The sequence below is a fragment of the Rhinopithecus roxellana genome, chromosome 13 (genome assembly GCF_007565055.1).
Source record: "Rhinopithecus roxellana isolate Shanxi Qingling chromosome 13, ASM756505v1, whole genome shotgun sequence".
NCBI classification, from domain to species: Eukaryota; Metazoa; Chordata; class Mammalia; order Primates; family Cercopithecidae; genus Rhinopithecus; species Rhinopithecus roxellana.
In genome coordinates this window covers 113,958,657-114,011,816 of record NC_044561.1, presented here as the reverse complement: position 1 = coordinate 114,011,816, position 53,160 = coordinate 113,958,657, and the positions used below count along the sequence as shown (strand labels likewise).

Here is a 53,160-nt window from a genome sequence, read left to right as displayed (position 1 = left end):
AGTTCAAGACCAGCCTAACCAATGTGGTGAAACCCCATCTCTACTAAAAATACAAAAATTAGCTGGGCACGGTGGTGCGTGCCTGTAGTCCCAGCTACTCACAAGGCTGAGGCAGGAGGATCGCTTGAACCTGGGAAGCAGAGGTTGCAGTGAGCAGAGATTGCGCCACTGCACTCTAGCCTGGGCAATAGAGTAAGACTGCATCTCAATAAATAAATAAATAAGAATAAATAATAGGCTGGATGCGGTGGCTCACGCCTGTAATCCCAGCACTTTGGGAGGCCAAGGCAGGCAGATCACGAGGTCAGGAGATGGAGACCATCCTGGCTAACATGGTGAAAACCTGTCTCTACTAAAAATACAAAAATATAGCCAGGTGTGGTGGTGGGTGCCTGTAGTCCCAGCTACTCGGGAGGCTGAGGCAGGAGAATGGTATGAACCCAGGAGGCGGAGCTTGCAGTGAGCTGAGATTGCGCCACAGCACTCCAGCCTGGGTGACAGAGAGAGACTCCATCTCAAAAAAAAAAAAAAAAGACATAAGAAAAAAAAGAATTAATAATAATAATAATAATAATAAAGTTAGGATGAGGTCGTTGAGTTGGGCCCTAATCCAATGACTGGTATCCTTTTCTAAATTACAATCTGCTAACCTTCTCTGTATCATTCCAATTTTAGTATATGTGCTGCTAAAGCAGGCACATGGTATTCTTATAAGAAGAGAAATTGGGACACAGACACACAAGCAAAGACAGCTGTGTGACAATGGAGACAGAGAGTGGAGTGATGTGGCCACAAGCCAAGGAATGCAAAGTACTGATGGCCACCAGAAGCTGAAAGAGGCAGGAAAGACCCCTCTTTCTGGGCTTCAGAGGGAACACAGTCCTGTTGATGCCTGGACTTCAGGCTTCCAACCTCCAGAACTGTGGGAGAGTGAGATGCTGCCATTCTCAGCCCCCCCAGGCTGTGGCGCTTTGTCGTAGCAGCTATAGGACATGAATCCACTTTCTCAGCTAAGGCAACTCCAGGCTTCCTAGTTGAGAGGCAGTCCCTCCCTTCTCATGTCTGACCCGCTGGCAAAACCTGTCAGCTCCCCTTTCAAAATAAGTCCAGAGCCAGCCCCGTGTCACCGCCTCCTCTGTTCCCTCCCAGGGACAGTGGCCAACACCTCTCACCTGGATTATCCCAGTAGCCTGACCCACCTCTCTGCTTCACCCTTGTACCCTTCTGCTTCTTCCTCTCTACAGCAGCCCAAGTGACAGCATCTCCTGTGTTTAACGCCTTCTGCTGGCTTCCCATCTCCCTCGGAAGAAAAGCCACAGTCCTCAACTCCACAACAAAAAACACAGAACCTGATTTTTTTTTTCTTCTGAGACAGAGTCTTGCTCTGTCGCCCAGGCTGGAGTGCAGTGGTGCAATCTTGGCTCACTGCAACCTCTGCCTCCTGGCTTCAAGTGATTCTCCTGCCTCAGCCTCCCAAGTAGCTGGGATTACAGGCACACACCGTCATGCCTGGTTAATTTCTGTAGTTTTAGTAGAGATGGGGTTTCACCATATTGGCCAGGCTGGTCTCGAACCTCTGACCTCAGGTGATCCACCTGCCTCGGCCTCCCAAAGTGCTAGGATTACAGGTGTGAGCCACCGCGCTCAGCTAGAACCTAATTTTAAAATGGACAAAGGACTTGAACAGACAACTACAAATAGCCAATAAGCAGATCCAAATGATCATCATTAGCTCTCAGGGAACTGCCAATCAAAACCACAATGACATCCTACTGTACACCCACCCGGAGAGCTATACCAAAAAAGTCAGGTAGTGAGTTTTGACAAGGATGTGGAGATGCCGGAACTCTCTCACGCTGCTGGTGGGACTGTCAAACGGTGCACCTGCTTTAGAAAATGGTCGCGCAGTTCCTCAAAATGCTGAACACAGAGCAGCCGTAGGTCCCAGCAAGTCCACTCCGAGTCGTATCCCCAAGAAATGAAAATATGTGTCCACATAGAAACTTGTATGTGAAGGTTCGTTGCAGTGGTATTTTTCATAATAGCTGAAAAGTGAAAACAGGTCGTGAATGTATAAATCTGGCATATACATAAATGGTATATAATTTGGCAGTAGAAACCAAGTATTGACACATGCTGCATCATGAAGAACCCTTGAAAACATGATGCAGACACAAAAGATCACATATCGTATTGGTTCCATTTACATGAGAAGCCCAGAATCAGCAAATAGGCCGCCAGGGGTCTCGGGGAGGGGAAATAGGGAGTGAGTGCTAACAGGTATGAGGTTCCTTTGGGGGATGATGAAAATGTTCTAAAATTGACTATGGTTAGGATTGCACAGCCCTGTGAATATACTAAAAACATCTCACTGAACTTGTTTTCCAGACAGGGACTCGCTCTGTTACCCAGGCTGGAGTAAATCACAGCTGGTGCAATCACAGCTCACTGCAAGCTTGAAATCCTGGGCTCGAGGGACCCTCCCATATCGGCCTCCTGAGTAGCTGGGACTAAAGATGCGCACACCACACCCGGCTAAATTTAAAAAAAAAAAAAATTGTGTAGAGCCAGGGTCTCGCTATGCTGCCCAGGCTGGTCTCAAACTCCTGGACTCAAGCACTTCTGTCTCCTCAGCCTCCCAAAGTGCTGAGATTATAGGCTCGGGCCACTGCACCTGGCCTGTCCATTTTAAATACACAGTAAACCACATGGTATGTCTGTGACTTCTGTATCAGTGAAGCTATTTTAAAATCCATAGAATAAATAATTACATAAATAGGCCGGGCGCAGTGGCTCCCGCCTGTAATCCCAGTACTTTGGGAGGCTGAGGCGGGCGGATCACGAGGTCAGGAGATCGAGACCATCCTGGCTAATACGGTGAAACCCCGTCTCTACTAAAAAGCAGAAAAAACTAGCCGGGCGAGGTGGTGGGCGCCTGCAGTCCCAGCTACTTGGGAGGCTGAGGCTGGAGAATGGCGTGAACCCGGGAGGCGGAGCTTGCAGGGAGCTGAGATTGCACCACTGCACTCCAGCCTGGGCCACAGAGCGAGGCCCTGTCTCAAAAAAAAAAAAAAAAGCAAGAAAAGAAAAGAAAACAAAGAAGAGGAGATGGAAGGACTCATCTCTCCGTGCTCCTCCATCTGCGTACACCTTTCAGCACTGGGAGCCAGTACAGCAGACAATTGCAGGCCTCGAAGTGGTGGGAAGAGGGGAGTCGGCGGGTGGGGACCGCGGACTGGAAAAAGCGCGGCCGCCTGGAGCCTCCCATCCCCGCCCGGCAGTGGAAGGCAGTCCAGGCCCAGAATCTCCTGACCCAAAGTGGCGTAAGGGGGTCCAAGCCTAGGGCCTCCTCACCTCCCACTACGCCGCCCCAGCAGCTGGGGGAAGCCCCACCGGCCTCCCATGGGGGAATCAGCAGAGGCGGAGCCGGAACCTGCTGGCACCAGGTCTGCCCACTCCCCGCCTAACAGCTCGGTGAAGCCTGCAGAGGCGCCTCTGTCCCCACCGGCAGCACCAGCCTAATTACGTAGACACCTAAATAGCAGATCTAGTAGATAAACTAAATTATGGTAGGAACCACAACCCACAAAAGTAGGCCAGGACGCGCTGCACCTCCACAGGGTGACTGCTAAAATAGCAGGTTTAAGGAGGACTCAGAGTCTGCTAATACGCAAACTGTCCGGATTACAATTCAACAATTACGCATCACACCAAGAGCCAGGAAACTCATAACTTGACTAAGAAAAGACCAGCAACAGATGCCAACACTGAGATCAATCAGATATCGGATTATCCGAAAATGATTGTAAAGCAGCCATCACAAAAATGCTTCAACAAGCAATTACAAACTACCCTGAAACTGAAAAAATAGAGAAAAAAAGTTTTTGTTTTTGTTTTTTTAATAAAATCGGGGTGTGGGGAATGGGGGGCGGTAGGCGGCTGAGGCAAGAGGATCACTTGAGCCTGGGAGGCTGACGCTGCAGTGAGTCATGATCGCACCACTGCACTCCAGCCTGGGTGACAGCGAGAGACTCCCTCTCAAAAAATAATAATAATAATAAATAAATAAAAGAAAAGAAAAAAGAACCAGATGGAAATTGTAGAGTTGAAAAGCACAATAAGCCACAATAAAAAACTCACTGACTGGGCTCGATAGCAGCATGAATACCACGGGGAAAGAATCCGAGAACTGGAAGACAGAGCAGTAGAAGTGACCCAATCTGAATAAAAGATGGAAAATAGACTGAAAAAAACTGATGGAACACAGCCTCAGGGACCTGCGGGACTATGTTTAAAAATCCAGGCCAGGCGCGGTGGCTCACACCTGTAATCCCAGCACTTTGGGAAGCTGAGGCGGGTGGATCACCTGAGGTCAGGAGTTTGAGATCAGCCTGGCCAACATGGTGAAACTCTGTCTCTACTAAAAACACAAAAAATAGCCAGGCGCTACTAAAAATACAAAAATTAGCCAGGCGCGGTGGTGCATGCTTGTAATCCCAGCACTTTGGGAGGCCGAGACGGGCAGATCACCTAAGGTCAGGAGTTCGAAACCAGCCTGATCAACACAGCAAAACTCCATTTCTACTAAAAATACAAAAATTAGCCGGGCATGGTGGCAGGCACCTGTAATCCCAGCTACTCAGGAGGCTGAGGCAGGAGAATCTCTTTTTTTTTTTATTTTTTTTTTGAGACGGAGTCTCTGTCACCCAGGCTGGAGTGCAGTGGCGCAATCTCGGCTCACTGCAAGCTCTACCTCCTGGGTTCACATCATTCTCCTGCCTCAGCCTCCCGAGTAGCTGGGACTACAGGCACCTGCCACCATGCCTAGCTAATTTTTTGTATTTTTACTAGAGACAGGGTTTCACCATGTTAGCCAGGATGGTCTCCATCTTCTGGCCTCGTGATCTGCCCGCCTCGGCCTCCCAAAGTACTGGGATTGCAGGCGTGAGCCACCGCGCCCAGCCAGGAGAATCTCTTGAACCCGGGAGGCGAAGGTTGCAGTGAGCCAAGATCGCGCCATTGCACTCCAGCCTGGGTGATAGAGTGAGACTCTGTCTCAAAAAAAAAAAAAAAAAAAAAAAAACAGGTAAAGGAAGTTATCTGAACAGAAAAGAAATGACAACAGGCCAGACGTGGTGGCTCACACCTGTAATCTCAGCACTTTGGGAGGCCAAGGCGGGTGGATCACCTGAGGTCAGGAGTTCAAGACCAGCCTGGGCAACACAGCAAAACTTTGTCTCTACTAAAATACAAAAAATTAGCCAGGCATGGTGGTGTGCGTGTGCTTGTTAATCCCAGCTACTTGGGAGGCTGAGGCAGGGAGAATTGTTTGAATCTGGGAGGCAGAGGTTGCAGTGATCTGAAAAACGCCGGGTCTCATGACTCATGCCTGTCATTCCAACACTTTGTGAAGCTGAAGCGGGAGGATTGCTTGAGTTCAGGAGTTTGAGACCAGCCTGGACAACATGGCAAAACCCTGTGTCTACAAAAAATACAAAAAATGAGCCAGGTGTTGTGGTGGGTGCCTGTGGTTCCAGCTACAGAGGAGGCTGAGGTGGAAATCGCTTAAAACCAGGAGGGCTTAAGAAATTTCAGTGAGCCGAGATTGTGCCACTACACTCCAGGCTAGGTGGCAAAGTGAGACCTTGTCTCAAGGAAAAAAAAAAATATATATATATATATATATATAAATTAAAATTAAAATACAACACACTGGAGTTCGAGATCAGCCTGGCCAATATGGTGAAATCTTGCCTCGACTAAAAATACAAAAAAATTAGCCAGGCGTGGTGGTGCATGCCTGTAATCCCAGCTACTCAGGAGGCTGAGGCAGGAGGACTGCTTGAACCCGGGAAGCAGAGGTTACAGTGACCTGAGATCGTCCACTGCACTCCAGCCTGGGTGACAGAATGAGACTCCATCTCAAAAAAAAAAAAAACACCAAAAATTACAGGACACAGCAAAAGCAGTACTAAGAGAGAAATCTATGGCACGAATTGTATATCTTAGAATAAGAGGAAAAGTCTTAAATCAATAGTCTAAGGTCCCACCTGAAGAACCTAGAAAAACAGGAGCAAAATAAATTCAAAGCAGAAGGAAGGAAAAATGTAAGAGCAGATTTTAGTGAAATTGGAAATAGAAAAACAGTAGAGAAAATCAATGAAACAAAGAGCTGGTTCTTCAAATAGATCAATAAAATTGACAAACCTCAGGCAAGACTAACAAAGGAAAAAAACAAGAAGACAAATTACCAATATCAGGAATGAAATAGGAGAGATCACTCCAGACCCTAAAATATCAAAAGGCTAGTAAGGGAATCGCGATGGTTAATTAAAGTGTCCGCTGGGCTGGGTCACAGTACCCAGATGTTTGCTCAAGTATTACTGTGGATGTTCGTTACTCTGGACATTCCTGTGAAGGTGTTTTTGGATGAGACATTCAAGTCGTTAGACTTTGAGGAAAGCTGATTGCTCTCCATAATGTGGACGGGCCTCTTCTAATCAGTTAAAGGCCTGAATAGAACAAAGGCTGGCATCCTCTGAGCAAGACAGAATTCTCCGGCAGATGGACCACCTTCTGATTTCTTCTGCAACGTGAGCTTTTGCTGGTTCTACTGCCTTTGGACTACAACTTCAACTCTTTCCTGAGTCTCCAGCCTCCCCCATCAGATTTTGGAGCAGCCGAACCACGTAGGCCAATTTCTTTTCTTTTTTCTTGTTTTGAGACAGGGTCTCACTCTGTTGCCCAGGTTGGAGTGCAGTGGCACAATCTTGGCTCACTACAGCCTTGATCTCCAAGACTTGAGCGATCCTCCTACCTCAGTCTCCCAAGGAGCTGGGACTACAGGCACATGCCACCGCCTTCGGCTAATTTGTCATATTTTTTTTAGAGATGGCATTTTGCCATGTTGCCCAGGGTGGTCTCAAACTGCTGAGCTCCAGTGATCTGCCCGCCTGGGCCTCCCAAAGTGCTGGGATTACCAGGGCGTGAGCTACCCCAAATTCTGCAAAATAAATCTCTTTCTCTCTCTGTCCCTATGCGTCACTCAATAGATAGATAGATGAGACAGAGAGAGAGAGAGGTAAACACACAATAGAGAGAGCCAATAGGGTGTGATATATATGTATGTGTGTGTGTATATATATATGTGTGTGTGTGTGTGTGTTCTGTTTATCTGAAGAATCCTGACTAATACAAAGGAAAAGAGTCAGAGAAGACAAAAATTATCAATATCAGGAAAGAAACAGGGGACATGACTACAGACCTTACAGACATCAACAGGATAATAAGGGAACAGTATTAAAAACTCTCCACGTAAATTTGACAACTTAGATTAAATGAATCCCAGCCTGGGCAGCAAGGCAAAACCCCCGTCTATAATAAAAACAAAAACAAAAAAATTAGGGATGGTGGTACATCTGTAGTCCTAGCTACTTAGGAGGCTGAGGAGGGAGGATCACCTGAGCCTGGTAGGTTGAGGCTGCAGCTCGCCAAGATCGTGCCACTGCACAGCCTGGACAACAGAGACCCTGTCTCAAAAAAAAAAAAAAGAGAGAGAGAGAGAGAGAGAAATGAACCAATGCTTCAAAAAGCATACCACAATTCACTCAAAACAAAATAGATTACTTAGAGAGCCATAAACTATTGAATTCATAATTTTAAAACTCAAAAAAGGCCAGGTGCAGTGACTCATGCCTGTAATCCCAGCACTTTGGGAGGCTGAGGCAGGTGGATCTCTTGAGCCCAGGAGTTCAAGACCAGCCTGGACAACATGGTGAAACTCTGTCTCTACCAAAGATACAAAAATTAGAACCAGTTGTGGTGGCAAGTGCCTATTGTTCCAGCTACTGGCTGGAGCAGGGCGGGAGCCTGAGGCAGGAGAATCACCTGAGCCTTGGAAGGTTGAGGCTGCAGTGAGCCATGATCATGCCACCGAACTCCAGTCTGGGAGAGTGAGACCCTGTCTCAAAATATAAAAATAAAAAATAAAACAGAATAATAAATAAAACCCAAAGAAGGCCGGGGGTGGTGGCTCACGCCTGTAATCCGAGCACTTTGAGAGGCCGAGGTGGACAGATCACTTGAGGTCAGGAGTTTGAGACCAGCCTGGCCAACATGGTGAAACCCCGTCTCTACTAAAATATGAAAATTAGTTGGGCATGGTGGCAGGTGCCTGTAATCACAGCTACTAGGGAGGCTGAGACAGGAGAATCATTTGAACCTGGGTGGCGGAGATTGCAGTGGGCGGAGATGGCAGTGAGCCGAGATCGCACCATTGCACCAAGCCAGCCTGGGTGACAGAGTAAGACTCTGTCTCAAAAAAATAGATAAATAAATACTTAAAGAAAAGAAAGAAGGCCGGGTGCGGTGGCTCATGCCTGTAATCCCAGCACTTTGGCAGGCCGAGGCGGGCTGATCATGAGGCCAGGAGATTGAGACCATCCTGGCTAACGCGGTAAAACTCTGTCTCTTCTAAAAATACAAAAAATTAGCCGGGCATGGTGGCAGGTGCCTGTGGTCCCAGCTACTCCTGTGAACCCGGGAGGCGGAGCTTGCAGTGAGCCAAGATGGTACCACTACACTCCAGCCTGGGCGACAGAGCAACACTCTGTCTCAAAAAAAAAAAAGAAAAGAAAAAGAAAAGAAAAATAGTAAGGCCTGCACGGTTTCACTAGACACTTTCTTCAAATGTTTCCAAATTGTTGTTCCAAAACAATTTTCCAAATGTTTATCTAAGAATTAGCACCAATTCTGGTCTGGTGCAGTGGCTTATGCCTGTAATCTCAGCACTTTGGGAGGCCAAGGTGTGTGGATCACTTGAGGTCAGGAGTTCAAGACCAACCTGGCCAACATGGTGAAACCCCCGTCTCTACTAAAAATACAAAAATGAGCCGGGCATGGTGGCAGGCGCCTGTAATCTCAGCTATTCAGGAGGCTGAGGCAGGAGAATCCCTTGATCCCAGGAGGCAGAGGTTGAGTGAGCCGAGATCATGCCACTGCACTCCAGCCTGGGCGATGGAACACGACTCTGTCTAAAAAAAAAAATCACCCAAAATTGACCATAGATCTAAACGTGAAACTATCAAACTTTTAGGAAAAACATAGGAGAAAATCTTTGGGATCTTGGGCTAGGCAAAAAGTTCTTAGATTTGATACCAAAAGCATGAGCCATAAAAGAAAATATTGATAAATGGGACCTCATTAAAACTAAAAACTTTTGCTCTGTGAAAGACCCTGCTCAGAGGATGAAAAGACAAGCTACAGCCTGAGATAAAGCATTTGCACACCCCCGTCTGACAAAGAACTGGCGTGTATAATGTAGAAAAGCTCTCAAAACTCAACAGTAAAAAATAAAAATAAAAAAGCAATCCAATAGAAAAGTCAGCAAAAGATATGAAGAGACATTTCCATGAAGGGGATATACAGAATAAACACGCACAAAGATGTCCATCATCCTTAGCCATCATGGAGATGCAAACTAAAAGTGCAGCGAGACATCACACCTATGAAAATGACTCATATGAAGAGCAGTACCACCACCAAACGCTGGCAAAGACCTGGAGAAGCTGGGCCACTCGTGCCTTGCTGGTGGGAATGTAACATGGTACAGCCATTCTGGAAAAGAGCTTGGCAGTTTCTTCAAAAACTAACCACCCAAATACCATGGGACCCAGCAGTTGTGCTCCCGGGCATTCATCCCCGAGAAATAAAGACTTTTTTTTTTTGAGACGGAGTTTCACTCTTGTTGCCCAGGCTGGAGTGCAGTGGCGCCATCTCAGCTTACTGCAATCTCTGCCTCCCGGGTTCAAGCGATTCTCCTGGCTTAGCCTCCGGAGTAGCTGGGATTACAGGCGCCCACCACCACACCTGGCTAATTTTTCTGTATTTTTAGTAGAGGTGGGGTTTCACCGTGTTGGCCAGGCTGGTCTCAAACTCCTGACCTCATGATCTGCTCACCTCAGGCTTCCAAAGTGCTGGGATTACAGACGTGAACCACCGTGCCCAAGAAATAAAGACTTTTGTTCACACCAAAACTTGTACACAAATGTTCATGGCAGCTATATTTGTAACAGACCAAAACTGGAATCAGCCCAGATGTCCTCCAACAGGTGAATGGCTAAACACACCGTAGTGCTCCCAGTCCACGCGGTTCTACTCAGCATGGAAAAGGAACGGGCCGTTGACACCTGCAACTGGGATGAAGCATCGCCAAGGAATTATACTGAGCAAAAATATCCCACCCAAAAATGTTACTTACTATGTGATTTTTTTTTTTTTTTTTTTTTGAGACAGAGTTTTGCTCTTGTTGCCCAGGGTGGAGGGCAGTGGCGCAGTGTCGGCTCATTGCAACCTCCACCTCCCGGGTTCAAGTGATTCTCCTGCCTCAACCTCCCAAGTAGCTGGGATTACAGGCACCCACCACCACGCCTGGCTAATTTTTTGTATTTTTAGTAGAGATGGGGTTTCACCATGTTGGCCAGGCTGGTCACAAACTCCTGACCTCAGGTGATCCACCCGCCTCAGCCTCCCAAAGTGCTGGGATTACAGGCATGAGCCACCGCACCCAGCCTACTATGTTGAGTTTTAAATGACACAGTTTTAGAAAAGAACAGATTTGTGTTTGCCAGAGATTCGTGTCAGGCTGGGGACAGGAGGGAGGTGGGTGTGACTATAAATGGACGACATGAGTAATCCCGTGGTTCTGGAGCCCGTCAGCATCGTGACTGTGGATGCACAAGCCTCGCCTGCTGATAAAATCATGCAGAATTTAATATACACATAGAAATGAGTAAATGTAGAACTGAGGGACTCTGAATAAGATCCGTGGGTCGTGTTGACATCCATACCCTGGTTGTGACGTTCCACTCTAGTTTTGTAAAACGGCACCCTTGGGAAACATTGAACAAACCATGCAAGAGATCTCTCTATGCTCTTATTTCTTACGACTTCGTGTGGATCTACAATTATCTCAATACAATTTTGCACTGCAGCCAAGCACTGCAGCTCACACTCACAATCCCAGCCATTTGGAAGGCCAAGGAGAGAGGATCACTTGAGCCCAGGAATTCAAAGCTGCAGTGAGCTAGGATGGTGCCACTGCACTCCAGCCTGGGGGACAGGGCAAAACCCTATCTCAAAAAAAATGAAGATTTTAAAATAAATATTTAATGTTTCCCTGCCAGGAACGTTTTCTTTTCTTTTTTTTTTTTTTTTGAGATGGAGTCTTGCTCTGTCCCCCAGGCCGGAGTGCAGTGGCGCCATCTCAGCTCACTGCCAGCTCCGCCTCCCGGGTTCACACCATTCTCCTGCCTCAGCCTCCCGAGTAGCTGGGACTACAGGCGCCCGCCACCACATCCAGCTAATTTTTTATATTTTTAGTAGAGATGGGGTTTCACTGTATTAGCCAGGATGGTCTCCATCTCCTGACCTCGTGATCCGCCCACTTCGGCCTCCCAGAGTGCTGGGATTACAGGCATGAGCCACAGCACCCGGCCGCCAGGAACGTTTTCTAAGAAAATACCCAGAGGATCCACAAAGGAACAAAAATGATCATGGTCCTCTAGGAACTGTTTTTGATAGGGGAAGGGACACACTTCAGATCCTTGCTGAAAGGAAAAAAACTGTTTTCCTCTCCTCTCCCACATAGAACACCCTCCCCCACACGGAACACCCTCCCCCACATAGAACACCCTCCCCCACATAGAACATCCTCTCCCACATAGAACACTGCTTCCAACGCCAAACGGGGGCAGAGCGTTCCCACATCAGCAACTTTTATCCCCTGGACACCAACTGCGAGCCCAACAATTCACTCTGATGCTCTCCACCTGCAGTTCAAGGCAGATCCCACAGGTTAGGGGCTCCGTCCCACAGGTTAGGGGCTCCGTCCCACAGCCTGCCCCCACTTCAGGTGCCAGTGGAAGGTCTGTGTCGCTGGTACTTCTGATCAGGCAAGTGTGATTTAGGGGTTCCTACAACCCCTTCTTTGGGTTGGATACTTTGCTATGAATAGAATGGTTCATGGAACTCAGAGAAACACAGTTATTATAAAAGATATGATAAAGGATAGGGATGAGGAGTCAGATGAAGGGTCCATAAGGCGAAGTCCAGAAGGGTTCTCAGCGCAGGAGCTGCCAGCCCCAGGGAGCTGGGGTGCTCCACTCCCCCCACCAAGAGATGTGTTCACCAACCTGGGAGCTCTCCAAACCCCCACTGTTGAGGGACTTTTATGGAGACATCATCGCAAAGTCATGACGCATTAGAAATGGTGCCTCTAGCTAGCCCCTCTCCCCTGTCAGAGGCGGGGGTGGGGCTGAAGCTCCAGGTTTCTCATCATGGTTTGGTCTCGCTGGTGACCAGCCCCCATCCAGGAGCCCACCAAGAGTCACCCCATTAGAATAGAAGAAGCTCCTATAATCCAGGAAATTTCATTGGTTTTAGGAGCTCTGTGTCAGGAACCAGGGGCAAAGACGAAATATCGATTTCTTATTATGTCACAATCCCACAGGACTGTGTGCATGAATGCGCTGTGCAGTGTCAGGCAGCCATTCAAAATGACCCCACACCGCCATCACCAGTGGCAGACTAGGCTCTTGGCTAAGCAAAATCAGCAGTTTAGAGAACAGAACAGACACGGTGCAAAGCCCAGAGGTGCCACATGGCTTTCTGCAGGGTGGCCATGAGTGCACTGGCTCAGCAAACGAAGCCCCCGAAATTCCAGACGAGGTCAGAGATTAGTTTCGGGGTGTCCACAGCTTTGCCATGGATAGGAACTGGATCCTCAGTTCAGGATTCTTTGCTGTGGGAGTTTGGCTGACCATGAATTTGAGTGACATCCCTTGGCCTCATGACACCTTAGGCACAGACGTAGCCAAGTAGACAAGTGGAATCTCATGCTGTACCTGAACCTTCCAGAAACAGAGCCTACAACCTGTTATCATGAGATGTGCCACCAGACAAGATGGCAGCTGAAGTCGGACTCTGCCGGCCCCTTCTTCCCTGCCTGGCTTCCTTGCGTTCCTTGAGTGCACTCAGAACTCCACGCCCTGGTCAGCAGTCAGGCCTCAGCCATGGTGCTGCCTCTGCTCTGTAAAATTCTGTAAGCAGTTCCTAAGTTTCTGCAGGGTGTGATTTTTGTTGTCCTGAAGAATAGCAATGGCATTTTAACAAGTGTTTGAAATACAGATGACACACATTTAGGCCAGGCACAGTGGCTCGCGCCTATAATCCCAGCTACTCCAGAGGCCAAGGTGGGAGGACCCCTTGAGCCTAGGAGATTCAGGATGTAGTGAGCTCACATTGAGCCACTGCACTCCAGCCTGGGGGACAGAGCAAGACTCTGTCTCTAAATATATATATATGTACTCTATTCTTTTGCCCAGGCTGGAGTGCAGTGGCACAATCTTGGCTCACTACAGTCGACATGGACACTGCAGCCTCAAACTTCTGGGTTCAAGTGATCTTCCCATCTCGGTCTCCCAGTGTTGGAAGTACAGATGTGAGCCACCATGTTGGCTTCTTTTTTAAATCTGTGGTCATATATAAAACCTAGGCAATGCTGGCCGGGTGCCGTGGCTCACGCCTGTCATCCCAGCACTTTGGGAGGCCGAGGCGGGTGGATCACAAGGTCAGGCGATCGAGACCATCCTGGTTCACATGGTGAAACCCCGTTTCTACTAAAAATACAAAAAATTAGCTGGGCATGGTGGCAGGCGCCTGTAGTCCCAGCTACTCGGGAGGCTGAGGCAGGAAGATGGTGTGAACCTGGGAGCTTCCAGGGAGCTGAGCTCACACCACTTCACTGCAGCCTGGACGACAGAGCAAGACTCTGTCAGAAAACAAAACAAAACAAAACAAAACACCTAGGCGGCCGGGCGCGGTGGCTCACGCCTGTAATCCCAGCACCTTGGGAGGCCGAGGTGAGTGGATCATGAGATCAAGAGTTCGAGACCAGCCTGGCCAATATGGTGAAGCCCCATCTCTACTAAAAATACAAAAATTAGCCGGGTGTAGTGGCGGGCGCCTGTAGTCCCAGCTACTCGGGAGGCTGAGGCAGGAGAATGGCGTGAACCCGGGAGGCGGAGCTTGCAGTGAGCAGAGATAGCGCCATTGTACTCCAGGCTGGGCAACAAAGCAAGACTCCGTCTCAAAACAAACAAACAAACAAACAAAAACGACTAGGCAATGCCAGGTGCAGTGTCTCATGCCTGTAATCTCAGCACTTTGGGAGCCCAAGGCAGGCAGGCTGTTTGAGCCCAGAAGTTCAAGACCAGCCTGGGCAACATGGTGAAACCCCGTCTCTACTAAAAATACAAAAATTAGCCAGGTGCCTGTACTCCCAGCTACTCAGGAGGCTGAGGTGGGAGGACTGCTTGAGCCAGGGAAGTGGAGGCTGCAGTGAGCTATGATCACACCACTGCATTCCAGCATGGACAACAGAGCAATACCCTGACTCAAGACAACAAACAAAAAACACAAACCCTGGGCAATATACACCTAATTGTTATTAAAGTTATTCTTCTAGGGATGTGGTCATAAATAGTTTTTTCACCTTTTTAAATACTTTTGCTGTTGACTGGACTATGTACAGAGAACAACATTCCTGTTATGATTAGGGTTGCCAGATAAAATATGGTACAATCAGGTACATTTTAATTCCAGATAATAATTTTTTACTATAGTATGTGCTGTGCAATTTTTTTTTTTTTTTTTTTTTTTTTTTTTTTTTTTTTGAGACGGAGTCCCGCTCTGTTGCCCAGGCTGGAGTGCAGTGACCGGATCTCAGCTCACTGCAAGCTCCGCCTCCCCGGTTAACCCCATTCTCCTGCCTCAGCCTCCTGAGTAGCTGGGACTACAGGCACCCACCACCTTGCCCGGCTAGTTTTTTGTATTTTTTAGTAGAGACGGAGTTTCACCGGCTTAGCCAGGATGGTCTCAATCTCCTGAACTTGTGACCCGCCCGTCTCGGCCTCCCAAAGTGCTGGAATGACAGGCTTGAGCCACCGCGCCCAGTCTGTTTTTTTTTTTTTTTTTTTAGACAAAGATTCGCTTTCATCGCCCAGCCTGGATGGCTCAATCTTGACTCACTGCAACCTCCGCCTCCCAAGTTCAAGCGATTCTCCTGCCTCAGCCTCCCGAGTAGCTGGGATTACAGGCACCCACCACCACGTCCCGCTAATTCTGTATTTTTAGTAAAGATGGGGTTTCACCATGTTGGTTAGGCTGGTCTCGAACTCCCGACCTCAAGTGATCCGCCCACCTCGGCCTCCCAAAGTGCTGGAATTACAGGCGTGAGCCACCGCGCCCGTCCCATCCCTGCAATTTTGTATTTTTATCCACTAAATCTGGCAGTCCCAGCTATGATCACAAGCTCCAAATCCCTTTCCACCCGTGGACGCCCAGACAGAACCAAGGCCACCGCAGCCTGGAGCCGCTGCCGCCCCACCCCTCCCAGCGCGTTCCCTTAGCCCCCTCGTGTCCCGGCTCCCCCGGCTCCAGCACCTTAAGGCCTGACCTGAGCACCGGCGGGCTCCTGGGGCTCACTGTCCAGCACCCGACGCACCTGGCCCCGCCGCGCAGCCCCTTCCCCCGGTCTGAGTTTCCCTCCCGGCGCGCAGGGCCCTAGTGACCCTTTCCCTCCCCGGCCACAGATGCAGATCTCGGCCAGAAGCTCCACTTCCCCGAGGCCGTCGCCCCTGCCAGGCAACTCCCCTGCGGCGTCGCCCACCCAGAGTTCTCCCCCTGGACGCTCCCTCGGTGTCCCCCCAGCAGCCCCGCCGGTCTTCTCCCCGCCTTCAGCCCCTCCCCGACCCCGCAGGAAGGGGCCAGACTCCAGCCCAGCGCTTCCTGGTCCTTCCCCTCTGGGCGCCCTCCCGACCGTCCGCTGTAGGGAAGTTGGCCCGCGGCGCGCTCCCACCCCCGGGCCTCCGCCTGGACGGAGGCGCGAAATCCGGAGGGCGCAGGCTCCGGCAGGGAGAAGGGGGCGCCGCCGGCGTTCCGATTTCTCAAGAACGGGGAAACAGAGGCACGGTGGGGGCTCGGCCTGGGGCTGGGCGCTGACCTAGGACCCCGCCCGGCCCCGCCTTGCGCCGCGCCCCTCCCAGGCCGGGCTTGCCGGGGCGGCTCCACGCGGGCCCGGGGCTAGTCCACCCGACAGGAGCGGGGGGCTGCAGCCCACGAGCCCACGAGCCCGCAGTGACGCATCCGGAGTGTAACCGCGCAGTCACGGAGACACTTTCCCGGTGTGGGCGCCTCGCCGCGCTTCCTCCCCGCGGACTGCGGCCCCCCGGGGCAGGACAGAGCCGAGATGCCCGGGCGGGAGCGATGCCGACGTGGGGGCGATGCAGCGGGGGAGATGCCTGGGGGAGGGTGAGAGGGTGAAACCTGCTGGGGAACAATGGGGGTGGGTAGGCGATTCCTGGGGAGGTGCCCGGTGGGGGGTGTTTCTGGTTCGCCCGGGGTCAGTGCGCGTCCCCCAGCCCACTGCGCCCGCCCTGCCCGTCCCACCGAGGTCCCCCGGGAGCGTCTGGGTCCACGGCTTCGGGGGGGTTTCTTCGAGCCCTGGGCGTTGTTCTGGGGGAGCAGGGACCCGGACCACCAAGGTTCGTGCGGGCCGTGAGGTGTCCCGCGCCCGGGCTCGGGGATCCCAGCTCCCCGCTTCCCTCACGGGCGCCGCGTCTGGGACTGCAGGTGGAGACAGGGACGGGCCCCGCGGGGTCGCGGACAGGTGCGGGGCGGGATAGGGCGGGAGGCGGCGGGGCGCAGAGTCCTCGGGCCGCAGGCGCGATCCGGGCACCTTCCTGGAGGCGGCGGGAGCGCGGTCGCGGCGCCTCCGGGGTGGGGTCCAGGTTGGAGGCTCCGGGGCGCACCGCCCTAGCCCCACCCCGGCCGGGTCCCCGCGCTACCTCTGCGGAGAGGGTGGAAGGAAGGAAGGAAGGAAGGAAGGAAGGAAGGGGACGGTCGGCAGGCGTGGGGTCCGCGGCATCAGGGCTCCTTCCTCCCGTCTGCTCCATCCCGCAACCTGTAGCCCGAGCGGGGTCTAGCTGCCCCCTCCCCGATCGCAGCCGCCCCTGCGCCCGGCTCCTTTCCTCCCTCCCCAACCCGGAGCGCCTCCCCACCCTAATGCGGGAGTCCACGGAGGTCGGGAAGCCTCTTCCCCTCCCCACCGAGGCTGCCCAACGCCCCTTCCACCCTCCGACCCCCCGCAACCATCCCTCAAATGCCCCAGCAGCCAGCAGGGCTGGGGTGGGCGCAGGAGAGCCAGGGGTCCTGACAGCATGCAGGGGTTTGGGGTCGGTGTGGCCCAATGAAGGCGCGGGTTCAGACGAGCCTGTGGTGTCCCCGCTTTCCATCTCCTCCCGACCCGGCCCCAGAGGACAGTCTGAGAGGCCGGTGGCCTGGGATCCTGGACGCGCCTCCCTCCTGCCTGTGGTCTCCCTTTATTCCCGCAGCGCCTTGAGTCCACCTTTCACTTACCAGAGCCACATCCAGAACCTTCTCCTGGGGCCACAGCGTGGGCTTCTGAGACCTGTGTGACCTCAGCTCTGCCCCTTCCGGGCTGCATGGTGAAGCCCTCCGGACACTCCGCGTGGGTTGGTCGGGTGAGGTGGATGAGGGCCAACGTGGTGAGGTCCCCATCATGGTGGAGAGTGACCAGTAGGTGCCCAGGACCCGACCCTCCTCTGCACCCAAGAGCAGCCATCCCCTCTGCAGCAGCCCCCGCCTGGTCGCTCTGGAGTCCTCCCCAGTGGGGCACACAGCATTCTTGCTGCCCTGAAAGGCAGGCGGGAGGCACAGGAAGGCAGAGGGGGGCCAGGTCTGAGATTCCGGACAGAAGGGGCCATGGGGCTCCACCCCACAACCACTGTAGGCAGGGGACTGGCAGGTGTACACCCCCACTCCTGCGGGGCCCAGGGACACAGCTACCCTCCTGTGAGGCCCTGGCCCTCAGGACCCTGCCACAGCGAGGTCTGTGCCTCCCCAGTGACCAATGGTCACTGGGCTCGGGGTCACCCAGCTGCTTCCACATGTGACACCATCAGCACCATGCCTTACCCCCAAGCTGGGCTAATAACCTTAATTCACAGCTAAGAAACTCAACCAAGGTCACATCACATGAGGGCGAACCCCCCAAGGCCACAGTGCTCCAAGTAAGGAGGGCTCCCTGCCTTCGGAAGATGCTGTGGGTCCACCTGCAGCCTCAGTGGACAGAGGACCAGGGCACCAGCTGCTCTTCTGCCTCAGTGCTGAGCACCTCTGACTCGCACTGCCCTGTACAGGTAGGGCTCAGAGTCTGTGCACGGAACTCAGATAAAACACCTGGTCCTGGGATGTCACACTTTGGTTCAGATGAATCAAAAAATAAGATACTGACACTCTGGATGACTGAGAATCGACTTATGTCTTTCTCGTGATGGGAAACTGTCCCATGAAAAGCCACTTACATGTTTGGATGGTCCTGTAGAAAACAAGTTTTTTTTCTCCTTATCTCTCTATAAGATGCATAAGAATGCAATTTGAGACAAACAGCAAATAAATACCATCTGTGCATGTACCAAGCACTTGCAGACTAAAAAAAAAAGAAAAAAGAAGATACTGTATCTTGGGCACACAGAAAGTGCCCATCAAAGATTAAATAAATGGACTGCAGCTGGTTGGGGGCATGGGATCCCGGCTTGCTGGAACAGTCCCAGTTGATGCTGGGTCCTGGCCCTGTGATGTGTAGCGTGCCCTTCTGTGCTCCAGGGTGTCCCATGTGGACACTTAGTCCAAGGACCACCCAACATACAAAACAGTATCTTCCTGTGAGGGGCCAGAGAATAGACCACACCTGGCTGCCCTGCACAAATTGGAAGGCACTAGGAGGGACCTGTCAACCTGCACTCAGTCACTCACTGGCGGGTCCCTCTGGGAAGAGCTGTTGCTCTTTGGCCCCAGGAATCTTCTATTTCTGCACCTGAGTGCCAGGCAACTGTGGGGCCCCATTAACCTACCCCACAAAGCGTAGGAGGGCTTGCTCTCTGCACTGGCCAGGCTCCCTCAGCACATACAACAAAGAAGTCCCCCCTTCCCGCTGATTCTAGCAGGAGGCTGTCAGGGGCAGTCATGACACAGGCATATATAGTGTGTCAGAGCCCAGAGAGGGGATGAGGACAGCAAAGTGTTACTTCCGAGAGCATGGCCCCGGAGAGCCTCCCACTATGCTGACATATGGGCAGCCGTCTGGGAGTGTGACACTGGCAGACGGGAAGAGCATTCCAGGCAGACGAGTCAGTCCAAACACCCCAAAGCAAGCCCCAAGGAGGCCGGGGGCTGCTGCAGAGCTGATGAGGGGATGGCAGGGGCAGAGCAGGCCTGAGAACACTGGCCTCCACTCTGAATGAAACAGGCATCTCCAGGGCAGGCACGGTGGCTCACGCCTGTAATTCCAGCACTTGGGGGCGGGGGCCAAGGCAAGCAGATCACGAGGTCAGAAGATGGAGACCATCCTGGCCAACATGGTGAAGCTCCATCTCTACTAAAAATACACCAATTAGCTCGGCGTGGTGGTGTGCGCCTGTAGTCCCAGCTACTCGGGAGGCTGAGGCAGGACAATCGCTTGAACCCAGGAGGCGGAGGTTGCAGTGAGCCGAGATCGCGCCACCGCACTCCAACCTGGGGACAGAGCGAGACTCCGTCTCAGAAAAAAAAAAAAAGAAAAAGTAAAAAGAAAGAAAACAAAGAAACTGGGAGCCCCTTTTGGATGTCAGTGCCCTGTCTCAGCTCCTCAGCTATAGTGGAAGGTAAAAGCAGTTTACCTTTTAACTATATGAACAGGCATGGCGGTGTTCCAACTGAACTCCTTAGGAAATTGTCATTTTATTTTATTTTTTTGAGACAGAGTCTCGCTGTCACCCAGACTGGAGTGCAATGGCGCGATCTCGGCTCACTGCAATCTCTGCCTCCCGGGTTCAAGTGATTCTTCTGCCTCAGCCTCCCGAGTATCTGGGATTACAGGCGCCCACCACCACGTCTGGCTAATTTTTATTTTTATTTTATTTTCGGTAGAGACGGGGTTTCTCCATGTTGGCCAGGCTGGTCTCGAACTCCTGGTCTCAGGTGATACACCCGCATTGGCCTCCCAAAGTGCTGGCATGACAGGCGTAAGCCACTGTGCCCGGCCGATATTTGAATTTCATATACTTTTTTCTTTCTTTTTTTTTTTTTGAGATGGAGTCTCGCTCTGTCGCCCAGGCTGGAGTGCGGTGACCGGATCTCAGCTCCGCCTCCCGGGTTTACGCCATTCTCCTGCCTCAGCCTCCCGAGTAGCTGGGACTACAGGCGCCGCCACCTCGCCCGGCTAGTTTTTTGTAGTTTTTAGTAGAGACGGGGTTTCACCGTGTTAGCCAGGATGGTCTCGATCTCCTGACCTCGCGATCCGCCCGTCTCGGCCTCCCAAAGTGCTGGGATTACAGGCTTGAGCCACCGCGCCCGGCCCATATACTTTTCATATATCCTGAAATACTGTTTTAATTCTCCCCCAACTTCTTAAAAACGAGAAAAGCATTCTCAGCTCAGGCACCATACAGAACCCGGCTGCAGGCTGGGCATAGACTTCGGAACCGTCGGCGTGTGGGTGATGGGGGACATGCCCGGGGCAGGGGCGGACTCCGGGCAGAGGCGGCCGGGATAACTCCACGCTCCCACTCTAGCCGGTGACCGCGACGCGGGCTTGTCTCACTCTCACACTCAGGCCGAGAAAACGCCGAAAGCCGTGTCACCAACGGAGGACCTCGGGACCACATTCAGTCTGCAGAGTGTATTTGGTCGGCTCAGACATTTGTGTTAGGAAATAACACATCAAAAGTACACATTTTCTTCAGACCCTGAGAGCGGACGAGTCCCGTGCGCTCCGCACCGCCAGTCCCGGTCCCGCGCCCGGCCAGAGGGCCGCCCTCCTCCCGCCGACCCGGCTCGGGGCTTAGGCATTAATCCCGCCCCCAGGGGGCCCGCGCCGGGAGCCCGATCGCCTTAGGCTCAAGGGCTTAGGTCCCAGCCCACGGGGCCTGACCGCACCGCACTGAGCGGACTCCGCGCCAGGTAAGGGGGTTCGGGGCAGGACCGAGACCCGCGCTGCCGGCCGTCCCGGAAACCCGCGGTGGGCCGTTGAGTGCGCGCCGAGCCGCCGCCAACGGCCAAGCCACGGGAACAAACCGCGGGGGCCGCGCCCCGCCCCGCCAGAGCGCCTGGGCCCTGCCCGTCGTCCCCCCCGCGCCAGAGCTCGCACTGCGCCTGCGTAGTTTGCCCTCCCAGACGCGGGGGCGGAACCGAAGCGCGCACTGTGTCTGCGTCTTCCGCCCGGCCCCGCCCCAGCGGCCGTGCCTCAGCCGCTCGGTCCTCCTTACCCGGCCAGGGACGAGGCGGGGCGGGTACGCGGACATTGCGCCTGCGCGCGTAGACCCCGCCCCCAAGTCGGCCCCGCCCCCGGCCAGCCCCGCCCCGCGCCGCGCGGGGCCCTGGGAGGGGCGCAGCGTCCGGCGGCGTCGCGGGCGGCGGGCGGCGGGGCCGCGGGAGGGGCGCGGGGGCAGACAAAGCCGCGGTAATGAATGGAGCGTCCGCCCGCGCCGCCGTCGTCCGCAGCCGGCCGGGAGCCGCCCCAGAGGCCGGGCCGAGGTGAGTGCGCGGGCGCCGCCTCCCTGCCGCCCGCCGCGAGCCCCGTCCGCCGCGGACCGCGCCGGGGCCGGGCCGCGCCATTGTCTGCGCCGCGCCGGGCCGGGGCCGGGGCCCGGCGGGCGGGGGCGCGGCTCCGTGGCCTCGGGGTCCCCGCCTGGCGCCGCCCCGGACCCGCCCCCGCGCGGACCCCGGCCCTGACAGCTGGCGCGGGGGCGGCGCCGACTGAGCGGCCGAGTGCCCGGGGTCGGCGCCCGGCCTGGCCCACGTGCCCGCGCCGCTGCTTCCGGGCGGACGGGACGGGACGGGACGGGGCGGACAGGACGGGGCTCGGGACGCCGCCCGGGTCCGCCGGGAGCGCGCTGTCCTGGCCACGTCGAGTTGCCCCGCGAGCCCGGTCCCTGGGACTTCTCTGGATGTGTCATTCCCGTCCCACCTCCAGGAAGGGCCACCCGGGCCCTGCTTCATGTCTCAGCCCAGATGGGTCCTTGCGACGCGCCCCGAGGCAGGTTATTGTACGTGGTTCTGGGGATGACCGTTCACACTGAATGAATGAAAACATAACTTGCCTTGCGAACCATAATTTCAAATGTTTTTCGACTGCAGTGGTTTTCCTACACCCAAATGAGCTCGCAGTCAGTTTTGTTTCTTCTTTTGTCCCGTTGTGTGACCCACACTGTCTTCATTGCTAAGAGAATCGCAGCCCCTCGGGTTCCCTTCTGCGCCTTCGTATTCCGGGTGGCCCTGGTAGACCCGGGCACCACTATGGAAACGTCCCGGCCAAGCTGAGCCGTCAGAAGCTTCTGTTGGTGTTCTGGTGTTGGTCAAAAGGGAAGTTATTTGTTTTGAAGTTAACCCTGATCAGATTATGTGCATAGTTTTTAGAAATCCATTCAGACCTTATAATGAGGCCAGTTTGGTAAAGCAAGGGCATCCTGCGACTTTTTACATAGAAATATTTTTTATTTTTTTTTGTGTATGTCATGGTGACAAAATTGAGACTAGGAAGGATTTGGTTGGGATTTTTTTTTAAGTGCCATGAATAAGCCACATTTTGATTATCAATTAATTTCAATTACTAAACAAAGTTATCTTGGCCGGGCGCGGTGGCTCACGCCTGTAATCCCAGCACTTTGGGAGGCTGAGGCGGGCAGATCACGAGGTCAGGAAATCGAGACCATCCTGGCTAACACGGTGAAACCCCCGTCTCTCCTAAAAATACAAAAAATTAGCCGGGCGTGGTGGCGGGCGCCTGTAGTCCCAGCTACTTGGGAGACTGAGGCAGGAGAATGGTGTAACCCGGAAGGCGGAGCTTGCAGTGAGCCAAGATCGCGCCACCGCACTCCAGCCTGGGGACAGAGCGAGACTCCGTCTCAAAAACAAAAAACGCACAAAACCAAAGTTATCTTGCAAGAGGAAAGTTTTCAGGAGTTCGATTCCATAGGGTTTCCAATGGGACATCCATTGGAAACACTTCCCGTAGTCCTTAAACGGATTATATCTGCTTGTCATGACTGGCTTTTTCTCAAGAAAAGGTCTAGCACAGGTTAAGAGAGATTCTGTGAATCTTGAAAAAGCTTCACAGGGCCCAGTCTTTGAGGCGAGGACACAGTATATCTATATGGAAAGAACCCTAAGACTTTTGGTCCACTTGACAGGTGGTTAGAGTCTCCCCCAACACACACCCTCGTCCAGTTAATTCCTGAAGAAGGTGGTCGATGTTTCGGGTGTAAAACTGCTGCTCTTTAAGGTCGCTTCCTCCTCCCTTCCCCCCACACAGTGAGTGACTCAGCTGTGCAAAGTATGCCCATAACACCTTGGAGAAAGACTAAGAAAGTGACTAGGGGAGCGGACGGACTTCTGTGTGGGCAAAGGAGCTGAGAAGCAGCTTTTTTAGTGAAAGGTGTGTGTGTGTCTCAGATCCCTGGTGAGGAGCCCTGGGGAGTGGAACGCTGGGGGCATGACAGGCAGTAAGTGACCATGGTCAGTGCCACCCTTCACTTTGTTTTGCATTTTTTCTTTGCCTGGCTTTAGCTTCTGGTCTGGTTCTCTTTGGTGTGGTGGTTGTCTTTTGAGAGGAGGGAGCAGGTGAAACTGCTGGGTGTGGCTCCGCCCAGCCCTGGGGTAGAGGCCAAGCTGGCCCTTCCTTACTAATGTTTCCTTCACTGTTTAAATCTGAGGACCTGAGAATGCACCTGTAGGAATCCCTCTTACTTACCTTTGGCTGTGTAAGAAAGTCAGTGTGCGTTTAGCCCGTGACACCCCTTAGTGTTCTGGTTTTTGGCTTTCCGTTTTAGTGCCTGGATTCCAGCAGCTCTGTGGCTTCAGCCCCTTTCGGGGGTTCGGCCCTCTCTGCATCCCAGCCTTCCAGGCCCTTCTCCTGCTCCCCACTTTTCAGCATCTAGGTTTGTCTTCATTCTGCAGTACCTCAGATCCGTTCCTTGCTAATCATTGGATATTTTGGTAGTTCAAATTCTGGGCGGTATCGTTGGGAATAAAATAAGCTCTTTGCCGTTTCTGAGGCAGAGGGGAGCAGGAGAGACAGAGGTGCTTGCCTCTCTGCCTGCTGGGGCCATGGTGGTTTTAAAAGAAGGCCCTGGCCTCAGGGAACATGGTGGTGGTGAGGAGCAGCGTAAACCAGAGGAAAAGGCTCAGTAGGTGCTTCAAGGAGAAACACCGGCAGGTGAGAGCAGGGGTAATCCGGGTTTCTCAGGAAAGTGTGCTCCGGAGACCTCATGGGGAGAAGAGGTTAGAGTCCAGCCCTGTAGGGTCTGGGGGCGATGGCAGAAGCCCCAGGAGAGCATCATCCATGAGGTGCAGAGGCAGCCTTGCAGCATCCCAGTGCGCGCCTTCTGCCTGGCCCAAGGGCCTGCTGCTGAAGCCACCTCCCAGCTCCTCCAGGTTGTTTGGGGATTCAGGGGACATGCAGTCTAAATGACCCGCGCTAGAATCCCGGCCAGCTTCCCACCTCTCATTCTAGGTGAAGGCTGCGCTGGAATCCCGGCCAGCTTCCCATCCCTCATTCTAGGTGAAGGCCGCGCTGGAATGCCGGTCATCCCGGCCAGCTTCCCACCTCTCATTCTAGGTGAAGGCCGCGCTGGAATCCCGGCCAGCTTCCCACTTCTCATGAAGCCTTTCCAGCAGCTATGGCCCAGGTCTTTCCCAGCAAAGTCTGTGTGCAATAGAAACAGCTGATGCTGGCCGGGCCCTGGGGGTGGGGCTGTGACTGATGCAGCCCCTGCCTGATTAGGGTGGGGAGGACCTGGCCCCCAGCCCTTCCTGCCTCACCACCCGCCTCGCCTCCTCCACAGACAAACCCTGAGGGGCTGGGTTCCTCCAAAGCTACCCCTCATCGAGGCCCACCTGGTGGTGTCTGCACTACCTGTTTGCTGCAGAGAGCAGGGTCGGGAGCATGTGCGTTGGGGAGAGCTCTGGTTACTCCGTCACAGAAGCCGTGCTCCACGTCCTGTAAGTGAGAGACTCCCCAGCAGTGTTCAGCCACAGCTGCGATGTCAGGCCTGTCACTAGTGGGACTGCCCGGACCCCCAAGTTATGGGTACACGGCGAGGGTGCTGGTGTTAAATACAGGGGACCCACAAAACCACCAGCAGAACAATCCGCATGACCCTGTCATGTGACCCAGAGCATTTCAGGGACAGAACTCAGACCGGCTGACCTTAGTGTGTTGCTGGCTTGCTTTGGAAGGTGCCCTGTTTCCAAGACGGCCTTACCTGGGTTCCTGAGCACGTCTGACAGCAGCTCTGACTCCGGGCTTCTGGAGTCAGACCCCTTGCCACTGTCTTTGACCTTTAGCTTTGGGTTCCCCTTCTCTGTTTGTTTATTTGTTCTCACTCTGTCACCCAGGCTGGAGTGCAGTGGTGCAATCTCGGCTCACTGCAACCTCTGCCTCCTGGGTTCAAGTGATTCTCCTGCCTCAGCCCCCCGAGTAGCTGGAATTACAGGCGCCGGCCACCGCACACACTCAGCTAATTTTTGTTTGTTTGTTTTTTGAGGTGGAATCTTGCTCTGTCACCCAGGCTGGAGTGCAATGGCGCAATCTCAGCTCCCTGCAACCTCTGCCTCCTAGGTTAAAGCAGTTCTTCTGCCTCAGTCTCCTGGGATTACAGGCATGTGCCACCATGCCTGGTTATTTTTTTTTTTTTTTGTATTTTTAGTAGAGACGGGGTTTCACCATGTTGGCCAGGCTGGTCTTGAACTCTAGATCTCCTGATCTGCCCACCCGGCCTCCCAAAGTGCCAGGACTACAGGCGTGAGCCACCACGCTCAGCCAGTGTTTGGGTTTTTAGTAGAGGCAGGGTGTCACCATGTTGGCCAGGCTGGTCTCAAACTCCTGACCTTAGGTGACCCACCCGCCTTGGCCTCTCAGAGTGCGGGGATTACAGGCATGAGCCACTGTGCCTAGCCCCCTTCTCAGTTTAGCCCAGACCTGGATGTTGGCTTCTGTGTGGGCAGCTGTTGTGAGCCTGTGGCTCCTGCTGGAATCTGTGGCAGTTGATGCCGCTCTGTACCCTCAGAATAGGTGAAGGCTACTCTCAGGTGAAGCCCGGATGGTAATTTATGTCTTCAGGAGGAGAAACTGCCATGTCCCCGTCTGAACCAGGCCCGGAGTCTGATGCGTAGCTCTTTGACTCCCTGGGTGTACTGTTGAGAGCGCGTGTGCTCTGAGTTGAAAACGAATATACTTCCGTTGTTTGAAGGTTATTGTAAAGTTTCTAACTTACAGAGTTGGCACTCCTGTGTCCCTTGCCCCCAGCTGGAGCTGCTATGACTGCCACCCACTGCCACCTGGCACTTGCTGGACTGTCTGGAAGGAAATTGCAGATATCAGGACACTTCTCTAAGTGTTCTTTCTCCTGAAAAGGGAAAAGGACATTCTAATGATAGTCGCGACCGATGGCGTCTACGGAACTGTGTCCCTTGGCGTCATCCAGTAGCCAGTCCACAGTCCGACTTCCCCAGTTGTCCCCCAACGTCCTTACTAGCTGTTTTTCCCAACCAGAATCGAGTCCAGGGCCACACGTCACAGTGACTATGATGTCTGTCTTCGTCTGGTGTCCCCGGAGCACCCCCTGTGATCTGGCAATGGGAGGCTTGATTTGATGCAGGGGGCACGGTTGGGGCGCAGGTAATGCTGTGTGCTGCACTGTGGGCGGAGGCTGTCCCATGAGGACAGATGCGACTTTGCTCGCTGGCCCTTTAAATTGTGTGCCCGTCCCCCGCAGTTGGCAGGTTAGATGAGGGGGTATCTCGGGGTGTGTGGACGCCCTCCTCCCTCAGACTTCCACATACTGTTTGTTGGTCTCCCCAGAACCCGTGGGCAGCAACACCTTGACTTTTCGTATGCTGCTGTTCCTTTTTTTCTTTATTTTTATCTATGTTTTCCTTCTTTGCTGCCTCTTAGAAAATGCTGAGTTCTTTCCCTTTATTACCAATGTTTAGCAGAAGATGGTCTAGTAGACACCTCCGTGGGGGCAAATGTTTTCACTTTTCCTTTGTCTTCCTTGAGTATCGAGGTGGACTAGTGGACTTTTATTTATTCACATGTCATAATCTAGTAAAGCCTTTTGTTTTGTGATGCTCGAATGGCTATAAATGTGACCAGTTGGGAGCCCCTTCCAAGCTGACCCCTGTGTCCTTTTCACTCAGCACATGGTCCTGGGAATGCATCCTTTCTGGCCCAGCGTCCCAGGCTCACGGTGACGTCTTTCCCAGGCCTGCGTCAGCTGCTTCTCCAGAGTGCCTGGGTTCCTTTTAGTGCAGAAAGCCATCTGGACACCACTGTCCGGGCCGTAGACGTGGTCACTGTGTTTGTCTGTTATTGCTTAATGCCCTCTTCATGGACACAGCTAGAAAATACGTATTTAAAACGTTGTGAGTTCATTCTGGTATTCTCAATATGAATTACAATTAAAATTAATTTTAATTTTCATTAAAATTGTGTAGTTTTGCTGGGTGTGGTGGCTCACACCTGTAATTCCAGCACTGTGGGAGGCTGAAGTGGGGAGACCGCTTGAGCTCAGGAGTTCCAGACCAGTCTGGGCAACACGGCAAAACCCCGTCTTTACAAAACATACAGAAATCAGCTGACAATGTGCCTGTAGTTCCCGCTGCTCAGGAGGCTGAGGTGGGAGGATCACTTGAGCCTGGGAGGTTGAGGCTGTGTTAAGCCGCAATCACGTCACTGCACTGCAGCCGGGGTGACAGAGTGACACCCTGTCTCAAAAAAATATATATATATATAGTTTTACATAATTTCTTTGATTCTTAAATTATATCTTCTGAAAAATCTTAATACCATTTGCATAATTAATTGTTTTTTGCTAAAATGTACATAAAATAGGTTGTGGAATTACAATACTGCCACTACGAAGAAAACTGCTTGGTTAAGTTTGTAGGTTTTTGTTGAGTTCTTTTTGTCCTTAGTTATCTTCCACTCTGGATGAATAAAGTGCTGTTTTAAAGTTCCTTGACAAATACTCTTGTTCTATTTTTATTTTATTTATTTTTCCCAAGAAAGAAATAAGACAAATATTCTTTTCTCTGGTTATGTTGCTGATGTGTTTCAGATCATTTTTAGATTTAGGATTTTTAAAAAATTTTATGTACAAAATAATTACCTGTTATAAAGGTCAGAACTACGTGAAAGCTACCTTTCCTATCCCCACCACTCTTCTAAGCAACTTTTTTTTTTTTTTTTTTTTGAGACAAAGTCTTGCTGTGTTGCCCAGGCTGGAGCGCAGTGGCTCCATCTCGGCTCACTACAACCTCGGCCTTCCAGGTTCAAGCCATTCTCCTGCCTCAGCCTCCCGAGTAGCTGGGACGACAGGCACCCGCCACCACCACGCCCAGCTCATTTTTTGTACTTTAGTAGAGATGGGGTTTCATCGTTTGCCCAGGCTGGTCTCGAACTCCTGAGCTCAAGCATTCCACCTGCCTCAGCCTCCCAAAGTGCTGGGATAGCAGGCATGAGCCACCGTGCCCGGCCTAGGCAACCCTTTTTACTTCTGCTACGTCCTGTAAAAATAAGCAAAACGCACCCACAACTCATTTCCCCTCCTATCTTTCACAAAAGTTACCATGGGCTGTTGACAATGTGTGTGTCTGGTTTTTCTTGTTTGTTCTGAGACCGAGTCTCGCTCTGGATTCAAGTGATTCTCCTGCCTCAGCCTCCTGAGTAGCTGGGACTACAGGCACCCGCCACCACACCTGGCTGATGTTTATATTTTTAGTAGAGGTGGGGTTTCACCGTGTTGGCCAGGCTGGGGTCGAACTCTTGGCCGCAAATGATCTGCCTGCCTCAGCCTCCCAAAGTGCTGGGATTACAGGTGTGAGCCACTGCCCCGACCTGTTTATTTTGAGACACTGTCTGGCTCCGTTGCCCAGGCTGGAGTGCAGTGGCCTGATCTTGGCTCACCACAGCCTTGACCTCCGGCCTCAAGCGATTTTCCCACCGCACCTTCCTGAGTAGCTGGAACTACAGGCACATGCCACCATGCCGGCTGATTTTTTCAAATTTTTTGTAGAGAGGGTCTCACTATGTTGCCCAGGCTGGTCTTGAACTCTTGAGCTCAAAAGATTTACCTGCCTTGGCCTCCCAAAGTGCTGGGATTACAGGCGTGAGCCGCCGTGGCTGGCCCCTGCGTGTCTGGATTTTCTGCTCAGCACATGTATGAATGTGTGTGGGGCCTATTGATGGACTCTGATCCATTGCCGTCAGATGCTGCTGTGACTGATGTTGCCGTGTGTTGCATTGTGTCTGGTGAGGGCTGTCTTCAGGTCTGTTCCTAGCGTGTGGTTGCTGGGTAGGAGGATACGTGTAATTTTGGTGAGTGCTTCCAGATTCCCCTGCACAGGCCTGTACCCCGTCAGCACTGGGGGAGACGCCAGATTCCCCCGCACAGGCCTGTACCCCATCAGCACTGGGGGAGACGCCACATTCCCCCGCACAGGCCTGCACCCCATCAGCACTGGGGGAGATGCCAGATTCCCCCGCACAGGCCTGCACCCCGTCAGCACTGGGGGAGATGCCAGATTCCCCCGCACAGGCCTGCACCCCGTCAGCACTGGGGGAGATGGCAGATTCCCCCGCACAGGCCTGCACCCCGTCAGCACTGGGGGAGAGGGCCTGACCCACAGAGGGCGTTACTAAGCATTTGGATTTTTGCCAGGATGATAGGGTGAGAAGGGGTATCTTGAACTGGTTTTCATTTAATTTGCTTCAATCTGAATGTGAAAAATGAAAAAAATGTGCTTTACTAAATTGGATGTAGCACGGAGCACTTGAGATCATTGAATGCACGTGGCTCATTTTGTTAGTAAGTCCCTGAGGGCGGTTGGCCCTGTGCGTGGGACCTGTATGCAGTGACCCGGATGCTTCTGCTGCAAAGTCGCTTGGAAGGTGGTTTCTCTTCTTTATTTTTTGTACAGTGGAGGCCTTGCTTTTTTGCTGGGACTGGACTTGAGCTCCTGTGCCTAAGCAATCCTCTCACCTTGGCCTCCAGGTAGCTGCGACTACGGGCGTGAGCCACTGCACCCAGCCTAGTATAGCTTTATAAGTGTGTTTTTAAACCTTTTTTATTTTATTTTATTTTATTTATTTATTTATTTTTTTTTTTGAGACGGAGTCTCGCTCTGTCGCCCAGGCTGAAGTGCAGTGGCCCGATCTCAGCTCACTGCAAGCTCCGCCTCCCGGGTTTACGCCATTCTTCCGCCTCAGCCTCCCGAGTAGCTGGGACTACAGGCGCCCGCCACCTCGCCCGGCTAGTTTTTTTTTGTATTTTTTAGTAGAGACAGGGTTTCACCGTGTTCGCCAGGATGGTCTCGATCTCCTGACCTCGTGATCCACCCGTCTCGGCCTCCCAAAGTGCTGGGATTACAGGCTTGAGCCACCGCGCCCGGCCTAAACCTTTTTTATTTTAAAGTGTGGCACAGATACAGAAACAGAAATGGAATAAAATCAACGTCCAGCGTAATATGATGAGATGAACACAGTTGTAACTGATGCTTGGGTCAAGTGCTTGCCAGCTTCCAGAGCCCCTGTGCATACCGCCCCAGCCCCTCCCAGCAGAGGCTGCCTCGATCTTACTGTTACAGCAGCTACTTCCTTATTCTTTGTTGTTTTGATTGAATTGAGTACCTCTAAATATTAGTTAAGTTTTTCCTTTTTTTTTTTAGACTGAGTCTCGCTCTATCGCCCAATCTGGAGTCCAGTGTTGCGATCTTGACTCAATGGAACCCCTGCCTCTCGGGTTCAAGCAGTTCTCCTGCCTCAGTCTCCTGAGTAGCTGGGATTACAGGTGCCCGCCACCACCCCTGGCTAATTTTTGTGGTTTTAGTAGAGATGGGGTTTCACCTGCTGCCAGCTGGTCTCGAACTCCTGACCTCAGGTAATCCACCCGCCTTGGCCTCCCAAAATGCTGGGATTACAGGTGTGAGCCACCGTGCCCGGCTGACCTTTCAGTCTGAATCTACAGGTTACATTACCCACCCCACCTCCTGTGGAAGTATTTTCTGAGGTAACTTGGTGGTTGGACTCGATTTTGCTGGCTGCATTCTTCTGGAGAGGCGCAGTGTGTTCCTCTATCCTTTGGTTTCCTGTAGACTGTGGTTGGTTGGCTGGTTGGTTTTGAGGCAGGGTCTCGCTTTGTGGCCCAGAATTCGGTGCAGTGGCGCTCCCGGGCTCAAGTGGTTTTCCCACCTCAGCTTCCCTAATAACTGGGACCACAGGCGCACATCACCATCCCCAGCTAAGTTTTAAACAATTTTTTGTAGGCCGGGTGCAGTGGCTTATGCCTGTAATCCCAACACTTTGGGAGGCTGAGGCGGGCAGATCACAAGGTCAAGAGATTGAGACCATCCTGGCCAACATGGTGAAACCACGCTGCTACTGAAAACACAAAAATTAGCTGGGCGTGGTGGTGGGTGCCTGTAATCCCAGCTACTTGGGAGTCTGAGGCAGAAGAATCGCTTGAACCGGGGAGGCGGAGGTTGCAATGAGCTGAGATCGCGCCACTGCACTCCAGTCTGGGGACAGACTGAGACTCCGTCTCAAAAAAAAAAAAGTGTGATGTTCTGGCTGAGTTATTGCTTCTTTATGTAGTAGATGAACTAGTAAAGAGAAACCTTTTCTTATCCATACTCTCTGGTGTTATAGTTCATGGAGAAAACTGAAGATAAATGCCTGATTCTTTTTTTAAATTCATCAGTTTTCACAATGATGAATCATTTTCCTATCAGCCTCCAGAGGTGACCAGTTAGGGATTTGATGTTGGTATTGATGGACTAATGAATTTAAACATATTTGGGGTGTTAAATTCTGTCCTCTTTGGACACTGGGAGCCTTTACAAGCTGGCTCCTGGATCCTTTTGACATCATCCCTGAACTCTCAGAGGTTTCTGACTGTCTGATGTGTTCTACGCTTGTCTTGTAGTTTTCCTGCTCCAGACCCAAAATAAGCCATTTCTTCAGCTTTGGTTTCTTTTAATGGCTTGGAAGTGATGTTTGAAAACCACAGTCTGCATGTGACAATGTGACAGGTGCTTACTGCTGTCGGATTGGCCGCTGGTTCTAGGCCTCTGCTGGAGTGTGTGGGCTGCTTTCTGACAGCAGGGCGTTCACTTGGCGGTGCTTTAGTCTTACATCTCCGTCCTCTTTTTCCACTGAGAGTCTTGGTCTCAAGGACAGTGGAGATGAGAGAATTGGAATATTGCATCATGTCTCATCTGTTTTATCTCTTGCTACAAACATCACAGTCTCAACAATGGTAGTACAACTGCCACCTATATCATTACTGAAAACAGTGAAGATGTTTTTTGCCTCAGTCTTCCCATTCTTTTTTTTTTTTTGAGATGGAGTCTTGCTCTGTCGCCCAGGCTGGAGTGCTGTGGCGCAACCTCGGCTCACTGCAAGCTCCGCCCCTTGTGTTCACGCCGTTCTCCTGCCCCAGCCTCCCGAGTAGCTGGGACTACAGGCACCCGCCACCGCGCCCAGCTAATTTTTTGTATTTTTAGTAGAGACGGGGTTTCACCGTGGTCTCGATCTCCTGACCTTGTGATCCACCCACCTCGGCCTCCCAAAGTGCTGGGATTACAGGCGTGAGCCACCGTGCCCGACCAGTCTTCACATTCTGTGTAGTTAGGCACTGTCTCAGCTGCAGAACATGCGGCCATTACGTGCTACGATGCCCTGCAGCTCAGGACACGGCCACATCCGATAAACCCATCAAAGTCGAAAATGCACTTAATACCTGACTGGAGCCTGGGCATGGTGGCTCACTCCTATAATCCCAGCACTTTGGGAGGTTGAGGTGGGAGGATCACATGAGCCTGGGAGCTTGAGACCAGCCTCGGCAATAGAGTGAGACCCCCTCTCTACAAAAAATGTTTAAAAATATTAGCCAGGCGTGGTGACACTCAGGTATAGTTGCAACTATTCAGGAGACTGAGGCGGGAGGATCGCTTGGGCCCAGGAGATTGAGGCTACAGTGAGCTGAGATTGCATGCTGCACTCCAGCCTGAGTGTCAGAGTGAGACCCTGTCTCAAAAAAAAAAAAAAAAAAAAACCCTGATTAAACCATCGTAGAGATGAAAAATTGCGAGTCAAACCATCATTAAGTTCAGATGCTCCTTGACTGACCATGGGGTTCTATCCCAGCAACGCCCCCGTGAAGTGAGAAACCGCCGAGTCCAGCTACTGTGCTGTGTTTCTCCTCCCAAACCCTTGTTCAGTCCTAGCTCTGCAAGTGACGGCAGCGCCGGGTCTCACTAAGGGCAGGGGTGTGATCTGAGAAATGTTTTACTCAGCGACGTTGTGTTGTGTGAACCTCATAGAGTGCACGTACGTACGCAAACCCAGATGGTATAGCCTGTCACTCCGAGGCTGCAAATCTGCACAGCAGTTACTGCACTGAACCCTGTAGGCATTTGTAACACCATGGTAAGTATTTGTGTGTCCAAACAGAAAAGGCACAGTAAATAGACGGTGTTCTTACCTTGCATAGCCACTGTGGGGTGTGCTGCTCTTTGCTGATCGAGGTGTTGCTGTGCAGCGCGTGACTGTGTGTTAAATGCTCACACTGGGGCCGGGCGTGGTGGCTCACACCTCTAATCCCAGCCCCGGGGGAGGCCAAGGCGGGTGGATCACCCGAGCTCAGGAGTTGGAGACCAGCCTGGCCAACGTAGTGAAACCCCGTCTCTATTAAAATACAAAAAAAAAAAAAAAACCCGTCTATTAAAATATAGGCATGGTGGCAGGCAACTGTAATCCCAGCTACTCAGGAGGCTGAGGCAGGAGAATCACTTGAACCTGGGAGGCAGAGGCTGCAGTGAGCAGAGACCGCACCACTACACTCCAGCCTGGGCGACTGAGCGAGACTCTGTCTCCAAAAATAAAAATAAATACTCACACTGGGTCCTCGTGTTCCTGTTGTCTCTGGTTGTGGTGTGCGCTCCAGTAGATCTCTCAGGGAGGACTCGTGGAACAAGGTTTCCCGGCTTCTTGCATCTTAATCACCGTTTTTCTGCATTCATCGTGCTCGAAGGTCAGTTTGGCTTCGTATAAAATCCTTGATTCACATTTTCTTCCCCTCACCCCGCCCTGTTTTTTGGTGGTGGTTCTTAAATTTTTGTAGAGCTGTGGGTCTCACTATATTGCGCAGGCTGGTCTCAAACTCCCAGCTTCAAGGAGCCCTCTTGCCTCCACCTCCGAATGCTGGGATTATAGACGTGGGCCACTGTGCCTGGCTAGTTCACTTTTTTCTTGAATATCTTTTTTTTTTTTTTTTTTTTTTTTTTTTTTGAGATGGAGTCTCGCTCTGTCGCCCAGGCTGGAGTGCAGTGGTGCGATCTCGGCTCACTGCAAGCTCTGCCTCCCAGGTTCACACCATTCTCCTGCCTCAGCCTCCCAAGTAGCTGGGACTACAGGCGCCTGCCACCACGCCCGGCTAATTTTTTGTATTTTTTAGTAGAGACGGGGTTTCACCGTGTTAGCCAGGATGGTCTTGATCTCCTGACCTTGTGATCTGCCTGCCTCGGCCTCCCAAAGTGCTGGGATTACAGGCATGAGCCACCGCACCCGGCCCCTTAAATATCTTAAAAATGTTATTCTGTGGTCTTCTAGAGTAAAGCATTGCTGTCAAAATCATGACAGTTATTTCTTTCCAAGTGACTTTGTACTTTGCCTGAGAGCCCAAAGGATTTCTTTTAAGTCTAGTAATTTTGTTAGAAAATAAATTAGTGTTATTAGTTGAGGATAGATTTTCTCAGTCCCTTTCACTATGTGGCTTGACAATTTCTAATTCAGGAAAAGTTTTTAAGTGTTTAGTATTCTGTTCTCTTGCCCTGTCCCCTCCTGTTTCTGGGGTGGCTGTTCTGATTGTACATATGTTGGATCTTCTTTACCTGTCTTTTAAATTGGTCTTCTGTGAGATTTGACAGAATTCTTTTCTGTTGCCTATTATTATATTAGTTTTCTAGTGGTGCTTTAACAAATTACCACAAACCAAGTGGCTTCACACAAATGGAAATTAGGAGTCTGAAATCTGAGCTGGGTCTCACTGGGCTAAATGAAGATGCTGGCCTGCTGCAGAATGGTGCTCTCAGGGCAAATGCACGTTCTTACCTCTTGTGCCTTCAGGAGGTCACCTGTGTTCCTTGGCTTGCATCAGTTTGGTTTGCTGTTTTTTTCTAGAGTTTTGTTTTAGGTGAGTACTTTATTGACTGGAGGTCATCTTTTCTAACAGGTATGCAGAGCTTTCAGTTTCTTGCTAACCACCACTTTAGCTGCATCTCATACATTTGGTGGGTTGTATTTTTATTGTCATTCAGTTGAAAATACTTTCCAGTTTCCCTCACAGTTTCTTTTTCACCCATGAGTTATTTAGAATTGTATTTCATTTCCAAATAATTGCTTATTTCCCAGATTTCTTTCTTTTAGCTTTATAATTTAACTCTATTGTGTTTAGAGGACTTTCAGTCTTTTTGAAATGCTCAACGCATATGTTACGGGCCGGCCTGTGGTCTGTACTGGGGGACATTCCCCGGGCCCCTGAAGTAGCGTGTGTGCCAGCGGCTGTGGGGCCGGTGCTCCCGTGGATCTGCTGGGTCGGCTGGCTGATGGTGTTGCTCAAGTCTTCTCTGTTCTTGCTGACTTTGTCTAGTTCTGGGTGGCCTAGTAGGCCCAGCAGCTTCTCTTCATGTGAATTTTTGCCCCAGAAAGAAGTGTCGGCTGTTTTGTTTTGCCCCAGATTGGACCTTGGACCCTGACCCTCCTCTGCTTTGCAGATGTGCAGAAAGTCACCGACTTCAGCAGCTTGGTTCTGTGGGCCACCCAGTGGTACCTGTCGGCTGCTTGGGGATTATCGGTGTATCACATGCTTGGTGACATCTTTCTTTTCCAGCTGAACAGAACCATCTAGGCCTTGGAATACTGATTATGAGGGCTTTCATCCTGATCTACCCATCATCAATTAAAAATATCCTCAGTTGAAAATGCATTGAACACACCTAATCTGCCAAACATCACAGCTTCGTCTAGCCTCCCTTCAATGTGCTCAGACACTTGCATTAGCCCAGAGTTGGACAGAATCACCTGACATAAAGTGTGTTTTGTAATAAAGTGGTGAATATCTCATGCAAGAGTGTCACACCGTATGTTGCCACCCTTAAATATGCTTAGAACACGTACATCAACCCAGATTTGGGCAGAATCACCTGACACAAAGCCTGTTTTGTAATAAAGTGTTGAATATCTCATGTAAGAGTGTCACACCCTATGTTGCTAGCCTAGGAAAAGATCAACATTCAGAATTCAAAGTACAGTTTCTGCTGAGTGCCAGTAGCTTCGTAAAGTTGCAGATTCCTAGGTCGAGCCGTCATTAAGTCACAGGGACCCACTTACCCATGTTCATGGCTTCCCTTCCACTTACATGTGGTGGTAACGGAAATACCGTGTCCGTCGTCTCTGTTGTTGATAACATCAGAGGATTGTGGTTTCACTGTTCTAGTTTTCCTTTTATTGAGAGATTTGGAGAAACTAAAAAATAAAACACAGGCGGTGTTACAAGCAAACAAATGAACTTACTATATTTCAAATGAATAAGTAACTTAAGGAAGAAAGCTGGCCGAGGCGGGTGGATCACCCAGGATGAGGAGTTCAAGACCATTCTGGGCAACATGGTGAAACCCCATCTCTACAAAAAATGCAAAAAATTAACTGGGTGGTGGCACATGCCTGTCGTCCCAGCTACTCAGGAGGCTGAGGTGGGAGGATTATTTGAGTTCATGAGGCGGAGGTTGCAGTGAGCCAAGATTGTGCCACTGCACTCCAGTCTGGGCACCAGAGCGAGACTGTGTCCTCCAACAAAAAAGAAAAATGAAAAGAAAACTGACCCAAGAAACTCCTGGACACGATGTGATTATAAACCTTGAAGTATAAAGATAAAAATTATAAACAAATTTTGTCATCTCCAGCTAGAAGGCTTGCTTTCTTGGTGGCATGGGTTAATTCTGCAGCGACTTCGTGCACGTGTTGTAGGGTTAAGCAAATGAGGAAATCTGCTGGGAGAGTGGGAGCCCAGCCTCCCAGAGGTGGATTGAAATGTCACCGATGCAGGCTGGGCGCGGTGACTCACACCTGTAATCCCAGCACTTTGGGAGGCCAAGACGAGCTGATCACCTGAGGTTAGGAGTTCGAGACCAGCCTGACTGACATGGAGAAACCCTGTCTCTACTAAAAATACAAAAAAAAACACACAAAAAACCCAGGTGTGGTGGTGTATGCCTGTAATCCCAGCTACTTGGGAAGCTGAGGCAGAAGAATCACTTGAACCCAGAAGGTGGAGGTTGGGGTGAGCCGAGATCGTGCCCCTGCACTCCAGCCTGGACAACAACAGTGAAACTGTCTCAGAAAAGAAAAGAGGAAGAATCATGGTTGTGGAAAGGGAGAGGCTCGGTCTGGTGATCTCAGGGCAGAGTTGGCGGCATCAGTGTGAGCTTGTGGGTTTGATTCACATCCATGTGTGCATGTCGGTGTTGACGGGTTCCACCGCTTCTACTGGAAGGGCTGAAAGGCAGAGGCACCTGTAACGGTGCGTCCACGGCTGCCTGCCTCGGACCGCGTGGCGGTTATCCGCCTCAGTTCTTTTTGGCAGTGCTCTTCCTCCAGACCAGATTATTTCATCTCTGCCTGGAGAACACTCTTGTGTGGCCTTTAATGTGGGTCACTTAAGACGCACGGTCTGTGTGTGGTTTGTCTGACGGTGTTTTTAGTTCCCGTTTATTCCTCAGGGAATATTTGTGCTGCTTACTGAATTCTGGTTTGGTTCTCATTTTTCACAGCTTTGAAGATGCCATTCCTTTGTTTCCTGGTTTACGTTGTTTCTCTTTAAAAGTAAGCAGTGTATCTAATTGGTTTTTTTCTTAAAATGGCTCTCATGGAAATAATCTGATATACATAAACGTGGAAAGAGTAGCGTAACAAACCCTGTGCACGCATCCCCGGCTTCGGAAGTTACCAGTGCACAGCCATTCCCGTTTCATCTGTGTCCTCCACTCCCTTCTTAAAAAAATTTATTTTTAAAAATAATTTCAACTTTGATTTTAGATTCATCCGGCACATGTGCAGGTTCACGACATGGTGTGTTGCGTGACGCCGAGTTTGGGATAAGAGTGATCCTATCACCCAGATTGTGAGCGTGGCACTCAGTAGGTTGTTTTTCAGCCTTGCCCCTCCTCCCCGCTCCTTCGCTCCTCACTCTCTCAGTCCCAGCGCCTGTGGTTCTCATCTTTATGTCCCTGTGTACCATGTGCTTAGCTCCCACTGATAGGTGAGAACATGTGGTATCTGGTTTTCTGTTTCTGTGTTCGTTCACTTAGGATGATGGTCTCCAGCTGCATGCGTGTTGCTGCAAGGGACGTTATTTTGTTCTTTTCTATGGCTGTATAATACTCCGTGGCGTGGATATACCGCATTTTCCTTATCCAGTCCACCACTGCCAGGCCCGTAGGTTGATTCCATGTCTTTGCTATTGTAAATAGTGCTGTGATGAACCTACATGTGTACGTGGGGTTTTTTTGTAGAATGATTTACTTCTTTGGGTACACACCTGGTGGTGGCATCACTGGGTCAGATGGTAGCTCTGTTTTCAGTTATTCGAGAAAACTCCACACTGCCCTCCGCAGTGGCTGAACTCATTGGCATCCCTGCCAGGAGTGCTTGAGTTTCCCTTTGAGTTTCCCTTTTCTCTGTGGCCTCTCCAGCGTCTGTTATTTTTTTCTTTTTTAAATAAAAGCCATTGTGACAGGTGTGAGATGGTATCTTGTTGTGGTTTTGATTTGCACTTCTCCGATGACTGTTGATGTCGAGCCTTTTTTCACGTCTGTTGGCCACTTTTATGTCTCCTTTTGAGAAGAATCTGTTCATGTCCTTTGCTTGCTTTTTAATGGGGTTATTTTATTTCTTGTTAAGCTTCTTATAGATTGTGGATTTTAGACCTTTGTCAGATGCATAGTTTGCAGGTATTTTCTTATTCAGTGGGTTTTCTGTTTGCTCTGTCCATAGGCTCCTTTGCTGTGATAGGTTCCGCTATGCAGAGGCTCTTTAGTTAGCTCCCGCTTGTCCATTTCTGTTACAATCCACTCAGTTATTTGGAAGCAAATGCCTGACATCATAATTCACGCAGCTGCATTTCAGTAAGTGTTTTCAAAAGATCGATTTTTTTTCTTTGAGACGAAGTCTCACTCTGTCACCCAGGCTGGAGTGCAGTGGTGCAAGCTTGGTTGACTGCAACCTCCACCTCTAGGGTCCAAGCAATTCTCCTGCCTCAGCCTCTCGAGCAGCTGGGATTACAGGTGTGTACCACGATGCCTGGCTAATATATATATATATATATATATATATATATATATATATATATATTTAGTAGAGATGAGGTTTCACCATGTTGGCCAAGAGGCTGGTCTCAAGCTCCTGGGCTCAAATAATCCATCTGCCTCAGCCTCCCAAAGTGCTAGGACTATAGGCGTGAGTCACCATGCCTGGCTTAGAATTTTTTTATATTCATCAGTGCTTTGGGAGGCCGAGGCAGGCGGATCACGAGGTCAGGAGATTGAGACCATCCTGGCTAACACGGTGAAACTCCATCTTTACTAAAAATACCAAAAATTAGCTGGGTGTGGTGGCGGGCGCCTGTAGTCCCAGCTACTTGGGAAGCTGAGGCAGGAGAATGGCGTGAACCTGGGAGGCGGAGCTTGCAGTGAGGCAAGATTGCACCACTGCACTCCAGCCTGGGCAACAGAGCAAGACTCCATCTCAAAAAAAAAAAAAAAAAAAAAGTATATAGTTGGCTAGGCATGGTGGCTCACGCCTGTAATCCCAGCACTTTGGGAGGCCGCAGCAGGTGGATCATGAGTTCAGGAGATCAAGACCATCCTGGCTAACATGGTGAAACCCCGTTTCTACTAAAAATACAAAAATTAGCCAGGCGTGGTGGCGTGCACCTGTAGTCTCAGCTACTCGGGAGGCTGAGGCAGCAGAATTCCTTGAACTTGGGAGGTGGAGGTTGCAGTAGAGTGAGGCGCGGTGATATGAGGTGTGCTGCATCGGGTCTTCCCACCTCCTCACCCCCACCCTGCAGCCCCAAGAAAGGCTCAGAGAGAGTCAAGACCAACCTAGAATGAGATGTCTGTTTTGAAGAGAGAATGGCTGGGTTCTTTTCGACCCGCAGAGGTGCATGGCCCACCTTGTAGGTTGGAGCGGGGAGCATGGAGGACAAGGTCATCCTGGAATGAGAAAATAAGGGCTGGTGAACGGGGCAGCGCCGCCGCCAGGGAGGACAGATGCCTGAAATTAGAAAGGACATCCCGGGGGAGCTGGCCCGTGCCAAGAGCAAGAATGAGCTTGAGTCCTGTGACCCCTCTGAACTCTCTTACTGTTTGGCTCTAGTACTGTTTTGTGGCGGCCTTACAACCTTTGCGACATCAATGGCCCTGTCGTCTGCCCATCAAGGCAGTTGTGATTTTCTCTGACAGCCGCCTCCTGCCTGGGCAGGCTCCCATCCAGTGCTGGGTAGAATATGCTGAGGGGAAGCGCTCACTCTTTGCCTGATGAGTATGAGGGAGCTGCACTGTTTTCCGGATGCCTCTCATAAGGCTGAAGACATTTTCTTCTATTCCTGGTTTGCTCAGAGTTTTTGCTGTGAATAGAGGTGGAAGTGTTGGCAAATGTTTTTCTGCGTCAAATAACATGACCATATGGTTTTCCTCCTTTCGCTAATGTATTATTTTAATTTTTTTTTTTTGTTTTCCCTGAGATGGAATCTTGCTCTGTCTCCCAGGCTGGAGTACAGTGGTGCAATCTCGGCTCACTGTAACCTCTACCTCCCAGGTTCAAGCGATTCTCCTGCCTCAGCCTCCCAGGTAGCTGGGACTACAGGTGCCCACCACCATTTTTGTATTTTTAGTAGAGACGGGATTTCACCATTTTGGCCAGGATGGTCTCGATCTCCTGACCTCGTGATCCCGCTGCCTCGGCCTCCGGAAGTACTGGGATTACAGGCGTGAACCACCACGCCCCGCCTTTTTTTTTTTTTTTTTTTTTTTTTTTTTTTTTTTTTTTTTTGAGACAGAGTCTCACTCTGTCGCCAGGCTGGAGGGCAATGGCTGGATCTCAGCTCACTGCAACCTCCACCTCCCAGGTTCAAGCAATTCTCCTGCCTCAGCCTCTTGAGTTGCTGGGAAAACAGGCGCGTGCCACCATGCCCAGTTCATTTTTGTATTTTTAGTAGAGACAGGGTTTCACCATGTTGGCCAGGCTGGTCTTGAACACCTGACCTCAGGACATCTGCCCGCCTCGGCCTCCCAAAGTGCTGGGATTACAGGTGTGAGCCACCACGCCCGGCCTGTTTTTATTTTTTGACTATTAAACCCACCTTTTATTCCTATGATAAATCATGACATATTATCTTTGATACACAGTGCCTAATTTAATTTGTTACATTTTTGTTAAGGATTTTTTTTTTCTATGCTCATGGGGATATGAAACTGTTTCTTTTATTGTAATGTCTGCTGGTTTTGGTATCAGTAATGCTGCTTATATAAAGAATTGGGAGGTGTTTCTTCCTTTATTTTCTGGAAGAATTTGTGTGTTTTCTTTCTTTAATGTTTGATAGAATTCACCACTGAAGCCGTCTGGGCCTGGAAGTTTCTCTGTGGGAAGGTTTTTCAACTCTAAGTTCAGTTTGTAAACAAAAGGCTAATCAGCTTATTCTTGAGTTTCTGTGGTTTTTGTCTTTCAAGTAATTTGTCCATTTCATCTGAGTCGCAGAATTTCTTTTCTATTTTTGTTTGAGACAGAGTCTTGCTCTCTCACCCAGGCTGGAGTGCAGGGGCGCCATCTTGGCTCACTGCAACCTCCACCTCCCAGGTTCCAGGGACTCTCCTGCCTCAGCCTTTCAGGTAGCTGGGATTACAGGTGCACCCCAGCTAATTTTTGTATTGTTAGTAGAGACAGGGTTTCACCATGTTGGCCAGGCTGGTCTCAAACTCCTGACCTCAGGTGATCTGCCCACCTCGGCCTCCCAAAGAGCTGGGATTACAGGCGTGAGCCACCGCGCCCAGCTTGTCCATTTCATCTCAGTTGCAGAATTTATTTTTATAAAATTTTTTGTATGTTTCCTTACTATCCTTTTATACCTGTAGGATCTGTAATGATACCCCCTCTCATTCCTGGTAGTGGTAAATTCTGTCTTCTCCATTTTTCCCTAATCGTATTTGTAGAAGCTTATCCATTTTATTGCTCTTTCCCAAGAACCAGAGTTTGGTTTCATTGATTTTTTTTTCTTTTATTAAAATTTCATTGATTTCACATCTTTATTATTTTTTTCTTGATGCTTACTGTGTAAATTTGCTTTACTTTTGTGATTTTTTTTCTTTGATACTGTGCATAATGTGTTATTTATTTGAAAATATTTTGGATTTTTTCAGATGTTATTCTATTGCTGAGTTTTTATTCAGTTCCCTTGTCAGAAACCGTTCTTTGATTTTGGTTCTTTTAAATGTATTGAGGTTTGCTTTATTGCCCAGAGAAGAGTCTGTCTTGGTGGAGGTTTTGTGTACACTTGTAAATAATGTGTATTCTGTTGTTGTTGGTCTGTTCCGTAAACATCCATTAGGTCAACTTGGATAAGAGTGCTGATTTGAATCTTCCGTGTCTTGACTGATTTTTATGTACTTGTTCAGTTACTTATTGAATAGTTCTGTGGAAATCTCCATCTGTGATGGTGACTTATCTTGTCTCCCTTTAGTTCTGTCAGCTTTGCTTCATGTGTTTTGAAGGTTTCTTTGCAGGTACATGCCCCTTTGGGAGAATGCGCTCTGAATGAATTGACCCCCTTGTAATTTCCTGACGTTGTTTATTGTATTTAGTATGTTATTCTTAAATCTTTACCCGGTGTTAATATCGCCGCTCCAGCTCTCTCTTGGTTTGTATTAACGTGGTGTACCTTTTCCCATCCATTTGTTTTTAACTCTTTTCCTGTTTGCCCCAAGAACACTCACTGGCAGTGCTTGCAGCTGCAGCGTTTACCCCGAGATAAGTTTGCCACGAAATCTCTCGTTTTCATGATGACTTCTGCGTTGCTCGAGTTTATCGACTTTGGAAACAAAAGACCTCATTTATTTATGGCATTCTGTTTTTAGTCATGGTATTTCCACTTACAAAATATAGGGATTCTCAGTTGCTGAAAACGTCAAATCCCTAGAAGACACAGCGTTCCCACGCATGGTGTTAACATCATTCTCAGTTGCTAGCCAAAGATTCCTTTGATGAATCCAGTTTTTCCAAAATAGATGATTCTGATGATTCAGATGACTCTGATGTTAGTTCTGTTTAGAAATAATTCCAAGAACAGTTTTTATGTTTTATTTTCACATTGAAAATCAGTCAGATTTACTTCAGCCTCAAAGAGTGTGTTTATGTAAAAGTAAATGAGCGCTGGCAGTGAGCTGCAATTTTTTTTCCTAAATGAGAAAAGGATTAAGCTATTTGTGTCTTTATGTTTAAAGCATGTTTCTTGTAGGCAGCATATAGGAAGTCTTGCTTTTTTATTCAGTCTGACAATCCCTGTCTCTCTAAAAACACAGCTTGCTTATTTATTTATTTATTTATTTATTTATTTATTTATTTATTTTGAGATGGAGTCTCACTCTGTCGCCCAGGCTGGAGTGCAGTGGCTCAATCTCAGATCACTGCAACCTCCACCTCCCAGGCTCAAATGATTCTCCTGCCTCAGCCTCCCAAGTAGCTAGTATTACAGATATGTACCACCACGCCTGGCTAATTTTTGTATTTTTAGTAGACACGGTGTTTCCCCACGTTGGCCAGGTTGGTCTTGAACTCCTGACCTCATATGATCCCCACCCTGCCTCGGCCTCCCAAAGTGCTGGGATTACAGGTGTGAGCCACCGCTCCTGGCCTAAAAAACAGCTTTGGCCAGGCGCGGTGGCTCAAGCCTGTAATCCCAGCACTTTGGGAGGCCGAGACGGGCGGATCACTAGGTCAGGAGATCGAGACCATCCTGGCTAATACGGTGAAACCCCGTCTCTACTAAAAAATACAAAAAACTAGCCGGGCGAGGTGGCGGCGCCTGTAGTCCCAGCTACTCGGGAGGCTGAGACAGGAGAATGGCGTGAACCCGGGAGGCGGAGCTTGCAGTGAGCTGAGAGCCGGCCACTGCACTCCAGCCTGGGCAGCAGAGCAAGACTCCGTCTCCAAAAAAAAAAAAAAAAACAGCTTTATTTGGGTATAATTGATACACAATAAACTACACATATTTACAGTGCATAATGTAATATATATCCATATCCGTATATTATGCGTAAACAGCTGCTATGAACATTTGCATATGAATCTTCATATGGACAAGCTTGCTCATCCATAAACCCATCCTGCAGGCAGCATGGACACACACATCCCTCCTGACTGTGTCTTGTGCCCCTTGTGGCCCCTCCTCCCCCAATCACAGATCTTCCTGTTCGTCTCCCGCACTCTGCATGTTTGAGATTCATCCGTGTTGCATGTAATCCATTCATTCTTTGTTGTTGCTGCGTAATGATCCATTGTAGGGATGTATCACAATTTGTCTTCTAGTTTTTAGATATTACATATAAAGCTGCTGTGAATTTTATATGTAAGTCTTCATACAGAGGCTGGGCGTGTTGGCTTAGGCCTGTAATCCCAGCACTTTGGAGGCCGAGATGGGCGGATCACCTGAGGTCAGGAATTCAAGACCATCCTGACCAATATGGTGAAACACTGTCTCTACTAAAAATACAAAAATTAGCGGGTGTGGTGACAGGCACCTGTAATTCCAGCTACTCGGGAGGCTGACGCAGGAGAATCATTTGAAACTGGGAGGCGGAAGTTGCAGTGAGCCAACGCACCACTGCACTCCAGCCTGGGTGACAGAGCGAGACTCTGTCTCAAAAGAAAAAAAAAAATTCTTCATACAGAGATAGGTTTTCATTTCTCTAGGAGTAATAATAACTAGGGGTGAGCTATGATTGTGCCACTGCACTCCAGCCTGGCCAACAGTGAGATCCTGTCTCAAAAAAACAGCAACTTTTTTTTTTTTTTTTTTTTTTTTTTGAGACAGAGTCTCGCTGTGTCACTCAGGCTGGAGTGCAGTGGCACGATCTCGGCTCACTGCAAGCTCCGCCTCCCGGGTTCACGCCATTCTCCTGCCTCAGCCTCCCGAGCAGCTGGGACTACAGGCGCCACCACCACACCCGGCTAACTTTTTGTATTTTTAGTAGAGATGGGGTTTCACCTTGTTAGCCAGGATGGTCTCGATCTCGTGACCTCATGATCTGCCCACCTCGGCCTCCCAAAGTGCTGGGATTACAGGCGTGAGCCACTGTGCCCGGCCCCCAACAGTATTATTAATAGCTCCCTTTCACTCTCAGAAATGCCCTGGTTTAGAAAATACATGATGTGGTGACTTCAGTTCTTGGTTCCTGCATGGTGGAGGAATGTCAGGTTCAGCTCCTCCCAGTGGGGGTGACCCAGGCTGGCCAGGCTGGGGATGGCGCACCTCTCCTGCCCATTTGCCACTCCCTTGAAGAATTCTCCCACTTTCTGGCATGCCCAGTAATACCTTATAAAGTAAGTTTGTGGTGGGCGCATTGGCTCACACCTGTAACTCTAGCACTTTGGGAGGCTGAGTTGGGAGGAGGGCTCACGTCCAGGAAGTCGAGGCTGCACTCCAACCTGGGTGACAGTGAGACGCCGTCTCCTCAAAAAAAGTTTGTTGGAGGTTTTCTAGAGTCTGGTTTTATGATAGGATATTTATGCTGCCATATTACTGAAAACATGTTTTTGTTGCTACTTGGTTTTAGTTCCTTATTAAACTGGGTTCTCCGACCCCACATGCCTCCATCGTCCTCTGAGCTTCGGCTCAGTTACGCCCTTACAGCTCCTGCCCCTGTTCCCTCCTGTCTTTGTAACACCATGTTCCTTCATTCCAGCATTTACCATAGCTGGAATCTTGTGGTTCTTGGCTGTCAGGTCCCGTGACTGTCTCCTCTCAGCCGCGTTCTCCAGCACGACGCAGCGTCACGTGGGGACGGGGCATTGAATGGGTGACAGAAGGACAGGCTGGAAGCAGTTTACACCCACGAGACATCTTTCCTTTCTTAGATGCAGGAACCACCATGGTCCATTTTATATTCAGCTTTTCGTCTGGGTTGATGATTTCATATGTTAGCTGAAGTTCTTCTAAGTCGTATTTCATGTATCAGGTCTTCTAGCAAGGTAGGATGAATTGCTTTGAAGGAATTCAGCTTTGCTGATTGTAGCAGCTGTGAGTGCCTCTCATGAACTGTTTGAAGGATGAGCGCGTAAATTCTAGATGAAGCAACCTCTCTATACCATTCTCGGTTTTAGTTCATGTTCCCCAATCCTTTATTAATAGGCCACTTGCATAGTTTTCATGTCTCCATTTTTTGCTTATTTTGCAATTTGGGAGTATTTTCATTGTGTAAATGGATTGCAGGAAGTCAAGGAACAAGTTTTTCTATTCCAGTTTTCCATTATGCAGTTTTTTTCTATACATATTTAGGCTGATGTAGCCATGATGGTAGAGATTAAAATGTGTGCTTTAGTTCCGTGCTTAATTTGATTTCATCTCTTATAGGTCATGCACAAGGGTCACGTGTTTGCTCTCAAGATGATCAGGCAGATCCTGTCCTCAGGACCAGAAGCACGTCTCTGCTGCACACATCGTTGTCTACACCATGAGGATTTAGTAGCAGGACTCCTGGAAAGCAGTGATCTATGCTCAAAGACCATGAGTCACAGATTCTTTTTTTCAGTACTATTTTTGATTAGCCATATTTATAGGAACATCCTGAAAGATGGAATTACGATGAAAAAGTGAAGATAATCTACATTCGGGGGCACAAATGAGCATTTGCATCAGTTTTTTACGAACCTAAGATACAGCCAGAGTAGTTATGGTCAGTCATGGAGAATAACTTGAAAACTTGTCCCAAAGAGGGCGGTGATTTCGTTTCTGAGAAAATAAAGTTTAAAATAGAAGAGGAAGATGATGATGGAACTCCTCCTGATGGTCTGGAAAGAATGGACTTTAAAAGTGAGCAGGAGGACATGAAGCAGACGGACAGCGGTGGGGAGCGAGCGGGCCTCGGCGGGACGGGCTGCAGCTGCAAGCCCCCAGGGAAGTACTTGTCTGCAGAGAGTGAGGACGACTATGGCGCGCTATTCTCCCAGTACAGCAGCACCCTCTATGACGTGGCCATGGAGGCCGTGACCCAGAGCCTCCTTTCCAGCCGGAACATGAGCTCCAGGAAGAAGTCTCCAGCCTGGAAGCATTTTTTTATCTCTCCCCGAGACAGCACTAAAGCAATATGCATGTACTGCGTGAAAGAGTTCAGCAGAGGCAAAAACGAGAAAGACTTGAGTACCAGTTGTCTCATGAGGCACGTGAGGCGTGCACACCCGACCGTGCTCATTCAGGAAAACGGCAGCGTGTCTGCCGTGTCCTCATTCCCCTCTCCCTCACTCCTGCTTCCACCGCAGCCTGCAGACACGGGCGACCTCAGCACCATCCTCTCACCCATCAAACTTGTCCAGAAAGTGACGTCTAAGATCCCGTCCCCTGATCGAATAACAGAGGAGTCTGTGTCTGTAGTTTCTTCTGAAGAAATCTCCTCTGACATGTCCGTTTCAGAGAAGTGCGGCAGAGAAGAAGCCCTGGTAGGGTCGTCTCCCCACCTCCCTGCTCTCCATTACGATGAGACTGCAGAGAACTTAGCGGAGAAGAGCCTTCCACTCCCAAAGAGCACCTCCGGGTCTAGGAGAAGGTCTGCTGTCTGGAAGCACTTCTACCTGTCACCACTGGACAACTCCAAAGCCGTCTGCATTCACTGCATGAACGAGTTCAGCCGGGGGAAGAACGGGAAGGACCTGGGCACAAGCTGCCTCATCAGGCACATGTGGAGAGCACACCGCGCCATTGTGCTGCAGGAGAACGGGGGCACGGGCATCCCGCCTCTGTACTCCACCCCTCCCACCCTGCTGCCTTCCTTGCTGCCGCCAGAGGGGGAGCTCAGCTCTGTGTCCTCGTCTCCGGTAAAGCTGGTCAGAGAGTCCCCTTCGGCCTCCTCCTCCCCTGACAGGCTGACTGAGGACCTGCAGTCTCACTTGAACCCTGGAGATGGGCTGATGGAAGACGCGGCGGCCTTCTCATCTTCTGACGACGTGGGGGAGGCCTCGGCGTCCTCTCCCGAGAAGCAGCAGGCTGACGGGCTGAGTCCTAGAGTGTTTGAATCTGGCGCCGTCTTCCAGCAGAATAAGAAGGTCATGAAGAGACTGAAGTCGGAGGTCTGGCATCACTTCTCCCTGGCCCCCACGGACAGCCTCAAGGCCGAGTGTCGGTACTGCGGCTGCGCCATCAGCCGGGGGAAGAAGGGTGACGTGGGCACCAGTTGCCTGATGAGACATCTCTACCGGCGCCACCCAGAAGTTGTTGGGAGCCAGAAGGGCTTTCTGGGTGCCAGTCTGGCAAACTCTCCGTATGCCACTTTGGCCTCTGCAGAAAGTTCCTCTTCCAAACGGACTGACTTGCCAACAGTGGTCACAAAAAACAATCAAGTTATGTTTCCTGTTAATAGTAAAAAGACCTCAAAACTGTGGAATCATTTTTCTATTTGCTCCGCAGACTCCACAAAAGTCGTGTGCTTGCACTGTGGCCGGACCATCAGCCGGGGGAAGAAGCCGACTAACTTGGGTACCAGCTGTCTTCTGAGACATTTACAGCGGTTCCATAGCAACGTGCTGAAAACCGAGGTCTCAGAGACGGCGCGGCCCTCCTCTCCGGACATCCGGGTGCCGCGGGGCACAGAACTATCAGGCATTTCCTCCTTCGATGACACCAATGAGAAGTTTTATGATTCTCACCCAGTTGCCAAAAAAATCACAAGTCTCATAGCTGAAATGATTGCACTTGACCTCCAGCCATATTCTTTTGTAGACAATGTTGGCTTTAACAGGCTGCTTGAATACTTGAAACCTCAGTACTCCCTCCCTGCCCCTTCCTACTTCTCCAGGACAGCTATCCCAGGTATGTATGATAATGTGAAGCAGATAATTATGTCCCACCTGAAGGAAGCTGAGAGTGGTGTGATCCACTTCACGTCTGGAATATGGATGAGTAACCAGACCCGTGAGTACCTGACCCTCACGGCCCACTGGGTTTCCTTCGAGTCATCGGCCCGGCCGCGCTGCGATGACCACCACTGCTCGGCGCTCTTGGACGTGTCGCAGGTGGACTGCGACTACAGTGGCAACAGCATTCAGAAGCAGCTGGAGTGCTGGTGGGAAGCGTGGGTGACCTCCACTGGCCTTCAGGTGGGCATCACCGTCACCGACAACCCCAGCATCGGGAAGACGCTGAGCGAGGGGGAGCACTCGAGCGTGCAGTGCTTCAGCCACACGGTGAACCTGATCGTCAGCGAGGCCATTAAGAGCCAGCGGATGGTGCAGAACCTGCTGAGCCTCGCCCGGAAGATCTGCGAGCGGGTGCACCGGTCGCCCAAGGCGAAGGAGAAACTGGCCGAGCTGCAGAGGGAGTATGCACTGCCCCAGCACCACCTCATCCAGGACGTCCCGTCCAAGTGGAGCACGTCCTTCCACATGCTCGAGCGGCTCATCGAGCAGAAAAGGGCCATTAACGAGATGTCCGTCGAGTGTAACTTCCGAGAGCTGATCAGCTGTGACCAGTGGGAGGTCATGCAGTCTGTGTGCTGTGCGCTGAAGCCCTTCGAGGCCGCGAGCCGGGAGATGAGCACACAGATGTCCACCCTCAGCCAGGTCATCCCCATGGTGCATATCCTCAACAGGAAGGTGGAGATGCTCTTCGAGGAGACGATGGGCATCGACACCATGCTGCGCTCTCTGAAAGAGGCCATGGTGAGCCGCCTGTCCGCCACCCTCCACGACCCGCGGTACGTCTTCGCCACGCTGCTGGACCCTCGCTACAAGGCCTCCCTGTTTACGGAGGAGGAGACGGAGCAGTACAAGCAGGATTTAATCAGGGAACTCGAACTCATGAATTCTACCTCAGAGGACGCGGCTGCCTCCCACAGGTGTGATGCTGGCTCCCCGTCGAAAGACTCTGCCGCAGAGGAGAGCCTGTGGTCGCTGGTGGCCAAGGTGAAGAAGAAAGACCCAAGAGAAAAGCTGCCTGAAGACATGGTGCTCGCGTATCTGGAGGAGGAAGTGCTTGAACACAGCTGTGACCCGCTCACCTACTGGAACCTGAAGAAGGCGTCCTGGCCGGGGCTGTCCACGCTGGCCGTCAGATTTTTGGGCTGCCCTCCGAGCATCGTCCCTTCAGAAAAGCTGTTCAACACGCCCACTGAGAATGGCAGCCTTGGCCCGTCCAGGCTCATGATGGAACATTTTGAAAAACTTATCTTTTTGAAAGTGAATCTTCCCTTAATATACTTTCAGTATTGAAACTCACAACGGCACCACCAGGCCAGAGGCGTGGCTGCCCCAGCGTTAGCAGCCCGTACCGGGTCTGTGACCCGCTCCACCCAGGGCCGTGCACGACATCAGACCAGGCACTCTCAGGGCCGCCCTCCAGCTCACCAGTGTCTCCACGTGCCTTACCCCTTTTCCTTCAGGCAGGTTTTGCGGGGTGTTCTATTAAGACGTCCACTAAAAATAGCTTGTCCTGTCAACTATGAAATATGGTGACTAGATTTTAATTCATAACTGTAAAGTTTTTTAAAATTTTGGGCTAGTAATTTGTTTTACTAGAATGACAAGATGTAAACAATTTTATTCTGTAGGCTTTTTACTCAATTATGTACAAACCACGAATCAGGTACTGTATTTAGTTAAGTATTGCTTTAATTGCAACAATAGCTTTTGTGGCTATCAAATGAAATCTGTAAATAGGAGGTGGAGGGCAAGCCATCCTGACTGGGCAGTTTTTAACCGCAGGTTCTAAAGTGTCCCGCGGAGTACAGATAATATTCTGGAAGGTAACTGTTTACTACGACAGAGACGTGGCATTTGGAAACAAAACGTAGATGTTTCATGGAACTTATTTTGAGAACTTTCCCATTTCAGGTTTCTGCATTCAGGCTTTACGTGGTCAGTTAACTCAGAGATACCCCAACTGTTTATCATCAGCTCCTCTGAAATGTGATCCGTTTGTAACTGTGCTCATCACTTCGCCAGTGCGTTCGATGACATGCTGACGGCAGGTGGTCCCTGCTGAAACCCCCACGCCTCTGCTTCAGCATCTCCACACTCTGAAGCTGTCTTTCGAAATGTGTGCACTGAGCCCCTTGTTTGATCACATTTGTGTAAAGTTTTTTTAGAAGCGATGGCTTATTAACAGGGAAGAAGCTTGTTATATTACAGTTGTAAGAATAGCCTTAGGTGTTTAGATTTTTTTTTTTTTTTTTTTTTTTTTTTTTTATGATAGGGAAGATGCAGCCATCACTGGGATATTTTAGAATCCCAAGGACATCAGAATGAAGTATCAGTTGTCAGATTCTTTTAACAATTATGTCTTCAGAGAAAAAAAGATTCCTTTTCTCATTTTAAACCAATTAAATATTCTGGGTGAGACAGATCACTCATTTGCCTACGACCTTTTAGAAAAGTTGTTGTTTTGTTGAAATACTGTACCTACGCTTAATCTAAATTTGCATTGACTATGTTTTAGTGTATTTATAAATGGTGAACTCAGTTTCTGAAATTAAACTTTTTATTTGCAATTTTCTAGTGCTGGCAGACACTGGCTTTTTATTTTTAGGATAAGAAAACAGGCATATTCTTTGTGGTCCATTATCTAGAGTCCATTCTTGGGCAGCATTTGAAATTTCACCTTAACCCCAGACAGGGCTCCGGGGAAGTGGAGATGTAATTCTTACAACAGCAGTTCTGATCACGGTCATGGTGATGACTTTCCAGGTCTCCTGTTCAAGTCGTGCCAGAATGCAGGAGCCGGTGGGCAGCCCCGAGGGGTTGCCTTTGCCGCAGCCTCTGTGCATGCCCTTCCTGGTGCCCTCTCACCTGGTAGCTGTGCACTCGTTCCCATGAGAACAGCCTGCTTCCAGAATGCCCAGGAGTGCTGGTCAGGGACAGTGCCCGTGAGGCTGCAGAGGAGGTGGGGTCCATGGCCCACCCATCTCTCCGTCGCCAGCAGCTCTGGCCAGTGTCATCCTGGTGTAGAAAGGGTTGTGCACAGGATAGGAGGGAGGCACAGTTCTTGCTCAGTTGTGCCCACGGCCAGCTTGCAGTCCTGTGTTTCTTAAGATTGTATTTGGAATGGTAATATCCTTAGAATTTTGGGATATTGAGCTTCATGGATTTTCTCTCCAAAACAAGCCAGCACAACTAACTAGCAGAATCGTACCCACTCGTTCACTGGACAGGGACGAAGTGCTCTCCCTTCTCCAGGGGTTGGGCTAGTTCCTGGGATGCAACAGAGATTTCCGTGGACACAGTCTCTGGTCTCATAGAGCATATAGTCTAATCCAGGATTGGCAAGCTGCAGCCACGGACCCAGTCCGGCACTCTGCCCGTTTTTCTAAGTGAAATTTTCTTGGAATACAGTCACAGCTGTTTTTTAACATGTTGTCTTGGCTACTTTCAGACTGCGACAGGATAATTGAGTAGTTGTGACAGAGGCCACAGGCCCATTGAAAGGGCCAAACAGGGCTGAAAACACTCACTGTTTGGCCCTTTCCAGAACAGCAAGTTTGCTGGTCCTTGAGCTAGCCTGCCTTTATGTTTTGTTTTGTTTTGTGTTAAGCTTTCATCTTCATGCTGCTGTATTTTTAGTTGAAGTGTTCTGAGTAACAGTGAGTGTATAAAAGGGGATTGCAGGCCGGGTGCGGTGGCTCAAGCCTGTAATCCCAGCACTTTGGGAGGCCGAGACGGGCGGATCACAAGGT

At 50.5% G+C, this 53,160-nt stretch overlaps 1 protein-coding gene across 1 annotated transcript; it reads left to right on the top strand.

Annotated features, from left to right (window-relative positions):
- Positions 1-21,523: 21,523 nt before the first annotated feature.
- ZBED4 (zinc finger BED-type containing 4) lies at positions 21,524-51,982 on the top strand. Its single transcript, XM_030915374.1, has 2 exons — positions 21,524-21,651; positions 46,857-51,982. The coding sequence occupies exon 2, from the start codon at positions 47,186-47,188 to the stop codon at positions 50,699-50,701; it is 3,516 nt and encodes a 1,171-aa protein (XP_030771234.1). The 5' UTR covers positions 21,524-21,651; positions 46,857-47,185; the 3' UTR covers positions 50,702-51,982.
- Positions 51,983-53,160: the final 1,178 nt, after the last annotated feature.

Excerpts from the sequence above, each read along its gene's own strand:
- ZBED4 (XM_030915374.1), top strand. The coding sequence starts at position 47,186 with ATGGAGAATAACTTGAAAACTTGTCCCAAAGAGGGCGGTGATTTCGTT.